The following is a 64265-nucleotide window of genomic DNA, read 5'->3' on the forward strand; positions in this document are numbered from 1 at the left end:
AGGTTAGGGAAGGACAAGGGAAATGTCTGGATCACATCAGGAACTTCAGGCCTCCAGCCCGGCCATTCCTGGGTCAGACCAAGGAAGGACCCTGCTTCCCTTAACAGCATCACGGAGTTTGGAGGGCCCGGAACCAGTGCTTAGAACTGTATTTCAGCGCTTAGAACAGTGCTTGGCACATAATAAGTACTTAACAAAGATCATAATTAGTATTATTAGGTGTCTCCCGGCCACCATCTTAGTGGAGAGGGACGCACTATAATTTTTCTTCCAGAGAACCAGTATGGGCTGCTCGACTATGAATTGAGCCACACCAAAGCGTGGGTGCTTTCTGTGTTGACTTCACTGGGTGCCAGACCCCCTCCACCCTTCTCAGAGAGAAGGGACATGGAGATGGGAAATCTTGACCTCAGTCTGACCGCTTCTAGCCCAATTTCTGAGCTCACAGGGGCCAGTCTGAAACCAGGCATAAAGGGAGGTGAAAGGTCACTAGCCTCTACCTGTGATTAATAATAATAATAATAATAATAATAATAATGGCATTTGTTAAGCACTTACTATGTGCAAAGCACTGTTTTAAGTGCTGGGGAGGATGCAAGGTGATCAGGTTGTCCCACGTGGGGCTCACAGTCTTAATCCCCATTTTACAGATGAGGGAACTGAGACACAGAGAAGTTAAGTGACTTGCCTAAGGTCACACAGCTGACAGTTGGCGAAGCCGGGATTTGAACCCATGACCTCCGACTCCCAAGCCCACTGCTTCCCAGACTGAGGGGTCAGACTAGCCAGGGGACATCAACCATGATGTCCCCATGGACAGGGAGAGGGAGTGGTTGGGGGGAGAAAGGAAGGCCAGGAAAGTGACATGAAATACAAACCCAGGGAGGGAGAAAACACTGGCCCTGCTCTCAGGGAGCTCCCAGCCAAAGGGGAAGGGAAGACACAGTCCCAGACCCTAGCAAAAAAAATTATTATCTGACTCCCCATGACCCCCCAAAACAAACTTGTTTATTGTCCGTTTAATTTTTGTATCTTACTCTCCTAAGTGCTTAGTATAGTGCTCTGCATAAAGTAAGCGCTCAGTAAATACAACTGAATGAATGAATGAAACCCTGCCCACTCCAGCAGAACTGAAGGAGATGAGGCCCATGTGGGACAGAGACTCTGGTCTGTTTTGATTGGTTCGTATCTACTCAGGTGCTCTATGCCTAGTTGGTGGTTAATTAATGCCACAGTTCAATCAATCAATCATATTTATTGAGCACTTACTGTGTGCAGAGCACTGTCTTAAGCACTTGGGAGAGTACAATAGAACAGAGTTGGTTCTGCCCACATTGTGCTTACAGTATAGGGGGGGAATTATCTCATTACTGTGATTATTGTTATTATTTATCAAGGGTCTGCAAGCCATTCATTCATTCAATTGTATTTATTGAGCACTTACTATGTGCAGAGCACTGTACTAAGCACTTGGGAAGTACAAGTCGGCAACATATAGAGACGGTCCCTATCCAACAGTGGGCTCACAGTCTAGAAGGGGGAGACAGACAACAAAACAAAACACATAGACAAAAAAATTGTCAGAACAAAGAATTATGGCTATATACACATCATCATCATCAATCGTATTTATTGAGCGCTTACTGTGTGCAGAGCACTGTACTAAGCGCTTGGGAAGTACAAATACACATCATTAACAAAATAAATAGAATAGTCAGGGGCTTAGGTTCTAATCCTGGCAATGCCACTTGTGTGACCTTGGCAAGTCACTTAACTTTTCTATGTCTCAGTTTCCCCATTTGTAAACTGGGGATTAAGTACCTGTTCTCCCTTCTCATTAGATTGTGAGCCCCATTGAGAGTCAGGGACTTTGATCTGATTGGATTGTATCTTCCCTAGAATTTAGCACGGTGCAGAAGGAAGAGTGCATGCAAGGTCTCAGGAGCAGGGGCTCTCGAGACCGTTAGCCCGGGAGTAGCAGAGGGGGTGAGACGAGGTAAGGGAGCAGTAAGGAGGTAGCCTGGAGCCAGTGGTCAGGAGAGCAGGGAACGCTGCTCCTGCAGCGATCATGAGAGCCTGGCTTCTCCCCCTCTGATCAACCAATCAATTGTATTTACTGAGCACTTACTGGGTGCAAAGCACTGTACTAAGCACTTGGGAGAGAACAATAAAACAATAAGTGGACACATTCCCTGCCCACTAGAAACTTACAGTCTAAAGGGGGAGACATACATTAATATAAATAAATGACAGATACAGACATAACTGCTGTGGGGCTGGGATGATGATGATGATGGTATTTGTTAAGCGCTTACTATGTGCAAAGCACTGTTCTAAGCGCTGGGGTTGATACAAGGTGATCAGGTTGTCCCATGAGGGGCTCACAGTCTTCATCCCCATTTGACAGATGAAGGAACTGAGGCCCAGAGAAGTGAAGTGACTTGCCCAAAGTCACACAGCTGACAAGTGGCGGAGCTGGGATTTGAACCCACAACCTCTGACTCCAAAGTCCGGGCTCTTTCCACTGAGCCATGCTGCTTCTCTAAGGGGGGATAAGTAAAGGAAGCAAGTCAGCGGGGTGAAGAAGGGGGCAGGAAGGCAGCGGTGGAGGTCCATATTGTACTTGGGACAGTACAACAGCGTTGGTTAGACATATTCCCTGCCCACAACAAGAGTACAATCTTGCAGGGGAGACAGACATTAATATAAATAAATTAAATTGCAGATTTGAATATAAGGACCTAGGATCTAATCTCAGCTCTGTCCCTTTTCTGCTGTGTGACCTTAGGCAAGCCATTTCAGAAACAACGTGGCTCAGTGGAAAGAGCATGGACTTTGGAGTCAGAGGTCATGGGTTCAAATCCCAGCTCCGCCACTTGTCAGCTGTGTGACTTTGGGCAAGTCACTTAACTTCTCTGGGCCTCAGTTACCTCATCTGTTAAATGGGGATGAAGACTATGAGCCCCACCTGATTACCTTGTATCCCCCCAGAGCTTAGAACAGTGCTTTGCACATAGTAAGTGCTTAATAAATGCCATTATAATTATTATTATTATTTCACTGTGCCTCAGTTACCTCATCTGTAAAATGGGCAATAATAATGATAATTTGTGTTATTGTTAAGCACTTTCTACATGCCAGGGACTGCACTAAGCACTGGGAGGAATACAAGCAAATCAGGTTGGACACAGTCCCTATCCCACGTGGGGCTCACAGTCTTAATCCCCATTTTACAGGCGAGGTAACTGAGGTTCAGAGAAGCGAAGTGACTTGCCCAAGGTCACACAGCAGACAACTGGCAGAGCAGGGCCTAGAACCCAGGGATCCCAGGCCTGTGTTTCTCGTTAAGACTTATGAGCCCTCTGTGAAACTATGTCCAACCTGATTAGCCTGTATCAACCCTAGTAAGCCCTTAACAAATACCATGAAAAAAATAATAAATCCTATGGGGTCCCTGATTTGGCCACTCACCCCAGACTTTGAGCTTGATCTGGGCCTTCTCCATCCAGGAGGGGCCCAGCGTGATGGTGACAAGATAGGTGCCACTGTCCTCAGGCTGGGCGTTCTGGATGAGCAAGGAGCCGTTGGGGAAGCCCACCATGTCCCGGCCCCTCAGGGCACTCCCGTTCCGCTGGGGTCTCCCCAGGCCCGGCACGTAGGTGAACAGCACATTGGCCCCGGTCCTCTCCCTGCCCTGGTACCAGATCACGTCCTGGATCTGGGCTGGGATGCCGTGGACCTTAATCAAGACGTTCTGCCCCTCCACGGGCCGCTGGGGCGTCAACTCCAGGATGATGGACGCCATGGCCTGTGGTGCCCACAAAGCCAGGATGGAGGCTGGAGGCGAGGAAGGAGGCCCCAGGGGACGTGTGTGTTGGTGGGGAGGGAATTAGGTGGAGAGAGATGGGGGGATAATAATTATAATAATAATAATTATGGTATATCTTAAGCACTTACTATGTGCCATGCGCAGTTCAAAGTAATGGGGTAGACGTAAGTTAGTCAGGTTGTCCCGTGTGGGGCTCACAGTCTTCATCCCCATTTTACAGATGAGGTAACTGAGGCACAGAGAAGTTAAATGACTTGTCCAAGGTCACATAGCAGATAAGGGGCAGAGTCGGGATTAGAACCCATGTCCTCTGACTCCCAAACCCATGCTCTTTCCACTAAGCCAAGGGGAAGAGTGGAGGAGACTGAACCCACAGCTGGGAGCCAGACCTGTTTTGAGGTTCTCCCTAGAAAGGTTGGGGGGACAAGGGGGGTTTTCAGAACGGCGACAGCAACGACTCCCTGAAGAATTGGTTCCCTTTTGCTTGGCTTGTGGGACCTTCTCAGTTTGGAGAAGTTAAGTCATCTGAGCCTCAGGGATTCCTGTCTCCGCCCTTCCCCCAGAGAGTCCTGCTCATTCAGTCATTCATTCATTCAGTCATTCAGTCATTCAATCGTATTTATTGAGTGCTTACTGTGTGCAGAGCACTGTACTAAGCACTTGGAAAGTACAATATAGCAATAAAGAGAGATAACCCCTGCTCATTACAAGTCACATTCTTGAGGGGAAGTGGGGGAAACAGACACCAAAACAAGTAAACAGGCATCAGTATAAATAAATAGAACTGTAGATATATACATATATACATAAGTGCTGTGGGTGGGGAGAGAGGGAGAAGAGCAAAGGGAGGTAGTCAAGGTGATACAGAAGGGAGGGGGAGCTGAGGAAAAGGGGCCTTAATCTGGGAAGACCTCTTGAGGAGGTTTGCCTTCAGTAGGGCTTTGAAGGGGGGAAGAGTTTCAGCCCCATCCCCTCATGCCCTGGAGTTCCCCAGCCTGCTGCCCCTACCCTTGCCCCCACAGAAAGATGAGCTAAGGCAGGACCCAGGGCTGGCCATGCCATCTCTCTTACCTGCCAGAAGAATCCCCGTCCAGGGCCAGCCCCCACTGCGACACGCGTCTCTGCCACCTGAAGGAGAAGCCATTCCGACGAACCCTCCCACCTTAGGGACCACGGGAATCAAGGTTTACCGGCCTTCTGCCTGGCAGGAGGAGGGAGGAAAGAGACTGCCACCGGACTCCTCTTGCCCCCACCTCGGGCACGGTTCCCTCTCCCCGGCCCCCTCTAACCTCACCTGGCTTGGCCGGTGGGAGTGGGAGCAGCAGATGGCGGGCTTTGGGGAAGGTGAGGGCGAAGGCCGGAGCTGGGGCAGGCTCATGATTCGAGGCGTCTGTGAGCCTCGCCCGCCCAAGACCTGGGAGGGCAGGAGGAGGCAGAGCTAAACCAGATGCCAGGTTCCACCTCCGTGCCCAACGCACTCCTCCAGTCCGGTTAGACCTGTTCCCCATCTCCCTTCTCCAGGCCTCGGACAAACTGAAGTCGCACCGTCCGAGACCTCATTCTCACCTGGGGTTTTGGCTGGGATCTCTCATCTCTCCGGTGGCCACAAGCTTCACCTCAGCAGCCAAATAATATTAATATTATTAATAATAATAATGGTATTTGTTAAATGCTTACTACGTGACAGACACTGGACTAAGCTCTGAAGTGGATACAGGCAAATCAAGTTTAGCACAGTCCCCATCCCATGTGGGGCTCACAGTCTCAATCCCCATTTTCCAGATGAGGTAACTGAGGCACAGAGAAGGGAAGTGACTTGCCCAAGGTCACACAGCAGACAAGTGGCAGGGCTGGGTTTAGAACCCATGACCTTCTGACCCCCAGGCCTGAGCCCTATCCACTATGCCATGCTGCTTCTACATTACACTGTGAATGCCAGGACTGCCCGGCATCTCCCCGACAAAGGCAGAGGAGGTTGGGGACATTCCTCTGTGACATCCCTCTCTCTCCTCTCTTCCTCCAATTTCAACTCCAACTCCCCTGCTCAGTGCCCTTAAGACCCCACATTGCCTACACCTGACAGACAGTTACTCTCCCGGCCTTCAAAGCTTTATTAAAGACATATTTCCTCCATGAGGCCTTGCCTGACTAAACCCTCCTTTCCTCTTCTCCGCTCCCTTCTGTGTCATCCTGACTTGCTCCTTTTATTCATTTCCGCCTCCCAGCCCCACAGTACTAAGCAGCGTGGCCTAGTGGATAGAGCACGGGGCTGGGAGTCAGAAGGACCCAGGTTCTAATTCCAGCTCTACCACTTGTCTGCTGGGTGACCTTGGGCAAGTGACTTCACTTCTCTGTGCTTCAGTTCCCTCGTCTGTAAAATGGAGACGAAGACTGTGAGCCCCATGTGGGCCAGGGACTGTGTCCAACCCAATTATCTTGTAACTACTTTCCAAGTGCTTAGTACATTGCTCTGCACACAGTAAACACTCAATAAATAGGATTGAATGAATGAATGAATGAATATCTCTGTTTCCCCCTTCTACACTGTGAGCCTGCTATTGGGTAGGGACCATCTCTATATGTTACCAACTTGTACTTCCCAAGCGCTTAGTACAGTGCTCTGCACACAGTAAGTGCTCAATATATACGATTGAATGAATGAATGAATGAATGAATATCTGCCCCAGCGCTTAGTACAGTGCCTGGCTCATAGTAAGTACTTAACAAATACCACAATTGTTGTTTTTAATTTATTGTTTTATATTGACGTCTATGTCCTTCTCTAGAGTGTGAGCTTGCTGTAGGCAGGGAATGTGTCTATTGTTGTGTTGTACTTTCCCAAGCGCTTAGCACAGGGCTTTGCACACAGTAAGAACTCAATAAATAGGATTGAATGAAAGAAAGTGATGGGAGGCAAAAGACCCAGGGGAAAGGGCCCGAAGCAGGAATGATACCTTGAGGCAGTCAGGGTAGTGTGCCCCCTGAAGCCCCCGCTTCCGCCCCATGCCACTTCCCCACTGGTTATTGCTTGGGTCATTTTGAACTGAGACGCAAGAGGTCTTTAAACCTGGGCTCAGTGGAAAGAGCATGGGCTTTGGAGTCAGAGGTCATGGGTTCTTTTAGACTGTGAGCCCACTGTTGGGTAGGGACTGTCTCTACATGTTGCCAATTTGTACTTCCCAAGCGCTTAGTACAGTGCTGTGCACATAGTAAGCGCTCAATAAATACGATTGATTGATTGATTGATTGATTGGGCCCTGGGCCCAAACTCGCCCAGCCGGGGGACTGCAGCCTTCTCCGCCCAATCCTCCTCCTGACGAGAACCCCCAGTCTCCCCCGTCTCCTGGGGCTGGCTCAGAAAAAAATGGGTGGGAGGTGAGCTGCTCTAGCCTCCCGCAGAAGCCGAAGCCTCCCACAGAGAAGCAGCGTTGCTCAGTGGAAAGAGCATGGGCTTTGGAGTCGGAGGTCATGGGTTCGAATCCTCACTCCACCACATGTCTGCTGTGTGACCTTGGGCAAATCACTTAACTTCTCTGAGCGTCAGTTACCTCATCTGTAAAATGGGGATTAAGACTGTGAGCTCCACGTGAGACAACTTAATCACCTTCTATCCCCCCCAGTGCCTAGAACAGTGCTCTGCACATAGTAAATGCTTAACAAATGCCATCATCATCATTATTATTATTATTAGAAAAGGCAATTTTCCCAAGTCCCCCAATCTCAGGAAAACTGCCCTTCCCGGCACCACCCCCTAGTTCAGGGGAGGGGAGGGAAAGCCAAACCCGGGGGCATGGGCATGCCCTGGTTGGGGGAAATGGGAGGAGGGGGAGGCTCACGGGGTCGCTGCCCATATCAAAATCCTCCTGCATGCTCCCCTTCCCCCCACCCCGCAAACTTAGGAAACGGGGTCACTGAACTATGACTTCCTCTTGTCTCCTAGAAAGGCAGCATGGTCTAGCGGAAAGAGCAAAGCCCTGGAAGTCAGAGAACGTGGGTTCTAATCCCAGCTCCGCCCCGTTTTTGCTGTGTGGCCTCTGACAAGGCACTTAAATTCTCTGTTTCTCGGATACCTCATCTGTAAAATGGGGATTAAGACAGTGAGCCCCATGTGGGACAGGGACTGTGCTCCACCTGATTACCTTGTATTTGCCCCAGTGCTTAGAACAGTGCTTGGCACATAGTAAGCACTTAACAAATACCAGTTATTATAATTATGTAAACTCGTTATGGGCAGGGTACATAACTGCTAATTCTATTGTATTGTACTCTCCCAAGCACTTAGTACAGCGCTCTGCACATAGTAAGTGCTCAATAAATACCACTGATTAATTGATCCCACCCTAAATGGGCATCTAAGCCCGATGCCACGTAGACCACCCCTCAGCATGGCACATTTGCCAACTCCCACAGAAAGCATCCTGGCCTGCAACTATGATGGCCGACTAAAGGTTTCCCCACAGGTGTGACTCACCCCCAGTCCCAGCCCACAGACCAGTCTCTAGGCTGAGTCATTGCCACAGCTGGTCTTGGAAAACTTGGGGACTTTATCAATTCTCTTCTGTAAAAAGATTAGGCTCACCATCTGTGTTTGCCAAGATTGGCCCTGCCCTTTAATTTCACAAAACGCGTTTTTGCTTTTCCTCATCTCAGAGACCCTTTTGAACTTCACAGATTTTCAAAAGCAACTGCTGGTAGGTCTACTCAGTGCTCACCTATCCTTGACTGAAAGTTACCAAACCCCAACCAATCAACAGTACTTACTGAACACATAACAACAGTGATAATAATGGCATTTGTTAAGCACTTACAATGTGTCAAGCACTGTTCTAAACGCTGGGGTAGATACAACTGTCAGCTGTGTGACTTTGGGCAAGTCACTTAACTTCTCTGTGCCTCAGTTACCTCATCTGTAAAATAAGGATTAAAACTATGAGCCCCCCGTGGGACAACTTGATCACCTTATAATCTCCCCAGCATTTAGAACAGTGCTTTGCACATAGTAAGCACTTAACAAATACCATCATTATTATTATTGCAAGCTAATCAAGTTGGACACAGTCCCTGTCCCACATGGGGTTTACAGTCTTAATCCCCATTTTACAGATGAGGTAACTGAGGCACAGAAGTGAAGTGACTTGTCCAAGGTCACTCAGCAGACAAGGGGCAGAGCCAGGATTAGAATCTAACTCACAGGCTTGTGCTCTGTCCACTAGGCCACACAGTACTAAATGCTTGGGAGTTAACAGTGACTGCACATATTCCATTTCTTGAATAATTTTTCAAACATTTATCCCATTGGTCACACAGCCTGACTTCCTGGTTCTGGTGAAACAGAAGCCAGAAACCCCTCTGGCTTAGTCGCATCAGTGCAACATTGGAACCGGAAATCCAGCCTGGTGTGGCCCAGAGGCTTGTCGGTTGCTATGATGTAGAATTGACTGAGAGGGAATCAGAATAATAATGATGGTATTTGTTAAGCGCTTACTATGTGCAAAGCACTGTTCTAAGCGCTGGGGAGGTTATAAGGTGATCAGGTTGTCCCACGGGGGGCTCACAGTTTTAATCCCCATTTTACAGATGAGGTAACTGAGGCACAGAGAAGTTAAGTGACTTGCCCAAAGTCAAACAGCTGACAGAGCCGGGATTTGAACCCATGACCTCTGACTCCAAAGTCCATGCTCTTTCAACTGAGCCACGCCGCTTCCCTGAATGCTTCAACAGTGTCCCCCCGACTACTTTGTATATACCCCAGCACTTAGGACAGTGCTCAGCACATAGTAAGTGATTAACAAATACCATAATTCATTCAATCGTATTTATTGAACGCTTACTGTGTGCAAAACACTGTACTAAGTGCTTGGAAAGTACAAATCAGCAACATATAGAGACGGCCCCTACCCAACAATGGGCTTACAGTTATTATTATTATTATTATCATCATTAAATGAGCCTCCCTGTCTGCTCACCACTTCACATATGAACCGATGTGATGTGCCACCCATCACCCCAGGCCCTTTGCATTCATGACTGGATAATTATCTTGTTTTAAATACTGATGTTTATTAAATACAATGTCAGTTGAGCAAAGCAGGGGAAGTGGATACAAGAAAATCAGGTCAGGCCTGGTCCCTCGCTCATTCCTGGCTTTGGAAGGGCCTCTTATCACCTCTTTACGGATGCGGAAACTGAGGCCTAGAGGGTTCAGTGGCTTTCCCAGAGTCACAGGATCTCAATGATAAGGTAGGATTAAAACGTGGGTCCCCTGACACCCAGTCCTACATGCTTTCCACTAATCCTCACTGCCCTTGCCAACTTTTACAATACAGTTCAGTAGTGTCTTTGCTGAGGGAGAGATTAAAAATAAATTAAGTATCAGACAAGAAGGTTGACACTGTTCTGGGGTTCATGTTGGGGTAGTCCCTTTAAGTAGTAGTAATGACATTTATTAGGCACCTATTAGATGCAAGGTGCTTGTACTATTTACAATAAAGAAATGACATGTTCCCTGCCCACAAAAAGCTTACAGTAACAAGAGATCAAGTGTTAAATTCATCCTCTTTTCTTTCAGTAGCCCCTAGAAAACCCATCTCACACACACGATCATATCCTAACAATAATAATAATAATATTTGTTAAGTGCTTACTATGTGCCAGGCATTATACTAAAACTGGGGTGGATACAAGCAAATTGGGTCGGAGAGTCCCTGTCCCACAAGGGACTCATCTTCTTAATCCCCATTTTACAGATGAGAGAACGTCCTAGAGAAGTGAAGTGACTTGCACAAGGTCACACAGCAGACCAGCGGCAGAGCCGGAACCAGAACGCTTGACCATCTGACTCTCAGGTTCATGCTCTATCCACTAGGCCATACTACTTCTCATAATCTCCTGATTATGTTGTAGTGCTTAATACCAGTATACCAGTGCTTAGTACCATGCCGGGCACATAGTAAATGCTTAATAAATGCCCCAACACACACAAAAAAGGGTCAAAGCCAGAGAACACCGGGTTGGGAAGAGCCGTCTCTCTCTCCTCTTCCTGTCTCCAGACGTTCTGATTGGTCAGGGGAAGGGACTGATCAGGCATCCCGACTTTCTTCAGCCCTTGTAAGCTCCTGGGGTTGGAAACCTCCCTCCCCATATGAGTGGTAGTGCAAACACAGCCCCCCTGAGGGCTCCTGGGGACCAAACCCAACCCCATGGAGGCTGAGACTTCCCAAGAGAGGGAGAGGAACAGACAGACCCTGAAGGAGGGGTAGACGGGGGCTGCGGGGAAGGGAGAACCCGCAGAGCCCACCCTGGGCCCCTCGGCAGCCTGTGGGAGTCCTGTGACTAAGTACCATGGGAAAAAGGAAGGAGCAGAGGGACAGTTCAGTATTTCTCCCCGCCAGCGAGGAGGAGGGTTGGAATGGCTGGAAAGCTGGGGACAAGCCAGCTGATCTTGCACAGCAGGAAGAGGAAGAAGTACTGAAAAGTCAGAAAGGGCAAAATCACCCCCCACTTGGAAGAGGAAAAAGTCAGGAGCTTGGCACTTTGGCAAATGGCGCACTAGGCAGCCCAGTCCTCTCCCCTCAAACAGTCGCTCCATATTGGGCCAGCTGATGTCCAGGCAAGGATCCCAATTCTGGGGGTAGACACGAGAATCTTTACTCCAAACGTTCTTTGGTTCAGGCTTGTGGTTCTCGCTTCGGAAATCTTTGGTGGTCCTGGGGGTCGGGGAAGGGACAAACGGTGGCTTGGGCGGTGCTGGTGCAGGTCCTGGCAGGAGTCTGGGGGTCTAGGGCTTGGCATGGAGGTAGTTTGGGCCAGTCCCAAAGTGGTCTAGGCATGAGAAGCTTCTCTCCTGATGTTGTTGATGATGGGGTCTCAGTTGTCCCAGGGTTAGGAGGCAGGGAGCAGGGCGGAGACCATGGTGGTTTACAAGACACCCTGAAAACCCAGAGCCAGGTCACCTGGGGGCTTCACCCTCTCACCCCTGATCCCTGCAGTTTGGGCATAGGAAATCAGGGTGCTGGACTCAGCCCCACCAAGTAATAATAATAATAATGGCATTTATTAAGTGCTTACTATGTGCAAAGCAATGTTCTAAGCAGTGGGGAGGTTACAAGGTGACCAGGTTGTCCCACGGGGGCTCACAGTCTTAATCCCCATTTTACAGATGAGGAAACTGAGGCACAGAGAAGTTAAGTGATTTGCCCAAAGTCACACAGCTGACAATTGGCAGAGCCGGGATTTGAACCCATGACCTCTGACTCCAAAGCCCGTGCTCTTTCCACTGAGCCATGCTGCTTCTCAAGTAAGGGGAACCCGGACTCCCGCCTCCGTGTGATGGGGCTGGGGGTGGGGGATAATCTCTCATTTCCCCTCCCTGCCCCGCAAGCCGGGGCTGCTTCCCAGAATGAGACCCCCACTCCCCTTTTTTTAAAAATGGTATTTACTGTGTGTCAGGCACTATTCTAAGCACTGGGGCAGATACAAGCTATTCAAGTTGGACACAGTCCACATCCCACATGGGGCTCACAGTCTTAATTCCCATTTTACAGATGTGGTCACTGAGGCACAGTGAAGTGACTTGCCCAAGGTCACACAGCTGACAACTGGAGGAGGTAGGATTAGAACCCAGGTCCTTCTGACTTCCAGGCCCGTGTTCTATCCACTAGGCCATGCTGCTTCTCCTTTTTTCTGCTTTAGGAATGGAGTCGGAGGTCATGGATTCAAATCCCGGCTCCACCAGCTGTCAGCAGTTTGACTTTGGGCAAGTCACTTCACTTCTCTGGGCCTCAGTTACCTCATCTGGAAAGTGGGGATAAAAACTGTGAGCCCCCTTGGGACAACCTGATCACCTTGTAACCTCCCCAGCGCTTAGAACAGTGCTTTGCACGTAGTAAGCGCTTAACAAATACCATCATTGTTATTATTATTATGTCTATGTCTCTTTGCTCTTTGCCACTGGTTCCAGGCAGGTATTCTGAGCTCTCCTGGCCCCAGAGGGAATTAGGGGCTGGAAGAGGGGGTGGGGGTGATTCACAGGATTAACCCCAGCACTAAGACCCCCTGCTTCTAGCCACTGCAGCCTCACCCACCCCGGGGGCCTTCTCCACCCCCACTCCCTACCCACCTCCTGCCCTTACCGAATTGGTGTCCTTGCGCTTTGAGCCTGGAGAGCAGAGAAAGATATGTTGGTCTGGTTGAACTGCTTTCTCCTGCAGGTCTCTTCCATCCAGAAGGTGCCCACCCCGCACCCTCCGTTCCTCTGCTGCTAATCTCCTCACCGTACCTCATTCTCGCCTGTCCCGCCATCGACCCCCGGCCCACGTCATCCCCCGGGCCTGGAATGTCCTCCCTCTGCCCATCCACCAAGCTAGCTCTCTTCCTCCCTTCAAGGCCTTACTGAGATCTCACCTCCTCCAGGAGGCCTTCCCAGATTGAGCCCCTTCCTTCCTCTCCCCCTCGTCCCCATCTCCATCCCCCTCATCTTACCTCCTTCCCTTCCCCACAGCACCTGTATATATGTATATATGTTTGTACGTATTTATTACTCTATTTATTTATTTATTTTACTTGTACATATCTATTCTATTTATCTTGTTAGTGTGTTTGGTTTTGTTCTCTGTCTCCCCGTTTTAGACTGTGAGCCCACTATTGGGTAGGGACTGTCTCTATATGTTGCCAACTTGTACTTCCCAAGCGCTTAGTACAGTGCTCTGCACACAGTAAGCGCTCAATAAATACGATTGATGATTGATGATGATCCAGCCCCCCACCTAGGTCTCCTTCCCCAGGCCCACAGATTGACTGAAAGCAGTCGCTGGCGGCCCCCTCTCCCTCGTCTGCCCCTGCCGACCAGCCTCCCACTGAGCAGGGGATGAAGAGGATTTAATGAGCAGGATGCAGTGCCACTACAAATAAGTCCATTTCCCAAATCTACTCCCTTAGGGCCAAGCCTGGAAACATTTGCTCCTGAACCCTGCCCTGGCTTGGTTCCTAGCTCATTGTGGGCAGGGAATGTGTCTATTTATTGTTCTGTTGTCCTCTCCCAACACTTGGTACAGTGCTTAGCACACAGTAAGCGCTCAATAAGTACAATTGAATGAATGAAGGAGCTGGCTTGAGAAGTGAACCCATGGCAGCGACATTAAGTCTGGCTCCTTAAACTGCTCCTTGCTCCCACCCCAACTCTGTGGCCATGAATTGATGGCTTCCTCTGGTCACTGAATGCACCCAACACCTCCCCTTCCCCTCAATTTTTTTTAAATGGTATATGTTAAGCACTTACCATGTACCAAGTGCTGGGGTAGATACAAGCTAATCAGGTTGGGCACAGTCCATGTCCCACATGGAGCTCACAGTCTTAACCCCTATTTTACAAATGAGGTAACTGAGGCACAGAGAAATTAAGTGACTTGTCCAAGGTCACACAGCAGACAAATGGCAGAGCAGGGGTTAGATCCCAGGTCCTCCTGGTTTCTAGGCTCGTGCTCTATCCACTAAGCCAGGCTGCTTCTCTTCCCAGTGCACCTCCTCTGCTTATGCAAATCCTCCTCCAGGAAGCCTTCTTTGCTTTACCAGCTTTCCAGCTTGCCAGTCTCCTCCCCTTGCCCCCTATGACCACCTTCCCTCTTCCCGGCCCTCTCATCACAACTGTGTCTGTCCACAGGGGTTTTCCATGTGTCTATTCCATCTCCCCCATTAGATTGGGAGTTCCTTGAGGGACCCCTAATAACTATAATAAGACTATGAGCTTTGTGGGTGCCAAGCTGGTCTGGGTTTAGTAAACCAAGCAACTACTTGGTTTCTCTTCAGGGATGACCTTCGCCCCTTTCCCTGTTTCCTCACTTGCCCACTCCAGCCTTGGCCACATGCTCCAGCTCCACCCAGAATCCCTGACTTTGTTCCCTGCTCCACACATGCACAACTCTGCCTGGGTACCTCCCACCCTCATACTCATCTGTGGCAGCATCTTGACAGGAACTCTGCCCGCCCCCAGGCCAGCCGCCTCCTCTAACTGCTTCCACTGCCGTCTCCCCCAGGAAATGGCCAGGGAAGTGGAGAGGGGCCCAATCCCCCTGCAGTCTCCTCAAGACCAACCCTGGGTTCTCAGGGATCAGAGTGGAGCCAGTCCAGCCCATGCCCTCTCCCCCAAGGTCCAGCAGCCTCCAGGGGCCCAGGCCAACCCTGGTGACCCAAGTTACAGGGTGCTGGAGTAATGATCAGTTCAGGTTCCTGGAATTCAGGTATTGTTCTGCTGAGCCAGAGGGTTGGAGTCAGACCTATTCCTACCCCAGATTCAAGGAGAAGGACCTGGAAACCCTGGGGAGAGGAGGGAAGGGAGGGAAAAGTGCCAGGACTCACCAAGCTTCTGAATGACCAGGAAATACCCCAGTGCTGCGGCTAACCCCACCACCGCCAGGACTCCGATCACGATTCCAGCGATGGCTGCTCCAGAGGGCAGGGGCTCTATCCCAAGAGAAGCCTCTGGAGAGAAAGGGAAGGTTGAGGGGGCCCTCACCCAAGATGGCCTCAGCTAGGGTCCCCCCACAGCCCCAAAGACCATACCACTGGGACAGACCCTTACCAAGGATGTTTTAGATAATAATAACGATGGTATTTGTTAAGCACTTACTACGTGTCAAGCACTCTTCTAAGTGCTGGGGTAGATACAAGCTAATGAAGTTGGGCTCAGTCCATGTCCCACATGGGGCTCAGAGTCTCAATCCCTATTTTACAGATAAGGAAACTAAGGCAAACAGACTTGCCCAAGATCAAACAGCAGAATTTGAATGAATGAATAAATGAACCTCTCACCTCTGACTAGGACAGTTTGCTGGGCAAACCCGGTGCCCTCTGCATTGGTGACTTTGCATACAAAGGTCGTGTTCACGAGATTATCCACGTTGTAAACCATAAGGCGGGAGCCCTGGGCCTTGACTGTGGAGGGGAGAGAGCCTGACAGACTGAGGAGAGGGGAAGAAAGGTCATCATTATCATCATCAGCCTTATTAAAAGCAAGGCCTCTCCTCCAAGAGGCCTTCCCCAACTAAGCCCTCATTTCCTCTTCTCCCACTCCCTTCTGCTTCATGCTTGGATTTCAATCAATCATATTTCTTATTTTATTAAATCAATCATATTTATTGAGCACTTACTGTGTGCAGAGCTCTCTACTGAGCTCTTGGGAAAGAACAATATAACAGACACATTTCCTGCATGCAACAAGCTGACAGTCTAGAGGACAAGCTTATTCACCTCTCCCTCAGCCTCACAACACTTATGCACATATCTGTAATTAATTTATTTATACTAATATCTGTCTCGCCCTCCAGACTCTAAGTTCATTGTGAGCAGGCAATGGGCCAGGGGACTCACGTGCTCCACTCGTAGCCCATGGGCTCTGGGTAGCTCTGGGCATCACAGTTCAGAGTGGCATCGCTGCGGCCGATGAACCAGTTATCGTCGTAGCTGGAGATGGAGACCTCGGGGCGGTCTGCCAGAGGGACAGGAGGGGATAAGAGGCAGGAAGACACCCCTTCCCTGCAGGTGACCACTCAAGAGAGACACCCCCTCCTCTCACAGAAGACCTCCTAAGAGAGAAACCTCCTTCTGTAGATGACCTTCCCAGAAAAACTGAGGAACATAGAGAAGATATTACAGCAAACCCAGGAGCCTGGCTTCCCAGCCAGGATCATCCCCCTCCTCATCCCCAACCCAACTGTCCATGAGGCTTGAGAAGCAGCTTGGCTCAGTGGAAAGAGCACGGGTTTGGAAGTCAGAGGTCATGTGTTCAAATCCCGGCTCCGCCAATTGTCAGTTGTGTGACCTTGGGCAAGTCACTTAGCTTCTCTGTGCCTCAGTTACCTCATCTGTAAAATAGGGATTAAGATTGTGAGCCCCACGTGGGACAACCTGATCACCTTGTATCCTCCCCAGAGCTTAGAACAGTGTTTTGTACATAATAAGCACTTAACAAATGCCATTATTATTATTATTGAGGCTCCTTCCTTCCTCAGTCTGCCCTGTCCAGTATGGAAGCACAAGGGTCGAGGTCCTGTATTGCCCCCAACTTCCCTCTGAGTCATTTCAGCACTAGGCCTGCTTGATAACATCTGGGTGGTCTTGGTTGCCAAGACAATCAACTTCACAACCCATCTTTGTTCTGTAGGTCTTCTGAAAGGAGTATCCAAAAACAAGATGAAGCTCCTTTTTTAGTAGAGTTGGGCAGGGGTTTAATCACCTTGAGAACCAGGTGAGGGGCTGTATGGAAAACCCAGACCCAAGGAGTTATTGCTGCCTATCCTGTTGTATTAATCCTGTATTATACTCCCTGATTAAATTAAATGCTGTACTGTATAAAAGAGGCTCTGGATTACTCAGAGCAGAGCTGGCCTTGACTAGCAGAGGAACCTGCACCTCTCCCTACTATTCACTCATTCATTAATTCAATCATGTTTATTGAGTGCTTACCATGTGCAGGGTACTGTACTAAGCTCTTGGGAGAGTACAGTGCAACAATAAACAGACACATTCCTTGCCCACAGTGAGCTTACAGTCTAGAGGGGGGAGAGAGACAGCAATACAAACATATAAATTACAGATTTGGACCTAAGTGCTGTGGGGCTGAGATGGGGGGAAGAACAAAGGGGTTATTATTATTAATCATATTTACTGAGTACTTACTGTGTGCAAAGCACTGTACTAAGCACTTAGGGATCAAGTCAGGGTGACTCAGAAGGGAGTGGGAGAAGAGGAAATGGGGAACTTAGGCTGGGAAGGCCTTCAACAAGGCTTTGAATAGAGGGAGGATAATTGCCTATTGGATTTGAGGAGGGAGGGCGTTCCAGGCCAGAGGCAGGACAAGGGGCCAGTGGTCAGAGGTGAGACAGGTGATACCGAGGCACACTGAGAAGGTTAAGCACGAGAGAAGCGAAGTGTGCGGTCTGGGCTGTAGAAGGAGAGTTGTGAGGTGAGGTAGGAGGGGGCAAGGTGGTGGACTGCTTTAAAGCCAATTGTGAGGAGTTTTTGTTTGATGTGGAGGTGGATGGTCAACCACTGGAGCACTGCTAGGACTACTAGTGCTACAACAAGCTCTAGTAGTAATAAACTTGTCTCTGACATACCCACTCAAACACAACGCAGAGTCCGTGAAGTTTTTCTTCCACACCAGCCACCCAGGAAAGGGCCAGGGTATATGGGAGAGGGTGAGAGAAGGAAGGCAGAAGATGAGGGCACTTGCATGGGCAGGGAGTCAGCGTGGACGGTGCCCAGGGAGGGGGTTAGTGCCAGGGAATCGACATAGGCAGTGCCCACCGGGGGCAATAGTCACTCACGGCGTATGGCGAGGGTGACGGGCAGCATCTGAGGTTCCTGCAGGGTCTCATGCTCCACTTTGCAGGTGACACTCTGCCCGTGAGCGCTCCGGTTGGGCAGCAGAATGAGTTGGCTGGTGACGGTGATGGTACCATTGGGCAGCTCTTCTTGGGCGACCTTGGCTTTGTGGTTCAGGGATGTGGACCAGGAGAGGCGGGCAGCCGGGAGCCCCGCGGTGGAGACACAGAAGGTGACAGTGGTGGGCACCGAGCCCTGGGTCACCTCCTGGGTCCAGGCCTGGTTCTGGGGTGCAGCTGGACATGAGGTAGGGGAAGACTCGTAAGAAGCTGCGAACTTCATCCCCGAACCCAGGGGTCCAGCCCCCTCACCACTCCGGCCCCAACTTCCTTCCCAGGACCCTCTCCCCCTCTAGACTGTAAATTAGGGGTCCAGCCTAGCCTTTACTCCAGCCCCACCACCCTTGTCCTGTCCCTTATCCGTTATAATCATTGCAGCCTGGCTCAGTGGAAAGAGCACGGGCTTTGGAGTCAGAGGTCAGGGGTTCACATCCCAGCTCTGCCAATTGTCAGCTGTGTGACTTTGGGCAAGTCACTTAACTTCTCTGTGCCTTGGTTCCCCCATCTGTAAAATGGATATGAAGACTGTGAGCCCCCTGTGGGACAACATGATCATCTTGTAACCTCCCCAGCGCTTAGAACAGTGCTTTGCACATAGTAAGCGCTTTATTATTATTATTATTATTATTGAATATCTGTCAAGTGCCCACTTGGTGCAGAATGTTGCACCTGGCACCCGTATATAGAAGGCAACCCCTGCCCAGGAGGAGCTCCCAGTCCAGAACCCAGGAAAATCGCTCCTGTATAGGCTCCTTGACTACCCGGACCATCGCCCACCCCTCGCCCTGAGGGACGCCCGGAGCTGGACGATGGGGCCACATCCATCTGGCCCCCGTCCCCCACTCACCCTCCACTCTGAGCCAGGTGGCCCCCTTGCTGTTGCCCCCGGGGAAGGTGGCGAACTCGCAGGTGTAATTGCCCTGGTCCTGAGCCCGCAGCTCCTGCACCTGCAGAGTGGCATCGAGCAGGGCGGCCTCACCCCCCAACCCGGCCGAGAGGAATCTCAGCCTCCTTCCATCGATCTCGGGGTCCGGGTAACTGGCTCCGTGTTCGGGGTGAGAGACGGCCACGCTGTAGCTCCTGCCGACCCCGTTCCAGCGCACCCACGTCACCTGGGACACCTTGACATCTGGCTCCGTGGGCAGCAAGCGGCACGGCAGGTCCACGGTACCCCCCAGCTGCCCCCGCACCACAGGGATCACTTCCACCTGCACGTTCTGGGGACCTGGGTTTGCGGGGAAGGAATTGGATGAATTCATTCACTCATTCAATCGTATTTATTGAGCGCTTACTGTGTGCAGAGCACTGTATTAAGCACTTGGGAAGCACACGTTGGCAACATATAGAGACGGTCCCTGCCCAACAATGGGGTCGCAGTCTAGAAGGGGGAGGCAGACAACAAAACAAAACATGTGGACAGGTGTCAAGTCGTCAGAACAAATAGAATTAAAGCTAGATGCACTTCATTAACAAAATAAATAGAATAGTAAATATGTACAAGTTAAATAAATAGAGTAATAAATCTGTACAGACATATATACAGGTGCCGTGGGGAGGGGAAGGAGGTAGGGCGTGGGGATGGGGAGGAGGAGAGGAAAAAGGGGGCTCTGTCCGGGAAGGCCTCTTGGAGGAGGTGAGCTCTCAGTAGGGCTTTGAAGGGAGGAAGAGAGCTAGCTTAGCGGATGTGGGGAGGGAGGGCATTTCAGGCAAGGGGGAGGACGTGGGCTAGGGGTCGATGGCGGGACAGGCGAGAACGAGGTACAGTGAATAATGGGCAGGGAGGGAAGGAGCAGAGAGGAGGGGAAGGGAGAGAATAATAATAATAATCATGGTATTTGCTAATCGCTTACTAGGTGCCAAGAACTGTTCTAAACGCTGGGGTAGATACAGGGTCATCAGCTTGCCCCACGTGGGGCTCACAGTCTTAGTCCCCATTTTTACAGATGAGGTAACTGAGGCCCAGAGAAGTTAAGTGGCTTGCCCAAAGTCACACAGCAGACAAGGGGAGAAGCGGGATTAGAATCCACGTTCTCTGACTCCCAAACCTATGTTCTTGCTACTAAGCCACGCTGCTTCTCTGAGCCGGGGGTTCCCCGGGGAAGCTCCCGGCCTCAGCAGACTGATTTTGGGTTCCCCCGAGGCGGTGGGCAACGCCGACCTTCCCCCCTGCCCCTCCACTCCCCCCCACCCAAGTTTTCCCCGATTCCGCTGCCTTTTCTACCTCCTTCTGGGGGTCCTCGGGTTATAAAAATGAAAGCGAAAACACAGCTGTGTCTCTCGCTCCCTGCCTCTCTCTTTCTGAGAACGAGGGCTCCTTCCCAGTAATTCCTCCCTTCCAACCCCATTCCCAACGGGGCCAGCTCAACCCACAGCCCGGGGGAAGGGATAGGGTCGGGGGCGGGGAAACGGATCTATCAATCGAGCAATGGTAATCATTGAGCGCTTACTGTGTGCAGAGCACTGCGCTAAGCACTTGGGGTACCGGGGTTTGCCACGTGCGTGGGGACGGGGGTCACGTCTGGGGTTTGTCGGCCGAGGAGGAGGTAGATGGAGTTGGACAGAGCGGGGAAAAGGGGCGAGGGTCGTTTGGGGGTGGATTCCGTGGTGGATTGGGAATTGGAGGGAGAGAAGCCGGGGCTTTGAGGAGGGATACTCACCGCCCTCCGAAAGCAAGGACAACAGCAGCAGGATCAGGGTGGCCACTCCAGCCATGGCCGTGTCTATTCCCTTCCCTCAGCCCTGTTTCGGTCCGTCCCGGTCCCCGCTCCAAACAGAATTGAACCGGGTCAGAGAGGACACTTCATCCTTCTCTCTCGATTTTGCCAAAACTCTTCAGTTCGACTGACCTCGTGGCCCCGCCCTCCCTCCCCATCCCCCGCGACTTAACCTTTCAGAAGGCAGCACCTTCCTCCTCCCAACGGGCGCGGGGATCCCCGCTCTCCAACAGCTCTGCCTCTACCTCTCCACTCATTCCTCACCTCCAAAATAATAATAATAATAACGATGGTATTAGTTAAGCGCTTACTATGTGCCAAGCACTGTCAGCGGTCCTTTTTCTCCTTAATCCCTCCATCTGTGTCAGAGCCAGAGACACTTGAACCGAAGAGGAAACACCAAAAACAGTGGGAATCATTCATTCACTCATTCAATCGTATTTATTGAGCGCGTGCTGCGCGCAGAGCACTGTCTGAAGCGCTTGGGAGAGTCCAATACAGCAATAAACAGACACATTCCCTACCCACAACTAGTTTACAGTCTAGAGGGGGAAGACAGACATTAATGGGTCCTAATCGCGGCTTCGCCACTCGTCTGCTGTGTGATTTTGGGCAAATCACTTCATTTCTCTAGGCCTCAGTTCCCTCATTTGTAAAATGGGGATTAAGACTATGAGTCCCACGAGGGACGTGAACCGTGTCCAATCTGATTATCTTGCATATAGCCCAGCGCTTAGTACAGTGCCTGGCACGTAGTAAGAGCTTAACAAATACCATTTTAAAGATAAAAAAAAAACAGCAGTAGATGCTGCAACCACATCAACCCAGAGAGGGGTGTAGGACTCGTTCGTCCCACACGGGACTTTCCACGGGGGAATTTCACCGACCACGGAACCACTTTCGGGTGTGAGACAGAGAGGCAAAGATGGACAGAGGTCGGGGGATGGAGAATCTTCCACTCTCCAGCGGGAGGCAAAAAGGGGCACAGGTGCCACGTGCTTACTTGGTGTTTGGAGTGGGGAGCGTCAGGATCAGTGGGAATGGGCAGGAAAGGGAACGAGAGAGTCCTTACCCCCTCCTCCTCCCCCGCCTAGACGGAGGCTCCCTTAAACCGGCTCCCCCACTAGAAACCCCAGTAATTTCGCCCCTCAGGGCTATGGAAGCCGGCCTCTTTCCTATGAGAAAGAGAGGGGAAGGGAGGAGTCCCCGCGCCGGAGGGACACAGCCTCTAGTTCATTCACTCATTCCTTCATTCAATCGTATTTATTGAGCGCTTACTGTGTGCAGAGCACTGTACTAAGCGCTTGGAAAGTACAATTCGGCAACAGATAGAGACAATCCCTACCCAACAACGGGCTCACAGTCTAGAAGGGGGAGACAGAAAACAAAACAAAACAAGTAGACAGGCATCGATACCATCCAAATAGATAAACAGAATTATAGCTATATACACATCATTAATAAAATCAATAGAGTAATAAATATATACAAATATACACAAGTGCTGTGGGGAGGAGAAGGGAGTAGAGCAGAGGGAAGGAGTAGGGGTGATAGGGAGGGGAGGAGGAGCAGAGGAATACCGCCGCCGCCCTGCCTCTGGCGTGGAGCCCATCCCCAGCCGACCCGCGAGGCACTGCTCCCCTCTTTCTCCCCCACAGGGACCCCAGAAGCAGACACTCAATCAATCAATCAATCGTATTTATTGAGCGCTTACTGTGTGCAAAGCACTGTACTAAGCGCTTGGGAAGTACAAGTTGGCAACATATAGAGACAGTCCCTACCCAAGAGTGGGCTCACAGTCTAGAAGGGGGAGACAGAGAACAAAACCAAACATATTAACAAAATAAAATAAATAGAATAGATATGTACAAGTAAAATAAATAAATAAATAGAGTAATAAATATGTACAAACATATATACATATATACAGGTGCTGTGGGGAAGGGAAGGAGGTAAGACGGTGGGGATGGAGAGGGGGAAGAGGGGGGACGGGCTCTGAAGTCCCCCGCAGAGTGGCGACCGAGGTTTCCCCTCTTCTCCCTCTCCTCTCCCCCTTTCATTCATTCAGTCATATTTATTGAGCGCTTACTGTGTGCAGAGCACTGTACTAAGCGCTTGGAAAATACAATTCGGCAACAGATAGAGACAATCCCTACCCAACAACGGGCTCACAGTCTCTAGAAGGAGGAGACAGACAACTAAACAAAACAAATAGAAAGGCATCAATACCATCAAAATAGATAAACTTTCCCCACTTCCTCTCGCCCCTTGCCACCTATCGAAGTCCTGGAGCCCTAACGAGGCGGGGAAGGGGTGTCAAGTCCTGGCCGAGTCGGGGAGCCTGGGTTTCCTCCCGTGGTCATCCTCCGGGACCCCCAGACACTGATCTATCCCCCCACCCACTTCCCCGACCCCCGAGCTCTCAGGCTTGGCCGCTGCCAAACCCGCCTCGAGGCTTCGGGGAAGACCCCAGCCCGGAACGGTAGCCCGTCCGTAGTTCCTCTAGAGCAGTAAGAACCAGAGAAATCCCAGGGCCGTCACGGGTTTGGATTTCTTGGTGGAGGGCGGAGCTTTTACGCATCAGTCCCCGAGTGGGGAGTTTCCCTCCGGGCCTGAAGGAGTATTCACTCATTCATTCATTCATTCATTCGCATTTATTGAGCGCTTACTCTGCGCAGAACACTGTACTAAGCGCTTGGGAAAGTGCAATGCAACAATAAATAGAAACATCCTCCAGGAGGCTTTCCCAGACTGAGCCCCCCTTTCCTCTCCTCCTCCCCATCCCCCCCCGTCCTACCTCCTTCCCCTCCCCACAGCACTTGTATATATTTGTACAGATTTGTTACACTATTTTACTTGTACATATTTACTATTCTATTTATTTTGTTAATGAAGTGCATATAGCTGTAATTCTATTTATTCTGACGATTTTGACACCTGTCTACATGTTTTGTTTTGTTGTCTGTCTCCCCCTTCTAGACTGTGAGCCTGTTGTTGGGCAGGGACCGTCTCTATATGTTGCCGACTTGCACTTCCCAAGCGCTAAGTACAGTGCTCTGCACACAGTAAGCGCTCAATAAATATGACTGACTGAATAAATGAATTCCCTGCCCACAACGAGCTTACAGTCTGGAGGGGGGAGACAGACATCAATACAAATAAATAAATTACAGATATGGACATAAGTGTTGTGGGGCTGGGAGGGGGAAGAATGAAGGGATCAAGTCAGGGTGACCCAGAAGGGAGTGGAAAAAGAGGAAAGAGGAGGCCTAGTCTGGGAAAGCCTCTTGGAGGAGATGTACCTCCAATAAGGCTTTGAAGAGGGGGAGAGTTGGATCTGAGGAGGGAGGGCATTCCAGGCCAGAGGCAGGATGGGGACCAGGGGTCGGTGGTGAATCAGGTGAGACCGAGGCACAGTGAGAAAGTTGATATTAGAGGAATGAAGTGTGTGGTCTGGGTTGTAGGAGGAGAGTAGCGAGGTGAGGTAGGAGGAGGCAAGGTGGTGGACTGCTTTAAAGTCAGTGGTGAGGAGTTTTTGTTTGATGCAGAGGTGGATGGGCAACGGGTGGAGTTTTTTGAGGTGGGGGGTGACATATCCTGGTCGTTTCTATGGAAAGATGATCCGAGCAGCAGAGTGAAGCATGGACTGGAGAGGAGAGAGGCCACAGGTTGGGAGGTGAGCAAGGAAGCTGATGCAGATACTTGGGTGTGATACGATGAGAGATTGAATTAAAGTGGCAGCAGTTTGGATAGAGAGGAAAGAGCGGGTTTTAACGATGTTGTGAAAGTGGGACAGACAGGATCTGGTGACGGATTGAATATATGGGTTGAATGAGAGAGAGGAGTCAAGGATAATGCCAAGGTTACAGGCTTGTGAGACAGGGAGGGTGGTGGTGCCATCTACAGTGATGAGAAAATCAAGGGGAAAACAGGGATTGGGTGGGAAGATAAGGAGTTCAGTTTTGGACATTTTAAGCTTGAGGTGTTGGGAAGACATTGAAGTTGAGATGTCCTGAAAGGAGGAGGAAATGTGAGACTGCAGAGAGGGAGAGAGATTAGCACTGGAGTTGTAGATTTGGGTATCATCCACATAGAGGTAGTAGTTGAAGCCATGGGAGTTAACGAATTCTCCAAGGGAGTGGGTGTAGATGGAGAATAGAAGGGAACCCAGAAATGAACCTTGAGGGAGCCCCGCAGTTAGGGGGTGGGAGGCAGAGGAGGAGCCCGTGAAGGAAACGGAGAATGAACAACCAGAGAGATAAGAGGAGAACCAGGAGAGGACAGAGTCAGTGAAGCCAAGGTTGGATAACGTTTCCAGAAGAAGAGGGTGATCCACAGTGTCGAAGGCAGCTGAGAGGTTAAGGAGGATTAGAATGAAGTAGAGGCCACTGGATTTGGCAAGAAGATCATTGATGATCTTCTTTGAGAGGGCGCCTTTGAGAGGGCGGTTTTTGTGGAGTGAAAGGGACGGAAGCTAGGTTGGAGGGGGTCAAGAGGAGAATTGGAGTAGAGGAATTTGAGACAGCGGGTGTAGACAACTCCCTCAAGGAGTTTGGAGAGGAATGGTAGGAGAGAAGTGGGTTGATAACTGGAGGGGGCAGTAGGATCAAGGGAGGGGTTTTTTTAGGATAGGAGAGAAACGAGCATGTTTGAAAGCAATGGGGAAGAAGCCAATGGAGAGCAAACAGTTGAAGTTGGCTATTAGAGAGGGAGTAAGAGAGGGGCCGAGATTTTGTTTAAGTGGGAAAAAATGGGGTCGGATGCGCAGGTGGAGGGAGTGACTTTTGAGAGGAGGCAGGCGATCTCCTTGAGAAATACTGCTGGAAAAGGTGGAAGGCAGCAGTGCCCCCTTCTGGCCATTCCAACGCCCGCCACAAGGTGGGGGGGTAGTTCAAAAATGGGGTGTCGTGTATAAGGCGGGCTATCTGGAGGACAGGGTGGATCAGGACAATTTAGGGGTTCCAAATCAATCAATGGTACTTATTAAGAGCTTACCAAGTACAGAGCACTGTACTAAGCACTTGGAAGAGTACAATACCACAGAGTTGGTAGGCAAGTTACCCACACAAAAGGAACTTAAAGTCTAAAGCGGGAGACAGACATTAAATAAATTACAGATGTGCATGTAGGGTGAGGGTGAATGTCAAGAGCTTAAAGGGTTCAGATCTAAGTGAATAAGCGATGCAGAAGGGAGAGGGAGTAGTAGAAATGGTATGGAGGGGGCAGTTGAATGAGGGAAAGCCTCTTGGAGGAGATATGATTTTAAGAGGGCTTTGAAGGTGGGGAGAATGGTTGTCTGTCATATATGAAGAGGGAAAGAGTTCCAGACCAGAGGGAGGATGAGAGCGAGGTGTCAGTGGCAAGACAGAGAAGTGGAGAAGCAGCGTGGCTCAGTGGAAAAGAGCACAGGCTTTAGAGTCAGAGGTTATGGGTTCAAATCCCCACTCCACCAACTGTCACCTGTGTGACTTTGGGCAAGTCACTTAACTTCTCTGTGCCTCAGTTACCTCATCTATAAAATGAGGATTAAAACTGTGAGCCCCCAGTGGGACAGCCTGATCGCCTTGTAACCTCCCCAGTGCTTAGAACAGTGCTTTGCACATATTAAGCGCTTAACAAATACCATCATTATTATTATTATTATTAGAGAAAAAAGCGAAGTTCAGTGAGTAGCTTTTTTAGAAAAATGATCTGGGCAGCAGTGTGAAATATGGACTGGACTGGGGAGAGACAGGAGGCAGGGAAGTCAGTGAAGAGGTTGGTATTTATTAAGTGGTAGGTCTTAAGTGCTTACTGTACTCCTATGAATCAATGCCTAACTGAGGCAGGAGAGTTTGCGGATGCTGATGGAGCTTAGAGCTATGCCATATAGGACCACCCATAATGGAAAGGTGAAGCCAAAGCATCACAGTCGATTGACCTATGATGGGCCGCACTGGCATGGGAAAGAATCAAAGGTGGATTATCAAGTGATCAAACGTTGATTAAAGACAAAGACAGAGACTCGAGTCTTTTACTGCGCAGAAGAAGGAAATAGTAAACCACTTCCGTATCTTTACTAAGAAAACCCTATGGTTACACATCCCAGAACAACTTTATGACAAAAGATGGGATGTTCTGAAGAGAGTGTATCCACGGAGTCATTATTGATTGGAAATGACTTGAAGGAATTTGAAGAAGAAGAGTATTAAGCCCTTGGGTGAGTTCAGTGCAAAGAATTGGTAGGCACGTTTCCTGACCATTCGAAGCTTTTTGTAATGGTATTTGTTCAGCTTACTATGTGCCTGGTACTGTTCTAAGCGCTGGGGCAGATACAAGATAATCAGGTTGAACCCGGTCCCTGTCCCATATAGGGCTCACAGTCTTAACCCCCATTTTCCAGATGAGATAACTGAGGCCCAGAGAGGGGAAGTGACTTGCCTAAGGTCATACAGCAAACAAGTGGATGAGCTGGATTAGAACCCATGGTTTTTACAATATTCAAGGCAGGATATTAGTGCTTGGAGCAGCATGTTAGCAGTTTGGATGGAGAGGAAGGAACGGATTCATGCTGATGTTGTGAAGGTAGAACCTACAGGATTTGGCGACACATTGACTGAACCTATGGTCTGGGGAGGGTATGGAGAGAGAAGTGAGAATTGTGTGATTTAGAAAGCAGAGTCTTCCACATACAGCAGACAAGCAGGTGTGCTCTGGACATACAGTCCCCTGTCTCCGTGCCTCTGGACACTCTGACCCTATTGGCCAGCTGCCCACTGGCCCATTTGCCCACCCTGGTCTCACTGCCCCAGGCCCCAAGCAAATTTACTTGGGAGGAGCAGAAAGACAGCTACATAAAGAGGGTTTGGAAGAGTCGATTGTGTGATCTCGAGTTCTAGTTTGAGAGTTTTAATTGGATCCAAGCAACCAAGAACTCCATAGGACAGCATGGCAGAAGCCACAGGCACAGTTTCCTGCTGCAACAATGAGAGAGCCCAGGGACCCACATAAACTGTGAGCTCGTTGTGGACAGGGAATGCATCTGTTTGTTGTTGAATTGTACTCTCCCAAGAGTATAGTACAGTGCTTTGCACACAGTAAGCACTCAATAAATATAATCGAATGAATGAACACACGATTAATCACTGGTATTTATTGAGTGCCAACAGTGTACAGAGCATTGGATTGAGTATATGGGAGGGTACAATAGAATTCGTAGACATAATCCATGCCCTCAAGGAGTTTACCATTTGTGGAGGAACACACCTATCAGGAGCAGGGAGATGGAGGGGACCACAGTGAAGGGGCTAGGCTCTTTTTAACACAAGATTATTCCAGAAGGGAACGCAGAGCATTGAGTCAGACAGGACAAGCTTCGCCTTTGGCTGGAACAGCTTGTAGACTTCCCATTCTGTTCTGAGGCTACAACAATCTGGGGGTGCTGCCTGAGGCCTTGGAAGAAGTCCCCTCCCCGGGACACCAGACCTTATGGGGGCCCTGGGGGTGGACCCTGGGCCAATGTGGACCAGGCAGAGCCTCTTCTATTAGGCAGGTGGACGGATCTGGTCGTAGATGTTCATTTCTCTGGAGATCAGGGTCTGGGGGTCAGAAAGTCACAGTGAGGGTTTCTGGGTTCCGAACAGGAGAAGAGAACGAAGTTAAGGTGCTCTGAGGCCCTGGCCCAAGCCCAAGATGGAAAAGTGGGGAATCTCAGATTCCAAGCATCTCTGCTTCCCATCCCACCCTCAATCCCATCCCTTACCCAATCCCATCCCTCCCCACATCCAGTTATTCCCCACATTCCATTCCTCTCTCCATCATATTCCCTCTCCCCCATATCACCTCTCCCCTATTACATCCCTTCCCCACTATGCCCCTCCCCCCATCCCATCCCTCCTGAGATACTCGAGGTCATCCCCGGAAGACGTTGAGGGGCAGAAGTGGAGAAGAGGAACAGGTTATCCTGAACCCTTGTTGGCCTTTGACCCTAGAATGTACCTGATAGTTGGGGTCAGACTCCGGGGGTATCTCCAGGGCGATCTGTGCAGGTAGAGAAAGGGCGACTTCTAGACTGAGCCCGCTGTTGGGTAGGGACCGTCTCTATATGCTGCCAACTTGTACTTCCCAAGCGCTTAGTACAGTGCTCTGCACACAGTAAGCGCTCAATAAATACGATTGAATGAATGAATGAATGAATGTCTCTGTACTGGTCCCTGGGGGTCCATGGCCAGGGTGACCCGGGACCCCACCTCGATTCCTTCATTCTTGTTCTGCCATCCTCTTCCTACCTCCGCGTCCCTCTGATACCGCAACGCCCGCCCCCCCCCCCCCCCCGTCCCCCGCCTCGTGTGCGGTACCTCGTTATCCCCAGGTGGTCCCCTAGGAATCTCCTTGAGCCCCAGGGGTCAGATCCTACAAACTCTTTACCCCCAAGATGGGGATTTGGAGGAGACTCTCAGGCCCAGAGGGAGAGGATTGCCAGGGACAGCCAGGGACCCCGGGGGGTGGAGGGGTTAGTGGGAAAGGCTGAGTATCACCGAAATCCTACCTGTGACCATGGGGCAGATCCAGTGGGCTTCAGGACGTTTACATAGGCAACGTCGATCCTCTCTGGAGGGAGAGAACCAGGCAGGAGGTGGCTCAGTTCTACTGCCAGGGGCAGGGAGTGATGAGAGGATCGGGGGTGGAGGAAGGTGGGAAGCGGGGGGCAGGGTGGAGGAGAGGAGAGGGACCCCCACAGAGGGCCGAGGGGTCGGGCACAGCGAGGGGGTGAGATCATGCAGGGCACAGCCAAGAGGGTGGGGAAGAGAGTGGCATTTGGGGTGGGGCCCCTTTCTGGGGATTCTATTCCCTGAAAACGAAGGAGCTGGGGTAAGGGTCCGTCAGCGGTTTTACTCACTGGGGTTGGGCGCTGGGGGGCTGCCTCCTCCCGGGCCAGGCTCTCCCACGGGCTCCCCCGACTTCCTGACACACAAAACCCGACTCATCCTACGCCGCCCCGTCCCCACCCCTTCCTGACCTCCCAACCCTCAGCCCCCCAACCAGGGAGCCAGAGAAGGTGGGACCCAGGCAGCCCGGCTTCCCCCTCTAGACTCCCAAAGTCCACAGCAAGAGGAGATAGTTGGCAGAGGAGGGCGTCTTTACCTTCGGCCCTTCCTGGTGACCAGGAAATACCCCAGCACCGCGGTCAGCGCACCCCCGGCCAGGGCGAAGCCGAGACTGCTGCTTTTGGCCGCTCCGAATGGTTTGTGAGTCGGAGAGAGAGCTGTCCCAGGGAGAGACCCGAGAAGAGGCCTGAGGCCCTACTTCTGTACTGCTGGTGCAACCTGGCTGTACCCCTCCTCGGAAACCGGGTACCCCCCATCCTGGCGCCGGGAGAAACCACGCAGAAAGCAGGACGTATGAGGGGGATGCTTTCTGCTGGGCTCTAGAAGGGGCACTCAGAGACCCAGCCCCTCCAGGGAGACAGGCACAGTGTAGACGTCCCAACCCCGCCCAGATTCAAGGAGGGGCGAGACAGTTAATAATAATAATAATAATCGTGGTATTTGTTAAGCGCTTACTATGTGCCAGGCACTTTACTAAGCGCTGAGGTGGATACAAGCAAATCGGGTTGGACACAGTCCTTGTCCCATGGGGGATTCACAGTCTCAATCCCCATTTTATGGATGAGGTAACTGAGGCCCAGAGAAGTGAAGTGAAGTGACTTGTCCAAGGTCATAGAGCAGACATGTGGAAAGGCTGGGATTATAATTCAGAGTCAGAGGACTCCTAGGCCCGCACTTTTTCCACGAGGAAGGGGGTTCTCTCTCTCTCTCTCTCTCTCTCTCTCTCTCTCTCTCTCTCTCTTTCTCTCTCTCTCCAGGGTTTGCTTCTGAGGTCCGCTGGATTGTCAGGACACCAGGTAATGGTGAGACAGTGACCAGTGGCACGAGAATTGCTGGCACTGGGGCTGGTGAGAGAAACCCAACACGGGGTCACTCAGTGTGGAGGGAGTCGGGCCCCCAGCGGAGGGGAAGTGGGTGCTGCCTGAAGTCCATTCAGGTTCCCCAGAAATGCCCAGGGATAAGGCCCAACGGACAGGGAGAGGGGCCAGGTGTGACTCACAGCTGACGGTCAGCGTCAGGGGGTCACTCCTCTGGGCGCTGACCGGATTCCGGGCTTCACACTGGTAGGTGCCGATGTCCCCACGGGTGATGTTGTACAGGGTGAGCGTCCTGTTGCTGGGGGACAACTCCAGCCTGTCGCTGGTCGTCAGGGCCTTGTTGTCCACAAACCAAACCACGCTTTCTCTTGGGTCCCCGGGGAGGCACCAAAAGATCACCGAGTCCCGGAGCTCCACGGTGTCGGTGCTGGAGGCAGTGAGACTGGGCCGGGACACCTGTGCTGTGCGGGGATTGAGGGCTTTAATAGACGAGGCCTCGCCAGTCACCCCTTGGGTCCAGCCTCTGATCTCGCCACCCCTCAAGGGCTCTCTGACCCCCACCACCCACTCAGAAGCTGCCCAGGGGAGGCCAGACCTAAGCCCAGGATCCGGCGTGGGAGGTGGGATTCTGGGACTGCTCCCAGACTCTCCCACAGCTCCAAGGATGGAGTCTTCCACCCCAGAGTGAAGAGGCAGGCCAGGCAGGGAACGGGGCCCACGGGGAGCAGGGACTCCTCAGCCAGTCACAAAGGGAGAGCGTGGTGGGGGGAAGGGGGCGACACCTCCAGTGTCATCAAGGAGATGGGGAACCTCCATCTGGGATCAGAGAGCCTATAATAATGATAATGATGGTATTTGTTAAGCACTTACTATGTGCCAAGCACTGTTCTAAGTGCTGGGGTAGATACAAGGTAATCAGGTTGTCCCACGTGGGGCTCACAGTCTTAATCCCCATTTTACAGATGAGGTAACCGAGGCACAGAAAAGTTAAGTGGCTTGCCCAAGGCCACAAAGCAGACAAGGGGTGGAGCCAGGATTAGAACCCATGTCCTCTGACTCCCAAACCCGTGCTCTTTCCACTAAACCACTCTGCTTCTCTATACCACAGCCGGGGTCTCGTGCTCAGGAACAGACAGAGTGTAAGCTCGTTGTGGGCAGGGAATGTGTCTGTTGTTGAATTGCACTCTCCCAAGCACTTAGTACAGTGCTTTCCACACGGTAAGCACTCAGTAAACACGATTGAATGAATGAATGAGTGTCTGGTGGTCACTTATAGCTCACGAACCTGTAACCTTGGCTGTTCCCTCGACTCATCTCTCTCATTCAACCCACATGTTCAGTCTGTCACCAAACCCTGTCAGTTCTATTCATTCATTCAATCAAATTTATTGAGCACTTACTGTATACAGAGCACTGTACTAAGCACTTGGGAAGTACAATTCGGCAACAGATAGAGACAATCCCTACCCAGCAACAGACTCACAGTCTAGAAGGGGGAGACAGACAACAAAACAAGTAGACAGGCATCAATAGCATCAAACTAGATAAATAGAATTATAGATATGTACACATCATTAATAGAATAAATAGAATAATAAATATGTACAAATATGCACAAGTGCTGTGGGGTGGGGAAGCGGGTAGAGCAGAGGGAGGGAGTAGGGGTGATGGGTGGGGGAGGAGGAACAGAGGAAAAGGGGGGCTCAGTCTGGGAAGGCCTCCTGGAGGAGGTGAGCTCTCAGTAGGGCTTTGAAGGGGGGAAGAGAGCTAGCTTGGCAGATATGAGGAGGGAGGGCATTCCAGGCCAGAGGTAGGAAGTGGTCCGGGGTCGACGGCGGGACAGGCAAGAACGAGGCACAGTGAGGAGGTTAGTGGCAGAGGAAACGAGAAGCAGCCTGACCGAGTGGATAGAGTACAGGTCTGAGAGTCAGCAGGTCCCGTGTTCTAATCTCAGCTATGCCATATGTCAGCTGTGTGACCTTGGGCAATTCACTTGACTTCTCTGTGCCTCAGTCACCTCATCTGTAAAATGGGAATTAAGATTGAGAGTCCTCTGTGGGACAAGGGACTGTGTCCAAGCTGCCTCTACTCCAGTGCTTAATACAGTGCTTGGCACATGGTAAGTGCCTAGCCAAATTGTACTTTCCAAGCGCTTAGTACAGTGCTCTGCAAACAATAAGCGCTCAATAAATGATTGAATGAATGATGAAATACCATAAAAATAAATAAATAAATAAATGATAATAAAAATCGGTTATAATAAACACGGTTGATTAATTGATTCAAGCAATTATCCTATCCCACCTCGACTCCCGCCTCAGCCTCCTCACTAACCTCCCCGCCTCTAGTCTCTCCCCACCCCAATCCTTACATCATCTGGATAATTTTTTCTAAAAATAGTTCTGCACACATCTCCCCTTGCCTCACAAACCTCCAGTGGTTGCCTATCCACCTACTCATTAAACAGAAACTCCTTCCCATTGGCATGAAGGCACTCAATCAGCTCTCCCTCCTACCTAACTTTGTTAATTCTTCTCTTATAACCAAGCCCGCACATTTCACTTCTCATCTTGTCTCTCTCACCACCGGCCTCCTGCCACTCTCCCCATCTTCAAAACCCTACTAAAATCATATTTCCTCCAAGAAGCCTTCCCTGACTAACCTCCTTTTACTCCATCCTACTGGCCTTCCCTTCTGAGTCACTTATGCACTTGGGCCTGAACCCTTTAAGGGCTTTGATAATCAACCACACCCAGCCCCACAGCATTCATTCATTCATTCATTCAATCGTATTTATTGAGTGCTTATTGTGTGCAGAGCACTGTACTAAGCGCTTGAGAAGTACAAGTTGGCAACATATAGAGACGGTCCCTACCCAACAGTGGGCTCACAGTCTAGAAGGGGGAGACAGCACATATGTACACATTCTCATACTACTTTCCCTATACATAATCTATTTTAATACCTATCTCCCTCTGCAGACTCTTAGCTCCTCGAGGGCAGGGATCTTGTCTATGAACTGTACCATATTATACTTTCCCAAGCGCTTATTAGAGTGCTCTGCACACGGAAAACACTCCATAAATATCACTGATTTGGAGAGTAGCCAGATTCCCCCACTTTTCACCATTGTTGAAATTGCTCTGAGTTGGAGAGTGAGGAGGGATGGTATGGGGGAGATGGGCATGGCTCGAAAATGGGAACCTGGGTTTGTCATAGCCTGTTCCCCAGCCCCTCTCCACTTCTCCTTTCTGCTGTTCCCAGTGAATGTGTGCTACAAGGGGAAGTGGGGCAATCCTGGAAATCCACAGGAGGAACACAGCACTTATACACATAGCTGTAATTTACTTATTTATACTAGTATCTGCTTATCCCTCTCGACTGTAAACTCACTGTGGACAGGGAAAAGCCTGTTATACCGTTGTACTGAGAAGCAGCACAGGCTTGGAAGACAGAAGATGTGGGTTCTAATCCCAGTTCTGTCATGTTTCTGCTGTGACATTAAGCAAGTCACTTAACTTCTCTTTACCTCAGTTACCTCATCTGTAAAATGGGGATTAAGACTGAGCGCCATGTAAGACATGGACTTTATCTGGCCTGATTACCTTGTATCTACCTCAGCACTAAGAACAGTGCTTTGCACATAGTAAGCACTTAACAAGGACCACAATTATTATTATTAGTCTCCCAATCACTTAGTACAGTGCTCTGCACATAGTAAGTGCTCAATAAATACAATTGATTGATTGGGGGGCAGGGGATAGATCTGAGCTAAGCCCAGTTGGGCTGAACTGAGCCCCATTTGAAGGAGCGCCCAGGCTCTGTGGGTGGTCTAGGGAACTATTCCCATGTCCACCCTTCCTTGGTGCCGTCTTGAATTCTTGGCCCCATCAGGTCTGGGAAAGCAGGACTTTGGGGTGGGGGTGGATGTCCCTGTCCCTTCCTGGCCAGATCTGCCACTTGTCTGCTGTGTGACTTTGGGCAAGTCACTTAACTTCTCTGTGCCTCAGTTACCTCATCTGAATAATGGGGATTAAGACTGTGAGCCCTACGCGGGGCGACCTGATTACCTTGTATCTATCCCAGCGTTTAGAACGGTGCTTGGCACATAGCAAGTATTTAACAAATACCATCATTATTATTACTCTCTGTCCAAAGTCCTCCCCACCTCCTCGACACCCAGCTCCAACGCCTATCCAGGGGTTGACAGAGGATCGAGTGAGACCACCCTGAAGAGGGGGCAGCTGGAAAGAGTCAGTCCTTGGCCAACTTCTTTCCACACCCACCAGGGCCCAGTATCAAATCAAGAAGTCGACAGTCCAGTGCCAGGGCTGGCTGTGAGACAGCTGGTTGTGAGAGGCAGCGTGGCCGAGTGGAAAGAGCACAAGCCTGTCAGTCAGAGGACATGGGCTTTAATCCGGGCTCTGCCACAGGTCTGCTGTGTGACCTCTCAATCTGCGCATCAGGCAGAAACTCCTCACCCTGGGCTTCAAGGCTGTCCATCACCTCGCCCCCTCCTACCTCACCTCCTTTCTCTCCTTATACAGCCCAGCCCGCACCCTCCGCTCCTCTGCCGCTAATCTCCTCACCGTACCTCGTTCTCCCCTGTCCCACCATCGACCCCCGGCCCACGTCATCCCCCGGGCCTGGAATGCCCTCCCTCTGCCCATCCGCCAAGCTAGCTCTCTTCCTCCCTTCAAGGCCCTGCTGAGAGCTCACCTCCTCCAAGAGGCCTTCCCAGACTGAGCCCCTTCCTTCCTCTCCCCCTCGTCCCCCTCTCCATCCCCCCCTTCTTACCTCCTTCCCTTCCCCACAGCACCTGTATATATGTATATATGTTTGTACATATTTATTACTCTATTTATTTATTTATTTTATTTGTATGTATCTATTCTATTTATTTTATTTTGTTAGTATGTTTGGTTTTGTTCTCTGTCTCCCCCTTTTAGACTGTGAGCCCACTGTTGGGTAGGGACTGTCTCTATATGTTGCCAATTTGTGCTTCCCAAGCGGTTAGTACAGTGCTCTGCACATAGTAAGCGCTCAATAAGTACAATTGATTGATTGATTGATTAATTGACCTCGGGCAAGTCACTTCACTTCTCTGGGCCTCAGTTACTTCACCTGTAAAATGGGAATTATGACTATGAACCCCATGTGGAACAGGGACTGTATCCAACCTGGTTACCTTGTTTCTACCCTAGTGCTTAGAACAGTGCTTGGCACATAGTAAGTGCTTAACAGATGCCGCGGTTATTATTATTACTATACAGGATGGAGAACCTCTGCTATTTGGCTGCCACTGGGGGAGGGAGGCTCCTAGGTAGGGCCCAACTGAATCTTTCAGATGGGGGGGTGCAGCGATCATGGGGTAAGGAGCTGAACTGAACCCATCCTAACACCACTAAAAGCAGCTTGGTTTAGTGGATAGAGCCCAGGCTTGAGTTCTAATCTTGATTCTGCCGCAAGTCTGCTGTGTGATCTTGTGCAAATCACTTAACTTCTCTGCCTTAGTTACCTCATCCATAAAATGGTGATTATGGTATACATCAAGCACTTACTATGTGCCAGGCACTGTTCTAAGTGCTGGGGTAGATATAAGATCATCAGGTTGGACACAGTCCCTGTCCCACAAGGGGTTCACAATCTTAATCCCCATTTTACAGATGAGGGAATTGAGGCATTAAGCTGTGGGATTAATACTACGAACTCCTTGTGGGACAGGGACTGTGTCCAACCTGATGATCTTATATCTACCCCAGCGCTTAGAACAGAGCTTGGCACATAATAAGCCATTAACAAGCACCACAATTCTTATTCTTATTCTTATTCTTATTATTCTTATTATTATTAGTTAGAGCTCCAGAGAGGGGAGAGGGGAGAACAGAGGGCAAAAGGGACTTGGCCCATCCCAGCTCTGCACTCAGTCTCCCAAAACAAGCCCAGTTTCCATCCCCAGGAGCCCAGTGGTACCCAGCAGAATCAGCATAGCTTTTGGTAGATCTGGGGGCAGGCAGGCACCCTGCACCATGGGAACTTGGCACACTTACCCAAGACTTGGATATCTGCCTTGGCCAGTTTTCCAAAAGGAAAAGTCGACAATGACAGGGTGTAGCTGCCCGTGTCACTCAGCGTCACGTTTGTGATCCTGAGGGAGCCATCCGGCTTCAGCTTTTCCCGGCCTGAGTAAGCTGGGCCCTTTTTTAGATTTTGGGCTCTGGGTTGTTTGAATATCATGGACTGGTGTGATGTGTCTGTCCCACGGTGCCAGGAGAAGGGGCGATTAAGGACTCTCTGGACTGTCAGCGTCACGTCCTGACCCTGGGCCACGGGCTGTGGCCAGGGAATGATCGTTAGGTGGGCTGGTGCACCCTGGATCCAGAAGCAAAACAAGGAGGCTAGCTCGAGAAAGAGAGAAAGGGAGAGAGAGGGAAACATCAGGCCCAAAGTCCTGCTGGCAGTGGAGGCCTCTGGGAAATGGTGGCCCTGGGGATAGTGGAGACTCTCCTGTTTGTTCACTCATTCAGTAGCATTTGTTGAGTGTTTACTGCGTACACAGCATTGTACTAAGCGCTTGGAAGAGTAAATTGAACAATAAACAGATACAGTCCCCGCCCACAAAGAGCTTACAGTCTAGAGGAGTGTTGGCAGGGGCAATCTTGGAGGTGGAATAGGGTCGAGGGGCTTCACTGCCCCAAAGTCAGGAAACTGGAAAATCTCCAGGTTGAGGGAGCAGCCTCAGGACTGACAACCTGTGAAAAGCAGTGTGGTCTGGTGGATAGAGCACGGGCCTGGGTGTCAGAAGGATCTGGGTTCTCATTCCAGTTCTGCCACAGGTCTGCTATGTGACCTTGGATAGGTCACTTCACCTCTCTGTACCTCAGGTACTTCATTTATAAAATGGGGGTTAAAACTATGAGCCTCATGTGGGACATGGACTGTGTCCAAACTGATTCGCTTGTATCTATCTCAAAGCTTAGTACATTGTCTGGCATATGGTAAGCACTTAACAAATACCATAAAATCACATTAAAAAAAAAACCTGAAAGAGCAGCACCCCATTGAAGCTGTCCCGTATCTCCTGGCCTTGGTGTCCTTGCATTGACAGAGAGAAGCAGGGTGGCCTAGTGTAAAGAGCATGGGCCTGAGAGCCAGGAGATCTGGGTTTGAATCCTAGCTCTACCACTTGCCTTCTGTGTGACCTTGGGCAAGTCTACTTAACTTCTTTGTGCCCCTGTTTCTTCATCTGCAAAACGTGGAGGTTTGAGACCTGTTTTCCCTCTGCCTTAGCCCGTGAACCCCACAAGGGACAGGGACTGTGTCTGACTTATCCTGCACGTAGCACAGTGTTAGATACACAGTAACAGCTTACAGTATCGTCATTATTTTCATCATCATCGTCACCTCACCCCCCACAACCTCTCCCCCCCAGGTCTTTCTGAGCTGCATCCGTCCCGCTTGGGGACCCCCTTTCCCCAAGCAGTGCGGAGAAGCAGCGTGGCTTAGAGGAAAGAGCACGGGCTTGGGAGTCAGAGAACGTGGGTCCAAATCCCGGCTCCCCCACTTGCCTGCTGTGTGACCTTGGGCAAGTCGCTTAACTTCTCTGTTCCTCAGTTACCTCATCCGTAAAATGGGGATTAAGACTGTGAGCCCCTCTTGGGAAAACGTAATTACCTTGTATCCAACCCGGAGCTTACAACAGTGTTCGGCACACAATCAGTGCTTACCAAATACCATTTATTATTATTATTATCATCAATCGTATTTATTGAGCGCTTACTATGGGCAGAGCACTGTACTAAGCGCTTGGGAAGTACAAATTGGCAACATATAGAAACAGTCCCTACCCAACAGTGGGCTCACAGTCTAAAATTTAATTACTTAATTAATTAATCTATTATTATTCTTACCCTTCACCCCACTCCCCACCAGCCAGTGAGGCCCCGGAATTCTCACCTTTGAGCAGGAGGACCGTCCAGGAGCAGCGCCCCCTGTTGGGCGGATTGCGAACCCCCGAGGGACGAGATTCCCTTTTCTGCTCCATCCGAATTCCCAATCCCGGCGACGACTCCCGCTCCTCCTCCTTCTTGCCGGGATTACGGGCGGCCTCCCGGCCCTGCACGGCCCGGTCAGCTCCCACGGGCCGTCCCGGGGTAGGGCGCGGCCACCGTCCTTCTCTCCCGGGGTGGAAGCTGCGGGTGTCCGCTTCCTGCTTCCCACCACCGGGATCCAATTCCCCGGGGCTGGGCTCCAGGCGGGCACGTGGTTCCCCTCCGGAGAGGAACAACCGGGCTCCATCGGCCGCACCCCTCTCCTCCGGTCTGCTGTCTGTCCCTCCGACGGCCCTGGAAGACACTGACACCCCCTTCTAATAATAATAATAATAATAATAATAATAATAATATTGGTATTTGTTAAGCGCTTACTATGTGCAAAGCACTGTTCTAAGCGCTGGGGGGAACACAAGGAGATGAGGTTGTCCCATGTGGGGCTCGCAGTCTTAATCCCCGTTTCACAGATGAGGGAACCGAGGCCCAGAGAAGTGAAGTGACTCGCCCAAGGTCACACAGCAGACGTGAGGAGCAGCGTGGCTCAGTGGAAAGAGCCCGGGCTTTGGAGGCAGAGGTCATGGGTTCGAATCCCGGCTCTGCCACATGTCTGCTGTGTGACCTTGGGCAAGTCACTTAACTTCTCTGAGCCGCAGTTACCTCATCTGTAAAGTGGGGATTGCCTGAGAGCCCCACGTGGGACAACCTGATCATGTTATATCCCGCCCAGCGCTTAGAACTGTGCTTTGCACATAGTAAGCGCTTAACAAATGCCGTCATTATTATTATTATTATGTGGGGGAGCGGAATTTGAACCCATGACCTCTGGCTCCCAAGCCCGCACTCTTTCCAATGAGTCACGCTGTCAACTGTGAGCCTGCTGTTGGGTAGGGACCGTCTCTACGTGTTGCCAACTTGGACTTCCCAAGCGCTTAGTACAGTGCTCTGCACACAGTAACCGCTCAATAAGTACGATTGAATGAATGAATGCATGAATGAATGACGCGCCCGGACAGGGACCAACTGCCCCCTGAGCCCTGCGCAATTCCCATCTCCATGAGGCCCCACCAGGAAAGTAGGAATAGGAGAAATCTCAGAGCGATATTAATGCCTGTCTCCCCCTTTAGACTGTAAACTCGTTGTGGGCAGGGAATATGTCTGATAGAGCACGGGCCTGGGTGTCAGAAGGTCATGGGTTCTAATTCCGGCTCCGTTACTTGTCTGCTTTGTGACTTTGGGGAAGTCACCTCACTTCTCTATGCCTCAGTTACTTCATCTGTATTATGGGGATTAAGGCTGTGAGCCCCATGTGGGACATGGACCGTGTGCTGCCTAATTATCTTATATCTTCCCCAATGCTTGGTACAGTGCCTGGCACATAGTAAACGCTTAACAAATACCATCATTATTATTACTATACTCTCCAAAGCCCTCAGTACAGTGACCTGCTTACAGTAAGTGCTCAATAAGTAATATGGATTGATTGATTATATACAATAAATCATTTTTATAAATGTCTGATAGCTATAATATCAATATATTATATACATATAATTATATTTATTCTGACGGTTTTGACACCTGTCTACATGTTTTGTTTTGTTGTCTGTCTCCCCCTTCTAGACTGTGAGCCCATTGTTGGGTAGGGACCGTTTCTATATGTTGCCAACTTGTACTTCCCAAGAGCTTATTACAGTGCTCTGTACACAGTAAGTGCTCAATAAATATGATTGAATGAATGAATGAATGAATGTCTCCCACTCTAGACTGTAAGCTCATTATGGGCATGGAGCATGTCTACCAACTCTGTTATATTGTAATAATAATAATGATGATGGCATTTGTTAAGTGTTTACTATGTGCAAAGCACTGTTCTAAGCACTGGGCGGGGGATACAAGGTGATCAGGTTATCCCACGTGGGGCTCACAGTCTTAATCCTCATTTTACAGATGAGGTAACTGAGGCTCAGAGAAGTGACTTTCCCAAGGTCACTCAGCAGACTTGTGGCGGAGCTGGGATTAGAACCCATGACCTCTGACTCCCAAGTGTACTTTCCCAAGCATTTAGAATAATGCACTAAACACAGTAAGCACTCAATAAATACAATTAATTGTGTTAGACCCAAAGGAGCTATGAGATGCTAAAGGTAGAAGGCTCTTTCTGAGCGCCACAGGGCAGAGGCTGCTGTGCCCGTGTCCTAAAGGAAAAAGCATGGGCCTGAAAGCCAGGATTAGAATCCTGTCTCTATTACTTGCCTGCTGTGTGACCTTGGGCAAGTCTACTTGACTTCTCGGTGCCCCTGCTTCTTCATCTGTAAAATCAGTCAATCATATTTATTGAGGGCTTACCGTGTGCAGAGCACTGTACTGAGCACTTGGGAGATGATAATATAACAATAAACAGACACATTTCCTGATCACAACAAGTTTACAGCCTAGAAGCAGCGTGGCTCAGTGGAAAGAGCCCGGGCTTTGGAGTCAGAGGTCATGGGTTCAAATCCCAGCTCTGCCAATTGTCAGCTTTGTGACTTTGGGCAAGTCACTTAACTTCCCTGTGCCCCAGTTACCTCATCTGTAAAATGGGGATTAAGACTGTGAGCCCCATGTGGGACAAACTGACCACCTTGTAACCTCCCCAGTGCTTAGAACAATGCTTTGCACATAGTAAGCGCTTAGCAAATACCATTATTATTATTATTATTAAAGGAACGGACATTAATGTAAATAAATTACAGATATCGATATAAATGCTATGGGGCAGGGAGGGGAGATGAATTAAAGGGAGCAAGTCAGGGTGTCGCAGAAGGGAGTTGAAGAACAGGAAAAGAGGGTTTAGTCAGGGAAGACCTCTTGGAGGGGATGTACCTTCAATAAGACTTTGAAGGGCAGAGTAAAATGGCAGTTCAGTACATCTTCTCCCTTAGACTGTGAGCATGTGGGCCTTGGACTGTGTTCAACCCAATTATCTTATATCTACCCCAGCGCTTAGTACAGAGCCGTGCACTTTACTTAACAAATTCTATTGTTCAGTAGTATTGTTAAGCTAGATGGCTAGAGACCATAACAACGTTAATGGAAGAATCGTTAGAAAGGTTACGGGTCAAGGCAGAAGATAGGACGTTCTGGAGAAAATATATCCATAGACCATAACAACGTTAATGGAAGAATCGTTAGAAAGGTTACGGGTCAAGGCAGAAGATAGGACGTTCTGGAGAAAATATATCCATAGAGTCGCTATGAATCGAAAACGACTCGACGGCACTTGATAATAATCATTTTTCAATAAAAAATCTAAGTCTCATATTCCTAGTCTCCTGGCAGATTCTTACTGTCCAGCAGGCGGCGCTGTAGGGTCATACACTTAATGCTCTGGTGCTCCATGTGCAGAAATTCATTCAATCGTATTTATTGAGCGCTTACTGTGTGCAGAGCACTGTACTAAGCGCTTGGAACGTACAATTTGGCAACCAATAGAGATAACCCCTACCCAACAACGGTCTCACAGTCTAGAAATGGGGTGGTGGTGGCCAGGGGACAGAGGGAGGAGGGTCTCAGATCAGGGGGGATTCTTGAGGGTCCCTAGAAGACAGCGAGGGCTGCTGAGAGACGTGACTCGCTCTGGGGCCGAGGAGGCTGGTGGCGTCGAGGGGAAAGGATTCCAAGCCACTTGTCTCCCTGAACCTTTTCCCCCGAATTCCGGATGACCAGCAAGCGACCAGTAACCATCAGTCCCGCTTGCCACTAAGGCAGACTTGTTCCTTCATGCCTTCAGCCTCATCCGTGCCCCGGGGGCCGGGGTGGCTTACTCTGTGCAGAGCATTATACTAAGCACTTGGAAGAGAATAATTCTCCCCTTTCTTATACCCCAGCCTGGCACAGAGTGGGCACGCAGTGGCTGACTGGTTGATTTGGCATCTGCTCATCCAAGTATTTCTGTGGAGCCTCTTCCAGGCTGCCTGCCTCTGGGGAGCTTTCTCTCCACTCACGCCTGGTGCCTGGAGGAGGCTGTTCATCCAGCCTCCTCCCTCCCAGGGCTCTGCCCAGACACCCAGGCCTGCAGAGGAGAGCAGGACTAAGTGTCATGGATCCTTGGGAAATGGCTCCCAGAGGGTAAAGTGTCAGTGAGAGAATCTGCTGGGTTCAGGAGAAGCAGCATGGCAGGCCTGAGAGTCAGAGGTTGTGTGTTCTAATCCTAGCTCAGCCACTTGTCTGCTCTGTGACCTTGGGCAAGTGAATTCACTTCTCTGGGCTTCAGTTACCTCATCTGTAAAATGATGATTAAGACTGTGAGCCCCAGGTATGATGGGGACTGTGTCCAACATGATTTGCTTGTATCCAGCCCAACGCTTAGTAGAGTGCCTGGCACATAGTAAGTGCTTAACAAATACCATCATTATTATTACTGTTCAGGATGGGAACCAGATTGGAGGACCTTGAAGGGGAAAGGGAGACTGGTTGCTGGTCAGAACCAGGGGCTCTGAGCAGGGCATGAGGGAAACACTTGGGTACTTTCTAAGGTCACTGGCATAATTGAGTGAATGAATCAGTCTGGATCCTTCTGAGACACCTCATTCATCCTTCTACGGTATTTCATGCAGCTCTGTGGGTTTGATTTCTCCATTTGAGTGTGAGCCCACTTTTAGACTGTGAGCCCACTGCTGGGTAGGGACTGTCTCTATATGTTGCCAACTTGTACTTCCCAAGAGCTTAGTACAGTGCTCTGCACACAGTAAGCGCTCAATAAATATGATTGATTGATTGATTGATTGTGAGGCCTTTGAAGGCAGTCAAATGCACCTTAGCCTTCTTCTGCCTGTCCCCCAGCCCCTAGCCCAGAAAACTCTACTCCCTGCAGGGGATCCGCAATCCCTAGTTTTTTTTAAAAAAGCCCAAAGCCCAAAGGAAAGCTTGTGGGTGGTTCCAGGATTTGCTATTTGGCAATTTGACCAGATATAGAGACACTCCTGCCAAAGGGGACCTTTTTGGTTCCTTGTGGTCAGCAATTGTGTTCCTGTTCTTTCTGGTGTATTCACCCAAACAGCTATGAATTGATTATAATAAGATGAGGCTTTACAGGAATGCTGGTTTGGATGGCTTCAAGAATGATCACAGGATCGCTCAGCAACAGGTCCGACAGTGGGTTATTAGCATTGCACAGGGAACGGATTACAACAAAGTCACCACTGTTTTCTGGAAACTGAACTTCAAGATTTGCAAATTGTTTACCAGTGCAGTGCTGAAGAACTTGGGATGTGTCTGCATAAGTGTCAGACCATAATACAAGCTTTAGGAAATGTTTTTCCTCCCACAGCACCTTGAATTTCATTAGGTGTGACAGAGGCCATGTTCTGCCCTGTTGTTTTTCAACCATCTTCCCCACCAAGTCTTCTTCTCACTGAAACACTGGGTGACATAACAGAATATTTCAATATCCTATGAAAGAGCACGGGAAGGGGAGTCAGAAATCCTGAGCTCTAATCCCAGTTCAGCCACCGTCATATACTGTCTTACTGTGTGATCTTGTGCAATTTACTTATTCTCTGTTTCTTCATCTGCAAAATGAGGGAAAGACCTGCACTCTCCACTTCTTAGTTTGTAAGCCACATGTGGAGCAGGGAGTGGGTTCTGATCTGATGATCTTTATTTTTCATAGCACTTAGCACAGTGCTTTGAGCCATAGGAAGCATATAATAAAGCTCATCATTAACATGGGGATTGGGAGAACTACAGCTTCTGTGTTATAGCGAGAACGGCTGGACACTTGCGTCCCAAAATGCTCTGGTTTAGGATCCTCTGGGTCTGTGGCTGTCTAGAACTTGAGTTGTAATGGACATGTCCCCGGGGCTGGGGGAGAGTGGCTTGAGGTTGAAGGGGTCAGCAGGTAGGGGTGGGGGCGTTTCCTCTGTGGGGGATTGTGGCTCAGGCCTGAAGTGTCCCATGCAGAGATACTGACTTTGGGGTTAGACTGAGTCCCAAGGAATAGCCCCGTATCTATTACTGGTCTTTTTTTAATGGTATTTGTTAAGTGCTTATTATGCGCCAGGCACTGTACTAAGAGCTGGGGTAGATACAAGATAGTCAGTGGTTTGGGCTTTGGCTGGGATGATAGGCAAGTTGTAATAATAATGATGATAATAATAATAATTATGGTATTTGTTAAGTGCTTACTATGTGTCAGGCACTGTTCAATGCGCTGGGTTGGATACAAGCCAATCGTATTGGACACAGTCCCTGTCCCAGGTGGGACTCACAGTCTCAATCCACATTTTACAGATGAAGTAACTGAGACCCAGAGAAGTGAAGTGATATGCCCAATGTCACACAGCAGACAAGTGGCGGAGCCAGGATTACAACCCATCACCAGGCCCATGCTCTATCCACTAGCCATGCGAATTGTCATAGATGTCCACCATCCCAAGCTGCAGGGCCTGGGGAAGAGAAGAAGCTGTCAGGCTCCATGTGTGTGGCTCAGACAGCAGCCTGGGGACCTCCTGCTGACTGGGTCTTCACACCCCTCATGCGGGTGGATGGTTCTGGGGCTCCAGCAGACGTTCCCGGTCTCCAGCCGCCCTTTCCCATCTCCGGTGCAGCCGAGCCCGGACGAGTGGTCACTCCGTCCGGCTGAATCCCGGGATCTGTTGCCACATTCCGGGTTCGGGCTGTCACCCTGGGCCCACCCCACTCTTGGGGGCGGGGAGGGGGGAAGGGGTCAGGTCCGGAGCGCAATCAGCTCGACCCAGGACCTAGCGGAGTAGCTTGTGTCACACCACCACCCACCGCTTGACACCCACTTCAATCCATACTTCATGCTGCTGCCCGGATTATCTTTGTCCAGAAACGCTCTGGGCATATTACTCCCCTCCTCAAAAATCTCCAGTGGCTACCAATCAATCTGCGCATCAGGAAGAAACTCCTCACCCTGGGCTTCAAGGCTGTCCATCCCCTCGCCCCCTCCTACCTCACCTCCTTTCTCTCCTTCTCCAGCCCAGCCCGCACCCTCCGCTCCTCTGCCGCTAATCTCCTCACCGTACCTCGCTCTCGCCTGTCCCGCCATCGACCCCCGGCCCACGTCATCCCCCGGGCCTGGAATGCCCTCCCTCTGCCCATCCGCCAAGCTAGCTCTCTTCCTCCCTTCAAGGCCCTGCTGAGAGCTCACCTCCTCCAGGAGGCCTTCCCAGACTGAGCCCCTTCCTTCCTCTCCCCCTCGCCCCCCTCTCCATCCCCCGCCTTACCTCCTTCCCTTCCCCACAGCACCTGTATATATGTATATATGTTTGTACATATTTATTACTCTATTTATTTATTTATTTATTTTATTTGTACATATCTATTCTATTTATTTTATTTTGTTAGTATGTTTGGTTTTGTTCTCTGTCTCCCCCTTTTAGACTGTGAGCCCACTGTTGGGTAGGGACTGTCTCTATATGTTGCCAATTTGTACTTCCCAAGCGCTTAGTACAGTGCTCTGCACATAATAAGCGCTCAATAAATACGATTGATGATGATGATGATGATACACATAGTCACATCCATTTCTTATACCTCACAGCCCCCTCTCACACCTCACACCGATCACAGCCGCAGATGGGTACCTCTAGCCAGGAAAGGCTGCTGGGCTGATGACAGCTCACTCACACACACACACACACACACACACACACCCCACACACCTCGCTCCCCATCCCCCTGGCAGGCGGGGACCCGGAGGATGCGGAAAATGACAGGTCCTCAGTGTCCCTCATCCCCAGCCCGAGATGCCCCGCACCCCCGACCACGTCCCACTGAGGAAGGGGTCTGCCGGTCCTGGTGCTCTGTCGAGCCCCCCGCCCCCCACCAGGGTCCCGGCATTGGGCCCCCGAGGCCGCAGTCACCCTCGGGGCCACAGCCTCCACCCAGACTCCCCTTGCCACCTCAGTGATCCTCGGACAGCCCTCCCCCTTCCCCACCCCCAGGCCAAGGGCCACCGGAACTGGGCGGGTGGGCGTGAGAAGTATCTTGGTTTAGTGGAAAGGGCCCAGGCTTGGGAGTCAGAGGTCGTGGATTCTAATCCCGGGTCTGCCACTTATCAGCTGTGTGACTTTGGACAGGTCACTTAACTTCTCTGTGCCTCAATTACTTCATCTGTAAAATGGGGATAAAAACTGTGAACCCTACCTGGGACAACCTGATAACCTTGTATCTTCCCCAGCACTTAGAACAGCGCTTAGTAAGTGCTTAACAAATATCATTATCGTTATTATTGTTATTATTATTGTTGTTATTATTATTATTATTACTATTATTATTATTATTACTGTTAAGTTCGGGAGACCCAAGACCCAGTCATCACCCTGTTCCATGCTGCAGCCCAGTCCGGCAGGGCGAGGGGAGAGGCGGCCCAGGGCTCTGTACTGTACAAGGGACAATGACAGTGGGGGATTTCTCTCCTAGGAGACAGGAGGCGTTCCAGGGGAATCATCGCCATAAAAGCCAAGTTCAATCCTTCTTAAAAGATAAAACTTGTTTTTACCTTAATCAAATTAAATGAAACCTGATAAGGCCCCATAGGAGTGGGGGAAGCTCAGCATGCAGCTCAGGGCCTCCCCCTCCCTCTGATCTTCCAAGCCCATCCCTCTCCCTCGATGGGTTCATTTTATCGAGTTCCTCTCTCGACAGGGGGAAAACAAGTTACTGACTCAGCCTGAGCAGTGGGCACAGCACGGGCACAGGACAGGGCACACAATGTCTTGGTTCAGTGGGGCCCTGACTCAGAGGGAGAGGGACTTGCCCTATGTCGCAGTTCAAGTAAGCATCGAAGCTAGGAGTAGAACACAGGTCCTCTGGCCCCCCAGGCTTGTGATTTATCCAGTAGGCCACACTGCTTCGCTAAAGGTTCTACAGATTTCTTGCCCTCTGTGACACTAGTTGTTTTAGCAGAGAGGATGAGTGTGGTAGCTGGCTCTGTTCAGAGAAACAGAGAGAAGCAGTGTCACCCAGTGGAAAGAGAACAGGCCTGGGAGTCGGAGGACCTGGGTTCTAATCTCTGCTGCACCACTTCCCTGCTATGTAGCTGTGGACAAGTCTATTAACTTCTCTGTGACTCTGTTTCCTCATCCGTAAAATGGGAATTGAATACCCGTTCTTCCTCCTTAAACTGCGAACTCCATTTGGTAAAGGCATAGTGCCAGTGCCTACTTAGTACAGTGTTTGGGAAATAGTAAACATTGTAAGCTCACTGAGGGCAGGGGACGTGTCAACCAACTCCCAAGCTTTTAGTACAGTGCCCTGCACAAAGTAAGCACTCAACAAATACGATTTATTTTGGAAAATGGTGTTTGTTACATATTTACTTTGTGACAAGCACTGTACTAAGCACTGAGGTAGATACAAGCAAATCAGATCGGACACAGTCCATGGCCCACATGGGGCTCACAGTCTTAAACCCCATTTTATGGATGAGGGAACAGAGGCCCAGAGAAGTTGTGACTTCATAATAATAATAGCATTTATTAAGCGCTTACTATGTGCAAAGCACTGGTTACAAGTTAATCAGATTGTCCCACGGGGGGCTCACAGTCTTCATCCCCCTTTTACAGATGAGGTAACTGAGGTCCAGAGAAGCTAAATGACTGGCCCAAATTCACGCAGCAGACAAGTGGCAGAGCCGGGATTAGAGCCCAGATCCTCTGCCTCCCAGCTTGGCCCACTAGGCCACATTGCTTCTCCTGTTATTTCTCCTGCAGTATGATCATTACCATTAGAAGATGACTGTTCCCAGAGGGCATATTAGAGGAGAGCAGGGAATAGGCGGACCCACAGAACTCCTAACTTCTCTCCAGCTTTCTCATCTGAACTGAGGGGAAAGAGGGTGTGGCGGGGGTCCCAAGGCCAGGTCTATCACCTGAGACCCCCCTCAAAGAGAGATGAGTCTGAATCAATCAAACCCCCAAGGCTTCTGTCCTCTGTATTTCCAGGGAGTACAGTCCTGACTAGGCACTAAAGGCCGACCTCAGGGCTGGACCTGGTCCACGCTGCCTCCGACCAGTCAGCCGACGCCTGGTTCCCCCTTACCCTCAGATTTGCTCCCTTTTTCTCCCTCTCCCTCAGCCCCACAACACTTACTGTCCATATCATCAATCGTATTTATTGAGCACTTACTATGTGCAGAGCACTGTACTAAGCGCTTGGGAAGTACAAATTGGCAACATATAGAGACAGTCCCTACCCAACAGTGGGCTCACAGTCTAAAAGGGGGAGACAGAGAACAAAACCAAACATACTAACAAAATAAAATAAATAGAATAGATATGTACAAATAAAATAAATAAATAAATAGAGTAATAAATATGTACAAACATATATACATATATACAGGTGCTGTGAGGAAGGGAAGGAGGTAAGATGGGGGGGATGGAGAGGGGGACGAGGGGGAGAGGAAGGAAGGGGCTCAGTCTGGGAAGGCCTCCTGGAGGAGGTGAGCTCTCAGCAGGGCCTTGAAGTTCCATATCCGTAATTTATTTATATTTATGCCTGTCTCCCCCTCTAGATAGTAAGCACCTTATGGGGAGGGAATGTGTTTACCAACTCTGTTGTATTGTCCTCTCCCAAGTGCTAGGTACAGGGCTCTGCACACAGTAAGCGCTCAAGAAATACGGTTGACTGACTGGTTCAGCCTAGGTGCTGCTCGGCCTCTTAGAGAAAGCTCCAGCCAGCGGATGGCTCTCACGTTAGGATGAAGGCTATTTCACCACAGGAATCGGCCCGAGGTGGTGGCAGCAGAAAGTCCAGGGCACAGGGCGAGCGAGGGGAGAAGGTTGAAAGGTCAGAGAAGCAGCCTCTCACACCCTTGTGGCTCCTTACTGGAGGGGTGGGAGGTAGGATGGGGGTCCAGATGTGGGCATGACGCCGCAGCCCGGGAGCAGCTCTGTCCGAGAGAACTGACCGGTGTCGCACAGGAGCTGCCACGGGCAGAGCACAAACCGAACGGGCAGCAGGGATCCATCCCGGGGCCACGGGGAGACTCAAGTGAGGCTGAATCAGGCCGAGGGCCAACTCTGCAGGAAATATACTGAAACTAACATTTCTGGACAGGGAACCTGCTGACCAATTCAGTTGTATTGTAGTTTTGGGTGGGGGGGGGTTAGTGGTATTTGTTAAGTGCTTACTCTGTGCCAGGCACTTTACTAAGCACTGGGATAGATGTAAGTTAATCAGGTTGGACACAGTCCATGTCCCACGAGGAGCTCACAGACTTAATCCCCACTTTACAGATGAGTTAACTGAGGCCCAGAGACGTGAAGTGTCCTGTTACACAGGAGACAAGTGGTAGGATTAGAACTCAGGTCCTTCTAACTCCCAGGCCTGTACTCTATCCACTAGGATACATTAAACTGAAACTCCTAACCAAAGTCTAAGTAGAAAGGAGTACAGGTATTTAATCCCCATTTTAAAGATGAGGAAACTGAGACACAGAAAAGTGCCTACTGGGAAGAGCATGGAACGAGGAGCCAGAAGACCTGGGTTCTAGTCCCGGCCCTGCCATTTGTTTGCTCTGTGACATTGGACAGATCACTTACCTTCTATTGGCCTCAGTTTCCTCATCTGTACATTGGGGATAAGGAACCTGCTCTCCCTTCCTATTGGACTGTGAACCCTGTGGGAGTTAGGGATGGTGTCAAATCTGATTATCTTGTGTCCTCCCAAACTCTTGGCAGAATGTGTCTTGTGTCCACCCAAACACTTGGCACGGTGTGTGGTATATAGTATAATCATTAATTATAGTTAATAAATTATTGATAACAACTCTTGGTTAAAACAGAGAATTCCCCTTTTACATAAGTGAAGTTTCTCTGGGAAACTCAAATTAATCTTTACATAGCCAGCTGGTTCCCTAATTTGATGAAGGACGGGGAGGAGAGCAATCTGGAGACAGACCAAAGTTGACTGCCGTGTTCGGAGAGCATTTAGAACTCAAACTCAGACTGTAAGCTCATTGTGGGCAGGGAATGTGTCCGTTTTGTTGTACTGTACTCTCCCAAGTGCTTAATACAGTGCTTTGCACACAGAAAGTGCTCAATAAGTACACTGAATGAATGAATTTGTGCATCTGCCTGGGAAGTACGTCGGTGTACACCAGTGGGACATGTAGCTGAGTTTTTCTAGAAGTAATAGATTGTGCTGAGCCGTCCCCCCGAAGCCACAGGCCTGTGTTGTAGGACAGTCATGCAAGGAGAAGCAGTGTGGCCTAATGGAAAAAGCACAGGCCTAGGAGTCAGAAGGACCTGGGTTCTAATCCCAGCTCTGCCACTTGTCTGCTGTATGGCCTTGGACAAGTCACTTCACTTAGTACAGTGCTTTGCACACAGTAAGCGCTCAATGAATACGATTGAATGAAAATGCCTCAGTTACCCCATCTGTAAAAATGGGGATTAAGACTGTGTACTTCCCAAGTGCTTAGTAAGTGCTCTGCACACAGTAAGCGCTTAATAAATACGATTGAATGAATGAATGAACCCCAAGTGGGACATTAAGACTGTGAGCCCTATGTGGGCCAGGGACTGTGTCCAACCTGATTAGCTTGTATCTACCTGTATATATGTATATATGTTTGTATATATTTATTACTCTATTTTACTTGCACATACTTATTCGATTTATTTTATTTTGTTAATATGTTTTGTTTTGTTGTCTGTCTCCCCCTTCTAGACTGTGAGCCAGCTGTTGGGTAGGGACCATCTCTCTATGTTGCCAACTTGTACTTCCCAAGCGCTTAGTACAGTGCTCTGCACACAGTAAGCGCTCAATAAATACGATTGAATGAATGGACTTTGTCCAACCCGATGAGCTTGTATCTACCCCAGCGCTTGATACAGTTCCTGGCACATAGTAAATGCTTTACAGGTATAATAATAATAAGAAGAAGAACAATAAAATGGGTTGGTGAACTGATGAAATGGGGAAAAAGTGGAGAACTCTCTAACCCTTGCCCCATTCAGGCTCAAACCACCCTGCTCGCTGCCTTTGGAGGTAGGAATTGGGGTTGGAGGGCTACCCTGTCTCCTCTCACCACACTGGAGTAGGGAGACCCTCAAGCCGGGAGAAAGCGTGGCCCTCGCTCCCTCCCTGCGGGGCTCTCTCCTTTCAGGGGATCCTCTCCTTTGGGGAGGGGGCGTTTCCAGCGCCCGGGAGGTTGATCCTTCTCACTTCGGGACAGTGGGAGGAGCGAGAGGAGTGGGAGGTGATGGACGGGAATCCCCAGCCCTCGCCCGAAGGGGAGGGGTCCGATCCAAAGCCCCTGCCCTCTGATGCCAACAGGAAAAGGCCGGTTCCTGCGGAGAGGGTGGCATTTCCTCAAGCCTCATGGCATTTCCCCAGGGCCACGGGGCCCCTCCAGGCCGGACAGCGCGCTCCTGGGCCCGGCTCCTCCTGGCAGGTGGGCTGGGGATGGACCAATCAATCAATCAATTAATCAATCGTATTTATTGAGCGCTTACTGTGTGCAGAGCACTGTGCTAAGCGCTTGGGAAGCACAAACCAGGAGGGGCGAGGGAAAGAGGGGTGGACAGCGGGCTCCTGTCCGCGGGTGACTCACCTTGTGCTGAACGCTGCCCCTCTGCTCCTTGCACAGCCTCCATCCTCACCGCCGGGGTCCGGCCCGCGGCCCCTCTCACCGTTCCACCGGCCGTGGCTGCAGTCGGGGACAACGTCACTCTGACCGCCCACGGACACCCAGCCAACGTTGGCGTCTATAATTGGTACCGAAGGACAAGTCTGGAAGAAAATCTCATCTGTAAATACCTAACAACCCCACCCAGTCAGACACTTGGAAAAGCACACACGGGCCGAGAGTCTGTGCGCCCCGATGGCTCCCTGCTCATCACCAGCGTTACTGTCAACGATACCGGTCCCTACTCTGTAGACATCGTATTTAAGAATTTTACTTTTACTTCAAGCAGGGTGGAGTTACAAGTTGATGGTAAGTGCTATTTCTCCTAATGCACCAGGAAGCTGATCGTATTTCTGGGCCATTTCCCCTCTGCCTAGGAGTCTTGGAACTTGTTGCTGTCTGGGTCGCCTCTCAGATGTCCTGGTTTGTATGTTGAGAAGTGGTCCCTGATTTCATGACGTTTACTAAGAAGCAGCGTGGCTCAGTGCAAAGAGCACGGGCATAGGAGTCAGAGGTCATGGGTTCAAATCCCGACTCCACCAATTGTCAGCTCTGTGACTTTGGGCAAGTCACTTAACTTCTCTGGGCCTCAGTTACCTCATCTGTAAAATGGGGACTGTGAGCCCCCCGTGGAACAACCTGATCACCTTGCAACCTCCCCAGCACTTAGAACAGTGCTCTGCACATAGTAAGCACTTAATAAATGCCATTATTATTATTATTATTATTACTATCCAATAGGGGGGAGAGGCCCACACAGATTTTAGTTAGATCTGTGGTTATTGTGTTTTCATTATTTGATTTGAATAGAGCACTATTGAGGAAGTGGAAAACTTTCTCCCCACTATGTGTGATTGTCTGGATACAACATGATCAGTTTATACATATATAAAATTGATGATAGTGAGTTTAAAATAGATAAAAAGATGAATAATTAGACGACATATTTCTCCACTCATCAGTGTATCTCCCAACTCTGTTATATTGTACTCTCCCAAGAATTCTGTACAGTGTTCTGCACATGATAAAGCGTTCAATAAATATGATTAATTGTTGGTGGTTCCAACACCACTTATGCAAATCATAGACCCATCCAAATGAAGGAACAGAGGTTAAAGATATGTACATAAGAGAGCTTGGATGATGACATCTGATTCCAGATCCTCCCTTTCTCATTTCGGGGACAGCAGGAGGAAGCCAGGAAGGCAATTTCCGGACCAGAACTTCCAGGACAGCTCAGGGACACACGTCTAGACTGAGTGAGTTGAAAGGAGTTGGTAAAATTCCTTGCTTTTGGTTTCAAGGCTTCTCACCAGCCCTCTTTTTTTTTTGCATGTTCCTTTTCTTCACCTGCTTCTCCCCAGCTTATGCTCTTCAGATCTCCAAAACGAATCCTTGCACTGGGCCTCACTCTCACCTGTCCTGCAGAGCTGGGGGAGAGGGGAGGTGTTCCCCTAGGTCTGACCTCTCCCAGGCCAACTTTGAGTGGATGGCGGAGGTCAGAGGGTCCCCGAGGGACTGAAAGGTCAGGGGCTGGGACCAGGAGTGACCAGCCAGGCTTCACCCACTAATGCCTTCCGTCCCCATATAGAGCGGTTGTCTCAGCCCAGCCTCACGGCCTCCTACACTGATGCCGTGGAGCACCGGGACTCGGTGACCTTTTGGTGCCTCCCTGGGGACCCGAGTGATAACTTGTTTTGGTTTGTGAACAACACGGACCTGATGACCAGCGACAGGCTGGAATTGTACTCCGGCAACAGGACTCTCACCGTGCACAACGTCACCCGTGGAGACGCTGGCACCTATCAGTGTGAAGCCCGGGATATGGTCAGTGCCCAGCGGAGCAACCTGCTGACCCTGACTGTCAGCTGTGAGTCACGCCCGGCCCTTGTATGACCCCTCTCCCAGTTTCTTTTCCTTTTTACCCCATGGGACATCCTGGACCACTGGACATATCTGGGGATTCTGAAAGGAGCTTAGGCAGTCCACACTGGCGGGGTGCTGGGCTTAATCTCACCCAGCTCCAGGGTTAGGGAGCTCCTTATAGGCAGGGAGGAGTCCTGAGGGGGGAGAGAAACAGTCTAGAGGAGGGGAGACAGTCATCAGAACAAATAAATAATAATAAAAATGATGATGGCATTTATTAAATGCTTACTATGTGCAAAGCACTGTTCCAAAATTATAGATATATACATAAGTGCTGTGGGGCTGGGAGGGGGACGCTTGGTGTCCATGGAGCAGAGGAGCAGGTGGGACACAGGCCCCAGCTCAGTCCTGTCAATCAACAAGCCTTGGTTCTGGGAAACAAGGAGTGGTGGCTAGATTGTTGGTGAAGAGATACAATGAGGTCAGCTCAGAGATGCCCACAGGAATTGCCATAGAGCAGGACAGAGCCCATGGGAGGCCTTGTGTGGCTTGGTTCCCTTTGGCAATGTCACCGGGGAGAGAGATACCCGCTGAACTCAGGCATGAATCCCATTCATTCATTCATTCATTCATTCATTCATATTTATTTAGAACTTACTGAGTGCAGAGCACTGTACTAAGCGCTTGAGAGAGTACAATACAACAATCCCTTTGAGTCCAGAAAGAGAGGAAGTTTCCAAGCCTGGAAAGTCCCAAAAACCTGAGAGATTCCATTGTTAACCTTTTCACCTTTCATTTTGCCTCTTGGAGGGCTGCCCCAAACCAAGATGCAGCCGACAGGTTGTCTGCCTCCACTGGGACAAGGAGTCAGGGGCTGATACCGATGTGGATCTTCCCGAGGACTCTGACCTCGGCCTGATGATGTCAGTACAGCCAGATCTGCCCAGTCTCGGCCCTCAGCCTCTCCCAGGGACAGGGCTTTCTTGCCATTCAGGCTGTAGACTGTAGATGTAGACTATGAGCTGCTTTTTTTTAATAGTATATGTTAAATGCTCACTATGTGTAGATTTATTCATTCATTCAGTAGTATTTATTGAGCGCTTACTGTGTGCAGAGCAGTGTACTAAGCACTTGGGAAGTACAAGTTGGCAATGTATAGAGACGGTCCCTACCCAACAGTGGGCAGATACAAGCTAATCAGGTTGGACACAGTCCACGTCCTTCGTGGAGCTCACAGTCTTAATCCCCATTTTACCAATGAGGTAACAGCGGCACAGAGGAGTCAAGGGATTTGCCCAAGGTCACACAACAGACAAGTGTCCTCTGACTCCAAGACCTGTGTTCTTTCCACTAGGGCATGCTGAAGACAGCAACAGACACGGCCCCTGCCCTTGAAGAGCAAACAGTCTTATAGTGAGACAGGAGGCATAAATGGAGGAGTGAACCGTGAATGATACCTCTCCCTGACTGGGACCAAGAGCAACTCCTGCTCTTCACTCCTCTACCCTGGGCCAAGCCCGAGACCGGTCTCTCCTCTTCCCTCCCCACAGATGGTCCCGACAGTGTGGTGATCCTCAACCAGCCCCAACCCATCGAGGCCAAACTCGAGTCCACCGTGATCATTTGGTGCCATGCTCCATCCCTCCCGGCTGCTCAGTACCGCTGGTATGTCAATGGCACCAGCCTGGGGAGCCCTGAGAACTATCTCACCATTCTCCGCATGTCCTGGAAACAGCAGGGCAACTACACATGCCTGGCTCACAACCGCCAGACCCAGGGAGCCGCTTCAGCCTCAGTTTTCCTCAGCGTGGCCGGTAAGGGCTGCGGGTTGTCCCAAGATGACTCCCGGGCCTCTCCGAACCCCTCTGAGCCAGCCCCCTGGGACCCCTCACAGATGAAGGGAAGCAGCATGGCCTAGTGGAAAGAACAAGAGTCTGGGAGTCAGAAGACCTGAGTTTTAATCCTGGCTACCCCACTTGTCTGCTTTGTGACCCTGAGGAAGTCACTTCACTTCTCTATGCCTCAGTTACATCATCTGTAAGATGGGGATTAAGACTATGAGCCCCTTGTGGGACACGGATTGTGTCCAACCTGAGTACCTTGTATCTATTCTGGTGCTTAGAAGACTGCTTGGTACATAGAAAGTGCTCAACAAATATTGTTATTATTATTATCATATCACTCCCTCGGGCCATGTTTCCATGGAAGGGGCTTGAGACTGGGGCTGCTCCCCCAGAGGGAGTCCATCAAGACAGGGAGGGCTTGTGTAGCAGAAAGTGGGGTCCAGCCCCAGGATGTGTGCAAGCTAAATGTTCCAGGGGTGAGAAAATCTGGGGTCTTCTGGGGGAGGCAGGTCAGGGGAGCCCCAACCTCCAGCCAGACTCACCAGCTGGAGTTGCCAGCCCCTGCCTGTCCTGTCTCCTGCCCAGTTGAAGCTCCCATCCTGGCGGTCTCCGATCCCTCACTCTCCGGAGGGACCATTGCCGGCATCACCATCGGAGCCCTGGCTGGGGGGTTGCTGATTGCGGTGCTGGGGTATTTCCTGATCACCACGAAGGGCCGAAGGTAACAATGACATCCTCTCGGTCACCGGGGCAATGGGAAGACGTGTTTCAGGCCCCTCCTCTGTCAACTCTCTCCTCTTGCTAGATGCACTGTGGGTTGAGGGCAGGGAGCCGGGCTGCCTGGATCCCACACTTTCTGGGTCACGGGCCGGGGAATGAGGGGTGGGAGGTCAAGGAGGGGTGGGGGTGGGACAGCACAGGACAAATAAGGTTGTTGTGTGTCAGGCAATTGGGGGAGCCCACGGGAGAGCCTGGCCTGGGAGAAGGGAGTCCCCCAGCTCCCAACACCTGTGAGTAAAACCACTGACAGACCCCTATCCTGGGCCCTACCTGGGTGTCCACCTTTGTGGGAGGGGGATCCCCGGGAAAGGGCAGGGCTTCCAGCCCCGAGGGGAAGAGCCCCAAACGCTACCCTCTTCCCCCCATCACTGTGCTCTACATTATCCTAACCCCCTCTCTGGGCCCAGAGCTCGCTGCCCTCTGTGGGGGGAGTGGGAGGGTCCCTGTCCCCTTCCCCACCCGGCCCTTATGTGAGGGCCCCTTCTTCTGGATCTGCTCATGGCATTGGGACTGAGCTGGTTCCTGTGGCTTGTGTACCTTCAGCAAAGAGTGCCGTTTTCTACGTAAACCTCCATCCCACTGAACCAGCCCCATCGGCACAGGGAAGGTCTCTCAGGCCCTTGTCTCTGGAGGCTCCCACAGATTGCAGCCTGGTCTACAAGGTGAGTTCTGGGGTGGGAGGTCAGAATAAGTCCAGGGCAGTTGACTCCCTGGAGCTCCTCTGTCATTCATAAAGTGGTGTTTCCCAAATTCTGTGGGGAGAGGATTCCAAGGGTGGGGGTTTGTACCTCACCCTCCACAGCCCCAAGATGGGCTCAACCATGGGACCCACGGGACCCCTGACCTGGTCTCTTGTTCCCAGAACTGGTGTCCTACAGACATGAACATCTACTGCAAGATCAAGCCATCAGCCTAGGCAGGGAAGTGCCTCCCCTGGTCCTCCCCTCCTCCTCTTCCTGGGGGAAGCCCTGCTCAGGACAAGGTCGGGTGGGCCAGGGACATGGACGCCAGAGGCCGATGGCCACGGGAACTCGGGGAGCCACTGTTACCGAAAGGCCAGGTCAACCTGCTGTATGGAAAGATGGTCAGGTGGCCCATCAATGACCGAGTGTCCCCTGGGAGCCTCAGATTAGGGTCAGAGAATGTTCCAGAGTGACCTGGTGACCTCATGGGGGGGAGCATCAGGTGTCATTGGCTACTGGGAGCTCAGTCAGAGGGGAAGGGGGAGCCCTGATCTTTCCTCCCAGGTGGCCAGATGGGAAGATCTCTCTGACCCCATTGCTCTCCCTCTGCCACTGGCTGAGGTGGACACCTTGCTGGGCTTGCCCTGTACCTCTGTCCCTCCTGATCAGGCCCAGGATCTGCCAGGTCACCCCGGGGCAGGTACTGACTCCGTCTCCAGGTCCAACCCCACAGCCCGGGGGACTGTAAGATGGATCCGCCCTGACCTGGGCTGGGGGCATGACTCTCCCTCCCTGGATCAGTGCTAATGGGGGCCTGAACCTGAAGGAGAAGGAACAGCAGGCCTGGCCAGGGAGAGTGGCGTGGGCAGGGATGCTGGACTCAGATACGCAGTCTAAATCATTCGGTCGTGTTCATACCCAGCTCTTAGCTCACAGTGCATGCATAATAAATGCCGTTATCAATCCATCGTTCTTTCAAGTTCTTGTCACCGCATCTCCTGCTTCAGTGCGATGCGAGCTCATGCCCGGGAGTCTGGGGTGACAGGGGGTGATTGAATCCAGTCGGACGGTATCATCCTCTTACACTGTCGAGTCGTCTCAGACCCACAGTGACGCCATGGACACCTCTCTCCCAGAACACCCCTCCTCCAACTGCAGTCATTCTGGTAGTGGACCCAAAGAGTTTTCTTGGTAAAAATACAAAAGTGGTTTACCACTGCTGCCTTCCACGCAGTCAACTTGAGTCTCCACCCTCGACTCTCTCCCATTCTGCCGCTGCCCAGAACAGGTGAGCTTTGACTTGTTACAGATGGCCTTCCACTCGCTAGCCACTGCCCAAGCTAGGAATGGAATGGATAGGCCTCTGCTTGACTCTCCCTCCCATAGTCGAGACTGGTAGAGTACTGGAAACTCTCCAGGTGCGACCCTGAGAGGGGGGCTCTCCATGTGGGACCTGATTATCTTGAATCCACCCCAGCCCTTAGTACAGTGTTTGGCACATAGTAAGCAGTTAACAAATACCACAATTATCATTATTATTTATTTTCTAAGACTGCTGGGGTGCAAGGAAAAGTCCCCGGGAGCTGAGGAGCAGGTGAGTGAGCCTGGAGATAACTCCAGTGAAGGCGATTCCTTTCCTGTTCGTCCAGCCTCCTCCCTCCCAGAATCCCAGGCCCACAGAGGAGAGTAGGACTGAGTGTTATGAACAGCTGGGAGGTGGCTCCCAGAGGACAATGGGGTAGGGAGAGAAGCTGCTGGATTCAGGATGGGAACCAGATCAGAGGACATTGAAGTGGAAAGGAAGGTAGCTCACGGGCCAGAACCAAAACCAGGAGCTCAGAGCAGAGAATGGGGGAGGGGGAGGGAGGGCATCACTTGGGCACTTTCTAGGGTCGCTGCCATTACCTTTCCAGTTTGGATCTTTCTGAGACACCTCATTCATGCTTTCACTACCTTTCATGCAGCCATGTGGGTTTAATTTCTCCATGGGAATGTAAATTCAGTGAAGGCAGGAAATTCCCCCGTAGCCTTCCTCTGTCTGTCCCCTAGCCCCTAGCCCAGGGCTCTGCTCCCCACAGGGATCCACAATCAAGACAGAAAAGCATAAAGCCCAAGGGAAAGCTTATGTGTGCTTCCAGGATTTGCTATTTGTCCATTTGATCGGGAACATACACCCCTACCAAAGGGGACCTTGTCAGTTCCTTGCGGTCAGGGTATGTGTTCCTGTTCCTTTTACTGTGTTCTCCCCTAGAACCATGAATTGGTTATAATCGGATGGGGCTTTTTAGGTATGCTGTTTTGAAATATTCTAAGAATGATCACCGGATAGCTCAGCAACAGGTCATGAGTGGGTCATTGACATTGCACAGGGACCTGATTGCATCCTTGTCACCAGTTTTCCGGAAACTGAACTTGAAGATGCCGCAAATTGATTCCTAGTGCAGCACCAAGGAATCTGGAACGTGTCTAATTTTCAGACCCTGGAACAAGCGTTAGGAAGCTCTTTTTCTCATGGTCAAACTTACTGAATTTCACTGGGTGTGACAGGCCATGTTCTATCCCCATCATTTTCCAACCTTCTTCCCCACCAACCCTTCTTTCCCACTGAAACACTGGGTGACATAATGAAATAGTTCAATACCATCTGAAAGATCGTGGGAAAGGGACTCATGAGTCCTCCTCCTCCTCCCCCTCCTCCTCCTCCTCCTCCTTCCCTGGACTCTCCGCTCCTAAACCACAGGACCCTGGGATACAGACAGGGGCACTGGGGAAGATGCAGCCGCATCGAGAGGTTCTCAAAACTGTGGGAAGAAAACGCATCGCAGACGCGGGGCTGGGAAGGAGCCGAATTGAGGGGTCCCCGAGTCTGGCCAGCCCCTCCCTGCCCCGCACCCCCGGATACGGGAACGCCCGCGGATAGGGCCAGGGGGCGAGGAAGGAGCGGGGGTTCGTGATCCCACCTTCTGCTCTTTGTCCTGCCCCCCTGGGCGAGGCGAGGGTGACAGCTATGGGAGGGGGAGCCAAGACCCTCCAACCCCGGGAGACCCAAAACCCGGTCACCGCCCGGTTCCGTGCTGCAGCCCAGCCCAGCGGGGCGAGGGAAGAGGTGGCAGTGGGCGCCTTATCTCCGAGGAGACAGGAGGCAAACGCGATTTTTATGTTTTTATGTTGCCAACTTGTACTTCCCAAGCGCTTAGTACAGTGCTCTGCACACAGTAAGCGCTCAATAAATACGATTGATGATGATGATGATGATGTTCTTATCTGAATTAAATTAAATCTGATAAGCACCCCCACCCCTATCCCGCAGGACTGTAGATTTTAAAAATCTGATAGCTCATAGCCTGGTTACTTGGCATCATTTTGAGGGATGAAAGGACAATAATATCATTTCATTTCTACTTTTTCAGAGATAGGAATAAAAGAAACGTAATTGTCCCCCCCGCCAATCCCTTAGTCTCCTTCAGGTCGTTTCTGGGTATGTCTGCCTGCATTCGGGAGCGCTAACCACTGGCCTCTCTCATCTAAGGTGGCCGCTACTGGCTCCCACAGCTACCGGACACCCCTTTACTGGCCCGGAGAGACATAAGGATGTTGTATCCGTGCCTTACAACAGCCATGTGCTGTGACATCATTACGCTCTGCAGAACACTCTGGAAATCTGCAGAACCCCTAGTGGGCCCCCTGGGACTCCTAACCTCCAGTCACTGGCTCCAGGGCCATTGTCATCATCTTCCAGTTCTCCGTGAACGTGGATGTCATTTCTGGCTGGAATTGTGGCAGCCAAGGGGTTGGTGCTGAAAATAAAGACACTGGACATAAAGGAGCTGGGTGCGACATCTGGGCCAGGCCAGGACCAGGCTTTCTGAGAGATGGGCTGTCCGGCATATGACTGGACAAGTGGCCACACTGTCTCCCCTGCCCCCACCGAACCGTAGGGCCCTGGCAGTTCCCTCTCCCCTAGGATTGAACACTGCTGCTGCAACCGGGATCCCACCTACCTCAATTCTGGGGGAATGGGAGCCATTAGAGTGGAGTGGAGTTGGAGAGATTCGACTGGTGACTCCGCCAGCCCAGGAAGTCGAGGGCAAGTGGCCCCTTGGAGTGATTGTCTCCAGGCTGTGGGGTCCCTCAGACCAGGTTAAGGCTGGGGGACACTCAGACCAGGCTAAGGATGGGGGCATCTGTCCACAAACCTCTCACACAACCTGCAGCCTAAGCAACAAAGTCTGCCAAGCCCAGGAGGGGAAGGGGCTCAGCATGGAGCCCAGGGTTACCCCTCTCTCTGCTCTTCCAAGCCCATCCCTGATCCATGATGTGTACATTCTATCGAGTTCCTCATTCGACTTGGGGAAGACAAGTTATTGACTCAGCCAGAGCAGCAGGCACAGACAGGGCACAGGACTGGGCATAAGACTGCTAGGTTCAGTGGGGTCCTGATTCAGAATGGGGCACCAGGTTGCTGAGGGACACCCTGAAGGACTTACCAATTGTTCTAACAAGGAACGAAGATAAATCGGACCTGTCAGTCGCATGGTTCCGGGCTTTGCAAGTGTAATTGCCCTCACTTTCCCAAGACATCCTGACAATAGTGTATTTGTTCCCAAGCCCCAAGTCGATGCCATTGTGAAACCAGCGATACTCAGGGTCCGGGTGAGACTGAGCCTGGCACTTTAGAGTCACCGCAGAATTGGGTTGGGTCTCTATGGTACCATCTGTGTCAGATCCAGGTTCCAGAATGATGAGCGTGTGCTCTGGACCATCTATGAGAAGAAAGAAATCAAATTCCAGTCCCTGCACTCAGTGAGAGAGACAGGACATGGGGATGGGGAAGGGGAAGGAGTAGGAGGAACTCACAGTTGACAGTCAGAGTGATGATGTTGCTTCAGCTTGTACTGATTGGGTTCTTGGCTGTACACTGATAGTTCCCCGCGTCCTGCCGAGTCACACTAGGTAGAGTAAGAATCCTGTTTTCCTCAGACAGTTTCCCATTACTGATGATGAGGTTGTCTAAGAGCCGCAGAATGTCTTTCCCGGTGGCATCACATTTCAATTCCACAGATTCCTTGCCTTCTGTCACCTTAGTTGCATTGGCAGAGAGGATGGGTGTGGGAACTGGCTCCGTTCAGAGAGACAAGGAGACAAAGACAGTGAGAGAAAGAGTGACTCTCTCTCCCAGTTCACCAGGCTCAGGGCAGCTTCAGTCAGCCTCAGGTCCCTGGAAAGAGCAGCCAATGTATGGCTCAGGTTGGGCCCTGGCCCTCAAAAGAGAAACTGCCGCCTCACAAAACTACCGTGCTAAAGGAAAGGGCTAGGAATTGTGTCCAAACACTAGGACCACACATTTCTTTCTGGAGGCTTCACAGTCTTCCCCCAGAAACAACCCTAGTCATCATTTTTAATCAATTGCTATTTAGTGTCTGCTGGAGTGGGAAATTGTACTAGACCCATTGCACACCGGGAACCTGTCAGAAAGACTCGCTACTACTCGGTGGGGTCCCGTAGCCCAGGCTGGGTGACTGACCCTGAGCTGCTCCACACACAGCCTCCGTCCTCACCCCTGGGGTCTGGCCCGCGGACCCTCTCACCGTCCTACCGGCTGTGGCTACAGCCGGGGACAACATCACTCTGACCGCCCAGGGACACTCAGACCAAGTTGGACCCTATACATGGTACAGAGGAACAAGTCTGGAAGAAAACCTCATCTGTGAATACCTAACAGCCTCAGCAATAAGACACCTGGGAACACCTACACAGGCTGGATGCCATCTGTGCGCTCAAATCACTCCCTGCTCATCACTGAAGTTACCATCAACGATACTGGACTCAACTTAATAAACGTCACATTCGATAATGTTACTTCTGCTTCAGGGCGAGAGTTACAGGTTTATGGTAAGTGTTATTTCTCCTAATACGCCAGGAAGCTGGTAATATTTCTGGACCATTTTCCCTCTGCTGAGGAGTCTGTAAAGTTTGTTGCTGTCTGTGTCTCCTCTCAGATGCCTGGGTTTGTGCGATGAGTTCAGAATCGGCAGCAGAGGTGGGGGGGTGGGGGGGTGGGGGGCCAGTGTGTGTGTGTCTGTGTGTCTGTGTGTCTGTGTCTGTGTCTGTGTGTGTGTGTGTCAACAAGCAGTGGTGTGGCATAGGCTATTCTATCAGGTTCTGGCTGACGGGACTCCCAACCCAGCTCCCCCACTGCCCACTAGCCAGGGGGGCCCTAGGCTGCCAGCCTGAACCCAGAGTATAGGACCAGATCCCAGGGTGTGTGTATTTGTGTGAGGGGGCGGGGAGCGGGTAGCCTGACCGTAATCTTCTCTGCCCCAGGCCCTGCAGCTGGGGACACTGGAGGTCTATAACAACTTACTTGTCTGCCCATGCAAGGCCCAGACCAGCTCAGAGACAGCAGGCAGCCAAGAGGTGACAGCCCTCTCTGGATCCCTTGGAGATGGGGATGTGGCTGATGTTGTTTAGGCAACCCCCCGGACCAGTGTGGATTAAGATTCAGTCTGAAGCC

At 50.7% G+C, this 64265-nt stretch overlaps 3 protein-coding genes and 1 non-coding gene across 5 annotated transcripts; 1 reads left to right on the forward strand and 3 right to left on the reverse strand.

Annotated features, from left to right (window-relative positions):
• Window positions 1-11335: 11335 nt before the first annotated feature.
• On the reverse strand, window positions 11336-20979 carry LOC119946111 (nectin-2-like). The gene is given in 9 exon segments (XM_038767520.1): window positions 11336-11636; window positions 11638-11704; window positions 12962-12986; window positions 15182-15304; window positions 15635-15783; window positions 16193-16310; window positions 18151-18444; window positions 19115-19492; window positions 20925-20979. Coding segments are annotated over 9 exon segments (1239 nt in total). The 3' UTR covers window positions 11336-11606.
• Window positions 20980-28139: 7160 nt separating this feature from the next.
• Window positions 28140-39070, reverse strand: LOC119946110 (carcinoembryonic antigen-related cell adhesion molecule 2-like). The gene is made up of 8 exons (XM_038767519.1): window positions 38842-39070; window positions 36936-37283; window positions 31068-31346; window positions 30105-30225; window positions 29860-29924; window positions 29509-29570; window positions 28959-29000; window positions 28140-28558 (listed from the first exon to the last, which is right to left on the reverse strand). Exons 1-8 carry the CDS (start codon window positions 38927-38929, stop codon window positions 28505-28507), a joined length of 1059 nt encoding a protein of 352 aa, XP_038623447.1. The 5' UTR covers window positions 38930-39070; the 3' UTR covers window positions 28140-28504.
• Window positions 39071-52261: 13191 nt separating this feature from the next.
• LOC119945769 (carcinoembryonic antigen-related cell adhesion molecule 16-like) lies at window positions 52262-58711 on the forward strand. 2 transcript variants are annotated; one of them, XM_038766940.1, is made up of 9 exons: window positions 52262-52344; window positions 52540-52887; window positions 53766-53837; window positions 54170-54448; window positions 55995-56258; window positions 56874-57009; window positions 57234-57298; window positions 57612-57730; window positions 57931-58711. In XM_038766940.1, the coding sequence occupies exons 1-9, from the start codon at window positions 52272-52274 to the stop codon at window positions 57982-57984; spliced, it is 1410 nt and encodes a 469-aa protein (XP_038622868.1). In that variant the 5' UTR covers window positions 52262-52271; the 3' UTR covers window positions 57985-58711. The 2 variants fall into 2 exon arrangements, with proteins under 2 accessions (XP_038622868.1, XP_038622869.1); XM_038766941.1 differs by having other exon boundaries at window positions 53769-53837.
• Window positions 58712-59049: 338 nt separating this feature from the next.
• Window positions 59050-59187, reverse strand: LOC119946279. The gene has a single exon (XR_005456385.1). It is a non-coding gene; the product is annotated as a small nucleolar RNA SNORA7 (small nucleolar RNA).
• Between the last annotated feature and the right edge of the window lie 5078 nt (window positions 59188-64265).

The sequence above is a fragment of the Tachyglossus aculeatus genome, chromosome 26 (assembly GCF_015852505.1).
Source record: "Tachyglossus aculeatus isolate mTacAcu1 chromosome 26, mTacAcu1.pri, whole genome shotgun sequence".
Classification (NCBI taxonomy): Eukaryota; Metazoa; Chordata; class Mammalia; order Monotremata; family Tachyglossidae; genus Tachyglossus; species Tachyglossus aculeatus.

Excerpts from the sequence above, each read along its gene's own strand:
- LOC119946110 (XM_038767519.1), bottom strand. The coding sequence starts at position 38,929 with ATGGAGCAGAAAAGGGAATCTCGTCCCTCGGGGGTTCGCAATCCGCCC. Across the intron at positions 31,347-36,935 it reads GGCAGATATCCAAGTCTTGG|CACAGGTGTCCCGGCCCAGT; the intron begins GTAAGTGTGCCA and ends ATCCCCGCACAG. Across the intron at positions 29,001-29,508 it reads GATCTGCCCCATGGTCACAG|ATCGCCCTGGAGATACCCCC; the intron begins GTAGGATTTCGG and ends CTACCTGCACAG.
- LOC119945769 (XM_038766940.1), top strand. The coding sequence starts at position 52,272 with ATGGCATTTCCCCAGGGCCACGGGGCCCCTCCAGGCCGGACAGCGCGC. Across the intron at positions 52,888-53,765 it reads GGTGGAGTTACAAGTTGATG|CAGGAGGAAGCCAGGAAGGC; the intron begins GTAAGTGCTATT and ends TTTCGGGGACAG. Across the intron at positions 56,259-56,873 it reads AGTTTTCCTCAGCGTGGCCG|TTGAAGCTCCCATCCTGGCG; the intron begins GTAAGGGCTGCG and ends TCTCCTGCCCAG.